Raw genomic sequence first — 72,089 nt, 5'->3', positions numbered from 1 at the left:
AGGTTCTGTCTTCCAGGTGCTCCATTCTATTGGTTATGCTTTCTATGGAGTTTTTAACTTGGTTTATTGTTTCCTTCATTTCAAGTATTTCAGTTTGGTTTTTTTTCAGTATCTCTAACTCTTTATTGAAATGATCTCTTGCTTCCCGTATTTGGTCTTTTAACTGTTGATTGGTGCGATCATTTAATGCCTGCATTTGCTCTTTCATCTCCTCCTTCAATGCCTGCATTTGCTCTTTCATCTCCTCATTTGCTTCCCTGATCGTTTTAATTACGTACATTCTGAACTCCCTTTCTGACATTTCTTCTGCTGTGCTGTCATTGGGTTTTATTGATGTAGTATCTAGGTTTGTTTGGGACATTTTCTTCCCTTGTTTTCTCATATTGGTCAGTTGTCAGTGGGACCCAGAGATATTGCAGTTTTCCGCTATTGGCTTATAGTGTCCCTGTAGATTTCCAGTGTATCACCTCCCAGCCTTCAGTAGCCTGATGTCTTGGAGGAATCTGATAAAGCAGCATATCCGAAGAAAACTGCCCCTAGCCCCCTACTGGTTCCACGATTTGGAACTGACTCTGTGCTGAAATGCTCTCACTGTGGGCCTGCACCGTGCAGCTGGCCGTGTGGGAGGAGCTCACTGCCGGAGTGTGGAAGGCTACCTTGGGAAGACTCTAGCTGCCCTGCCTGGCTCTGATAAGCCACCTCTATCTGGGCCTGCCACCTGGGCCGAGCTTTACCCAGTGGGCAGACTCACCCGTGGCTCTATTTCAGTCCCAGTCTCTCAATGCCTCCCCTTCTTAACTCCTGGGTTCTGGAGCGACAGGGGGTGCAGTCTCCCTCTAGGCCGCCATCTTGGTTCGCCCCGCGAAGAGAGCCTGCAGCCGGAGTGGGCAGAGCCGCCTGAAGAGGTGTCTGGCTGCCCTGCCCTGATCCCAGAGGCTGTTTGCGGATCGAGGCTCTCCGTTGGTTCGGGGGCTTGTGGCTGGTTCTATGTAGAAAGTCTCTCACTGGGCGGTCAGCTCCGAGAGGCTAGCCTTGAACGGCACCTCCCACCGCAGGGGTCCAGACTACTTGGGGAAGTCTCTGGCTGCCCTGTCTGGACCCTGAATCTGCTTGCGTGCCAGAGTACGCTGAGCTGCACTGGCTCCGGGACTCGGAGCTTGTTCTGGTCAGACAGGCTCTCACCAGCGGGCCAGTTCCGTTCCGAGAACCTGGAGAAGCTGGCTGTGTGGGCGGGGCCCACTGCCGGAGTGCCCAGTGATCAACTCTTTAAGGTGATATTTCCTCTAATAGTGTTTGGTCTCACATTCATAAATTACCTTATTATTTTGATATGCTTTATTCCTGAAAGTGAATGGAGATCAATTATAAGCCACTTAGTAGTGGATCATCACTTCTATTGTTTATATGCATTTCCTTCCATGGGGTTTGAGAACCCACCATCTTCTACCTTTTGCTCCCAACAGAAATATAATTGATGGGAACACTTAGAAATAAATATAAAGTGATTTTTTATTTTCTCTTTATATGCTGTAGAAAATAATATTATAATAGTAGACTAGTACATAGTTCTGACAATGGGACACATATTCTGTAATAGCTTTATGATATTTATACATTACTTCTTGCAGACATCACATAACCTTACTTTGCAAATGGTGTAACTACACCCCCACAGAGTTTAAGTGATCTGCCTGACATCATTCCAGGAAGTTTGACAGGATTAGAGTTCAAACCCAGGCAGCCTGACTTTCAGGTCTATATTCGTAGTTACACATTATCCACACTATTATGAAAGTGGTTCCATACATCTTCAAGTGATGTTCCAGAGACTTCTCTAGAGTTTCATATTTTCTCAGTAAACCTAGAGAAGTAAAGCTATCAAAAGGGGTTATCATACTTGCATTTCATAAAATTGCAGAGGAACACGTAAAATTGCCATATGAAAACCAAAATCTAAACATTGTTTCCCTTTTATTTTAATTGGAATTATTTTGACACAGCGCACAACTGTCCTTTATGCCAATGGTAATTGAACAAATGTTTCAAAATCCAGTCGGGGCAGTTCTGAGAGAGGAAAGGCATGTAGTATTCATTAGTAAGCCATTACAAGAGTCATAAAACAGAATTCTCCTCCAGTAAACCAGGACCTTCCATCACCGTAATTGTAAGTCCTCAAAACATTCTGTAGAATTATTTTTTTTCTTTCATTTAACTGAAAATTGTAATTGAAATGATTCATCCAGGGTTTCCTGAAGCATAAAGCATTATAAAAAAAAAAAAAAAAAAGGAAAAGCAATCTTTTACTTCGTGTAGGTAAATAACTGCCACTCTGATCAACTAATATCCATAATGGTGAGATTTCTTTTTTTCTGATTGTCTTGTCAGGTTCCCTACTGCTATTATTGTATTCATTATTCAATCTTTGTGATGGGAATGCAAGCAAGATCGTAGGACAGCATACTATTTGATGAGATAATGATCTCCAACTTTGAAAATCATGGTTTTGTTTCAGGATCTCCTTAATGTTTGCTTTCTGAAAATGCAACAGCTTTGTCCCAATGTGCTTATTACAGAAAGAGACCTGGCATGGTCCTGTGGCTGTGTGTAATATTTCTTGGAGGAATGAATACCTGAATTGTCATTGGATAAAATTATATAGATTACTTAAATAGGTGTTCTTATGTTTTTCTTAGTGTTACGATTCCCAGAGGCAGGCAGTCCTTTGCACTCATCCATTTCTGGGACATGATGAATACGTCATGCATGTTTCTAATTATAGCACTCCCCTGCTAGAAAAGCATTTGGTCAATTCCAACTCTCTACAAGTAAGTCCAAATGTGCTACCCAGGCTTTCAAAACTTTCGTAATGAGGTCTTATTTAATCCTCTTTCTCAAATTGTTAAGCATACATTTTCCCCCACATTTTACCATTTATGAGGCTGAGGGGAATCTCACATTAGCATCTATTGAGCATGAGTACTTGCAGGTTAGCTTCTGTTGTCCGATTTCAAGTTCACAGATTATTCTTTTGCTTTTCTTAATCTGCTAATACTATCCAAAGTTATTTTTATTTGTCTTCTGTTTTTGAATACTGCAATCTTACTGAATTTACTTATTAATTCTAACAGAATTTTGGTGACATCTTTAGGATACATACACACAGGTACACTCACACATATACACACCTCTGGTAATGTGAATTCTTACCCACTGGTGGTGGGAGTGCAAAAAAGTGCAACCATGAGAAAAAAATAGACCATTTCCTTTTTGGGTACACCTACCCTGTGACTTAGACTTTCCACTTCTAGGTATTTTTTGTCTCAGAAAATAATAGGCTAATGACAATGCTGATGCATGAATATTCACAGCAGCTTAATTCATATTGGTAAAAATAGGAAATGAGTGTAATTGGGTAAATTGTGGTATATTCAATTATATAATAAATGCCATTGAGTAATAAAAAGGAACAAACTATTAATACACACATGAATATAAAAAATATAATGATCTGTGAAAGATGTCAGGCATAAAGGGCTGCAACTTGATTCAATTTATATGACATTCTTAAAAAGGCAAAACTGTGGGGATCTGTGAGGGTGAAATGGGGGGCGAACTGAATGAAAAGGGCTCTTTTGGAAATTCATGGGGTAATGGATTAATTTTGTATTTGGCTTGAAGGAAAAGGTACAGAACTGAGTTTATTTGTCAAAATACATTGAACTATACATTTTGAAAAGTGTGAAATTACTGTATACAGAATACACCTCAGTTTTAAATAGATATACTCAAGTTTTTGAACAAACTATTCCTTGTCATTGAACCACTCTTTGTTACATTGTAACTTCATACTTCTTTCCTCCTTTCATCAATGAAAATACATTTCCCTTTAAAAACTTCCACCTTTCAAAGAGAATGAAAGTTATTTTAATAAGCTGTCTTAAATTTCAATATTCTTTCCTTACACACCAATTTATCTGCAATCTTTGTCTTCGGTTAGTACGTGTCAAACACTGCACTCAGTACAAGGAGGTATTTCTTGTTTTAATTCTCTGGATGTCATATTTTATGATACTTTGTATAAACTTTCAATATAAAAATAAATTGAATTGAGCTTCTTATAGCTCTATGAAAGAATGATCCATTTGGAAAGAATTTTGATGGAAAAGATAATGAGCAGGTACTTATGTTTGTATCACCATTTTCAGAAAGGCATAGAGACTTTTCTTTGAGAAATAAGTATATAAAACAGTATATTGCCATTCCATTAGGGAAGTATAACAGCCTAGATAGCCTATATGTGATTTTTTCTCAAATTATCTTGTTCTTCACAATTAAAAATTAAAAATCTGATTTCTATGTTAAAGTTTTACCTAAGACAGTCTTCCAGTCCTTTTGTCATATGAGTAACTTTAGAAGGGGAATTAAAAATGATATTTTTCATTCTAGCACATTTTACTTATGTAGTCAAAGTTTTTTCTTCAGAGATAACATTGCTATATCTTATCTTGTGCATTGTGTCCTTCACACTATGACTTACAAAAGAAAAGGGAGATGTAAATCTAATACGCCTTCAAAACAAATCATTTACAATATACTTTTCAAGCAGCTTACTTGTTTATCAAATAATAGTAGCAACATTTTATTGGTGTCATACATTTGGAGTGAAGGCATTTATACAAGTGGTTTTCAGTAAACATATCTATTATACATAAGGGTCTTATGATTTTATTATTTATTAAACTTCTTATTTGGAAGAATTTAGGGATTCACAGTGAGTGATAAGAGATAATACACAGAGATGCTACTTATCCGTCTTTCACTTAGGGGTTTCATATTTTAAAATCAGTTTTGGTTTACATTATCTTAATATTTCAGTAGTCATGTTCTCATTCATTGCTCCTTATTATTATATACACAATGAAGCATTATTCATTGATTTTTAAAGTAATTTCCTTTAGTTTTGTGAGGTCCATTGATGGTTAGAATATAGTTATAGAATTAAATAGACCTACAGGATTTCTTCAGAAAACAGAAATTAAGGGATCACTTAATTCCAGGTGATTATAAACCCAACTAAAACTGACGTAAATTTGTTTATCTTGGCACATGTAAAATTAAGAATATAATTGATTTTGATTTGTCTGGTATTATCAATACAGCAAGACAGCTTCTTATATTTTCTCCATCACTCAGGTAGTTTTTTCAGTGTTGGGCTAATTATTAGGAAGACAGTTTTCCATATTCACTCCTTATATAGCAGGAAAATATTAATAAATCCCCTTTCTACAAATGGTACCAAACTCTGAAACAGAAACACATTTGAATTTTGAATATTTTTAATAGGAAGAGCACAAAAATATATATATATTCATTACATGAAGTTTGGTGACCAAATTTAAGAATTATTAATATTTATTTACACTTAAAGTGTATCCCATACACCTCTAAGAACTTTTGCATCATTTCATAATTCTTACAGCCCAGTCATTACCTTATAAGAGATTAGAATTACAATTTGTAAATAATTAAATCCAGTTTTGTTTATGTGGAATAAGTATTTTGTTATATGGTAAAGTTTATCATGTACCTTTTCTAGAATTTTCTGTTCAAAGCATTCATCATACCTATATAATCTAAAGTAAAAATAATATTAAATATTTAAAGTTAGATTTCAATATATATAATTTTACTTGTTTTACAAATTGCTCTTTTGTGGAGAAAATATTCTCAAATTCTCTCTTTCCTCACTAAATAAATGTTGCACAGATCTATATTTATTTTAAAAATTAATTTAAAGGATCACTATTTTTTTTTAATCTTCTGTGGGTGCCCAATTTTTTGTGGGAGCATGAGATGATGACTACAGGCAGAAAATTTCAAACTGGATTACTGACCTTTTCTAAACTTCTCAATTTCTCTCTTTGCTTTCTGCTAAACACCACTAACCTTTTCTTTTTTTCAATTTCTTTTGGTACTAGGGATGGAACTTAGGGGCACTCAACCACCAAGCCACATCCCCAGCCCTATTTTGTATTTTATTTAGAGACAAGGTCTAGCTGAGTTGCTTAATACCTCGGTTTTGCTGAGCCTGGTTTTGAACTCCCAATGCTCCTGCCTAAGCCTCAGTGTAATTTTAGAGAATTCAAGTTGACTCATGGAGCCGCTGGGATTACAGGCCTGGCAACCATACTCCGCTGAAAACCATTACTTTTAAGGGGAAGCATTTCTGCCATGAATTGATCTTTCTATTTTCTCTTATTCTTTCATATTCTATGTTTATCAGTTTCACTTTTGTCTCTGCCATTCTTCTTCACATTTGAGACCCACTTTCTTTCTTATTAGGGCTTCTTATGCTATGCAAAATCTACTCTCTTGCTCTGCTTATTCTTAAGTATCCAAATTGTCTTATAAAGGTACTGTAAAAATAAAATAAAATAAAATAAAATAATAAAATAAATGTTTATTTTGCTATTCAAACCTCTTCTTATGGCAATGCTATAACTTCATAAATGAGTCAATTTTTAATCCTCAAATATAGTGATGTTCAATAAAATGTAAATTTTAAGTTAAAAACTAATAGTGATCACCAAATGACAGTTAACCATGGATAAGATCAAAGACAAGGTTGAATTTGGTCCAGAAGTAGTTGTGTTACTGGACTCCCAGACCTTGGGTCCAACAGGTTAAAAGAATGTATCAGAAGTCATCTTTACTAGTTCCTTATTGGACTTTCACTTCAGTGTAAATTCTTATTCTTGGAAAATTTTGGTTCCAATGTCATGCCTACTGATGGGTTAGAGGCATCCACTGTGTTCCTGCCTGTGATACTGGAGATAGGAGGGATAGGATTCTTACAGTTGAAGAACAAATCTGCAGAACTCTCAATCATTGTCAAGCCAATGGATTAGGACCTAGTTCTGAAATGAGGGGAAGACATTCAGGTACAAGTAGTCAGATACAGAAGGATGATTGGCAAAGGAAAAAATGGAAATGTCCATTCTTACTCACTCTCACCTCCATCCACGAAGTTCTGGGAAACAGACACATGGGTGGCATCATGCCTTTGAAGTATTGTGAATTGTGATTTATGCTTATTTTTTTCACACTTATACATTAGCTTACCCTTATACACATTAAAGTATCAGAATAAAAAACTGAAATTTACTTTCAGTGTTTGAAAATATCACACAGATATAAAGTATAATTTTAGAGAATTTAAGTTGACTCGTGGAAAACATTTTTATTTTAAAGCTTATTTTTATTTCTCAATCAAGTGCTTGATTAAAAATTAATAGGAGTTTTGTGTATACTTTTCTTCCATGCTCAAATAATATTGGAAAATGTTTTTAATTAAGATTTTTTACTACTGCTACATAAAATGTTTATTGCACCACATACAAATATATTTTAGTTCCATATTTAAGAAATATCAATCTACACAGAAATAATTCTAGAAGAATATTTCTTCATATCAAACTTAACTTACTTTCATGCAATTTCACCTTTAGGCAGTTGTAAATAATACATCATAGTCTTTACAAATATTGCAAAGAACTCAAAATTATGATTGTTGGTGATTTTTGACTATGCATATATATATATATATATATGCTTATTTTGATAGTCCTTATTTATTTGCTTTTGTCTAAAATAAAATAATTGTCAAAGTGTCCCCTTTAAAGTAACTCATTAAACTAATTTATTGCATATAGAAAGGGATCCAGAAGTGTATTTTGTCTGTTATTTACCTATGATTTTGAAATGTAAAATGCATTAAAATTAAATTATTGTATAGTCCATCCAAAACAACCAAAGAAAATTTATCCCTTAGGGTTAATTACATTCTGTTATAAGTTCATGCTGTTGCTCTTTATGAAATTAATTATCATTGGCATATTGTTTTCAAGTAGTACTTAAGATTTAATAGAAATTTCCTGGTTAGAATCATATGTGAAGATATCCACACATTAAAACACAGGTAATTACTGATACCAATAAACTTCCACTCACTTTTTATGACTTTTTTAGGCTCTCAGGAAAACGCAATAGACAATACAGGGAAATTTAGAGTTAGACATGAAAGCTCTCAGCCTCTAGAAGAGCTGGAAGGTTGTGAACATGAGGCATAACAAACCAATTCTGATGGTTTGACTCACATTTGCCTTATTCTCATTTGAGCCCAAATCAAATCATCTTAAGGAAATTGAATATAATCAGAGACTCTGTGTGTGTTTTGGTGGGGGTGGTATGGAACACACTCTGGGAATGGACCCCAAGACCCCAAGACCTCATGCAGGTGCTCTGTCACTGAGCTCCATCTCCATCCCACAGAGGGTCCGTCAGAGTCACCAGCCTTCTTGGCCTGTGTATAGCAGCTATGAATTATATCATCTACTCTGATTGTTCTCTATGCTGGACTGACATCAGAGATTGCTTGTTTTTAGACAAAGACTGTCTGTTCTACAATGTTGTCAGAGCTACTGCTCATGCAAGTGTTATGATGAGGGAACTAGTAGCATGACGTGTTTGTCTCCAGAACCCTTAAAAATGCTCACTCAAAGACCTTTATGGTAATTCACTTAATTAACATATATATGGTAATTCACTTAATTAACATATATATATATATAACATCAAATATTTAACTTTTTCATGATGAGAACATTAGGAATTTACTCGTCTGACAAAATTGAAATGTACAATACTCAATTATTAACTATAGGCATCATGCTATGCAATTAATCTAAAAAAATCAGTTTTTCATCCTAACTGAAGCTTTATAACTTTTGATATTGATCTCCACATTCCCTTCACCCTCCAACCTCTGGAAGTACCATTCTACCCTTTGCTTCTATGCATTCAATTATTTTAGATTCCCCATATAAGTGCAAATATACTTAATTTCTGTTTTATGTTTGGCTTATTTCACTTGGCCTAATGCTCTCCAATTCCATTCATGTGGTCACTAAGGACAGAATCTTAGATTTTCAAAGCTGATTAGTGTGTGTATTTGTAAAGTGGGATATGTAAATGTAATGTTTCATATATTATATATATATATATATTCATTCATTTCTTGGTGAATGCTTAGTTTAATTCTATAACTTGGCTATTATAAATTGTGCTGCCTCAAACGTGAGAGTGAAGACCTATTTTTAACATACTAAATTTCAAATATTTTAATTATTTTATTTGTACATACTTATGGGGTATGATGTAATCCTTGGAAGTACGTATATAAAGTACAATAATCACTCATTTGAAATTTTTCAGATAAATATGAAAAATTGAGATTTAATTTTATTTCTAGTTCTTTTGAGGAAACCCCATATTGTTTCACATAATTGCTGTACTAATTCACATTTGACAGCTGTTAACATTTTTCCACATTCTATCAACATGTTATCGTTAGTGTTTTTGAAATACCCATTCTTACAAATGTGAGGTTTTATCTTATTGTGGTATTAGTTTATAACTTCCCAATGATCAGTGATTTAGAGGATTTGTATGTCTCTTTTCATAAATATCTATTCAGATATCTGCTGTATATTCTCCCTATTGTTTGTGTTCTTTGTATGTATTTATATCAACCCTTCATCAGACGTATGAGTTGCAAACATTGTCTTTGAATTCATAGCTTCTCTCTTCTTCTATTAATTATTTTATTTAATGTCTAAAATCATTTTGTTTTGATGTAACCCCATATGTCTACCTTTGCTTTTGTTGCCTGGAGTTTTGCAATTAAATCTAAATATCGATGACCAGACCAATCAATATTGACATGACTTCTGGCATGTGCGGCCACAAGTCAGCCCATTAATCCCATTAATCCCTGTGGGAAAGTGGCAGTAGAGCAACCCAGCAGTAGGAGAGCAGTTCAGCAGTGAACCAGTTAGGATCGAGCACAGACAGGAAGAACAGACTGTGGAGAACAGACTGTGGCTGCTCAAAACCACCGGACTGGCCTGGACCTGACCTTTATCCACAAGCCAGGGCCAGGAGCTAGGGTGCACCTACCTGTTGCCCCATGACAGCACTACATGATGAGAAGTGAAGATGGAAATGGGGCCAACATGAAAGTTCAGAATCAGGGGCAAACCTATAGTGGTTTTACTTTTCCAAAACCTGATTAGCATAAATTTGACCCAATAGCTTTCCCACATAAACTATATAAACCCCTAGACCAGTAGTGACCTGTTATTGAGTCTTCTCTCTACCTGCAACCTGTGAGAGTTGTTTCTAGGCTTCCTACTTAAATATATCCTATTCTTTTCACTCTTGCCTTCAGTTGTCTGTGAATTTCATTCTTCAAATTTGCAAGGCAAGAACCTGGGAAGAAGAAACTGGTGGTAAGTTGGTGGAGTCAGCTGTGACCCTGGAGACAGCCTGCCACTGACAGCTATAACATACCACTTCATAGTGGTGAAGAATCTGGTTTTACTGGCAGCAATCCTCAGAGCTGAGGCCAGCAGGTCTCCCTTGTTTGCAATTCACTGCTAACACTGAAACTGGCTTTCTCAGCTGCAGAGGCCTGCAGTCTATTCCAACCCAACCTGCCAGTAGAAGCAGAGAATCTAATTTTGTCTCAAACTCTGGTTTTAATATCATATAACTTTTTTCCCTATGTTTTATGCTAGTAGTTTTTATAGTTTCAGGCTTTAATACTTAAATCCATTTTGGGTTGACTTTGTACATAGCTGAGAGTCCAATTTCATTATGTGTACATGGCTCTCCAACTTTCCTAATAGCATTGATTCAAGAGACTATCCATTCCAGCTGCATATACTTGACACCTTTGTCCAGGATCGTTTGACCATAGATGTAGAGCTATTGTTTACCACAGGGGCTCCTGTAATGGGGAGTGAAGGGCGCAGTGTCAATAACCACACAGACACCGGGAGCCAGGTAAGAGCAGGCTAGCTTGTAGCTGCTGACTCATTTATTGTGGAAGCTGCTTATTCTTTCATTGAGTACCTATCCAATCAGCGCGTCATACCACTGAAACCACCAATCATTTAGTCTCCTAGAACCACCAATCACTTGAGGGTTTTGTATTTTGCACCAATGGGGATACTTGACTCCACATAGAGCGTTTTGCTAAGCACTGTATTCTGTTTCTTTGACTAATGTGCACATTTATGCCAAAACACACACACACACACACACAAAAAAAAAAAACACAAAAAAAGTTTCAAATCTTTTTAAGGATTTTTCTAGGATTCAGCATGATTCATCATATAGAAAGGAAAGTAAAAACAGGATAATGGACATTTTATTTAAAAATAACCCTGTTCTACAATGAAAGTACAATATCCTTGGTCAAAATGTTAGTACTCATCTTTTTTAATGTTGAAGTAAATAATTTCAAGGATTGTCCTTTCCTTCGTTAAAAAGAGTCTAGAGAAACGAACAAAATTTGTGTTTTAGACTTTCCAATATGTAGATGAATGCTATAATAGCAAAGTCAAGGTATTCAGATGTGTTCATGTATGTGTGCATAAAGTGGAATTTATTTTGTTAGAACTCCAGTAAATAACTTTTTTTTTCTAATTTATTACTGAATTGTAAATATGTTTTTATCTTTTATATTGGAAGACAGAGGAATCTGACTTCCTTTATTAGTAGGTTATCAAGCAGCTGCACATTCTTTTCCTCCTCATCTGTTGAGAAGACAGGATTCTGACATCTCAAGCATCACAAATGAATATTTAGTACAAAAAAGAAATGCAAAACCCACAAATCTTCAATGCTCCTACTAATTCAGTACAATTCTAAATCTGAAGAAGAAACAATTCCTTTTATTTATTCAAAGTATTATCCTCTTTACAAATGCAATTTGGCTGAAGCAAGTCAAAATCACTTTCTTTTGCAGACAAATAAAGCAAATTTGTGTTCTATCAAAAATACATTTCGAGGGCCTAACTACTCATAGTAATCTGCCATTGGTAGTATTTAAAGGTCATCTATAGCATCCAGATTCTATCTGGACAACATACCTGAACATCAAATTTTAAAATTTCTAAGAATAATATTTTGGGGGCATTTTCATTCAACTGAGGACTATTCATTTTGTGATTTTTAAAGAACATCTATAAAACCCACTTTCCCGGTGGATAGTATGACTGTACATCAATTTTGACATACAGGTGAGTTTAGTCCCAGATATAAAAGGTCTACTATGTTCTACATAATTTAATTATCAAGTTAGATAATAATTAATCTTTGAAACACAAACAGATTTGAGAAAATAACAGCAGAAGTATGTGTATATTAGTAGGATACATATGTGTATCTATGTATATAGAAACATGCACATACCTAAAATTAGCTTGCAATTAAGAAATACTAGCATTATTTCTGTGGGAGTCATTAAATGGAATCCGTTGCTTTCAGAATCCTGACCATCAGAAATTGGAAAGAAGAACATAAAACAGAACCAAAACACAGAAGGAAAACAACTAAAAAAATAAGCCATTTCCTCTTTTTTTCAGAAAACTGGTGACTGGAATCCTAAAATTTAGGTATGCTTATTTCCTATCAGGTTGCCAATTGCTGTATAATTTTGTACATAAAAATCAGTTTGGGTTAATTAAAAATAAAAACCACATTTTTACCAGAGTTATTTGACAGTAAATATTACTAGTTTATTGATCTTATATAGTTTGTGTGTCTAGTATATATTAAATAATTAATAACTGATTTTATTACAACATGCTTATGCTGTATGTGAAAGTTAATTACTTTGTTTAGGCACCTAATATTATGCAAACCTAGTTTTTATTAAAGTTCCTGGTTATAGATCAGTTGTAAGTTAAAATATTTTCCAAGTTGATCTACAATATTGATCCTTTTCCTAAGTTTTCTCACATGAAATGTCATGGCAAGACGACTTCAGAATGGAGAGCTTGGGGCTAATTTCTGCATATAAAGCTCCCAAGATACTCAGAAGTATGATAAGTGGTCAAAGTGTTTACCTCAGTTCTGCTTCAAGCTATTGATGTGATTTTTTTTTTTTTTATTCTGTCTTTGTTTAATGAACTTGTTCATGGCTAAAACTTTACATATAGCCCTGGGTAAATCTGTAGCAATGTTGTTTTGCTATACAGCCAACATATCTTTGGCAATTTCTGTGAAGTTCCTAATTTTAAAGACACATTTTTATAACTTAGAATGATAGTCATTTTTGAATATAGATTTCACCACTTAATAATTGTAAATTCTATTTAAATTATGTGGAATTACATATATGAAATTATATATGAAATCAGGATTATAAACTCAAATATAAGAGAGAATAGTATTTTCTCATTCCTTTATTTTGAAGTTATCTAGTAACCCGACAAAGTGATAGAGATATAAATAAATGAGGTTCTTGAAAATTCGTGTGAATTGAGAACACATCATTTTGCCTGTGGAGAAAACAAATAGAAATACTTTGGGACAATAAGTTTATAATAGCTAACAAATGCCCTTTATTTCAATAAAGAAAATTTGTGAGATGGAATCATTTCTTTATGTAATACAAATACCGCCTTGTTATAGTGGATAATGTGCACCCAACATTACTAGTCTCTAGTTTTTATATTTATCTTCTTATAATAGCTATGCAAATTAAATTTGAAATTATTGTAAAGAAAATTCTTATTTTATGTTGACAGTCATAAATAAATGTTTCATTATTCTTTATTGAAAATGAAGCAAATACACCATTTTCATTATTTTCACATTGTTTAGTCAATAAGTGAAAAGAGTCATCAATTACTTTTTTTTACAAACAATTTTAAAAGATTTGAACTCTACTTTTGGAGTCTGAATTATTTTACAATTAACTGAATTTCTGTATATCAGTTTTCATGGGCTATAAGTCATTAAGTTACTGGTTTCTGATGTTCAACTTTGGTGAGTATTTATATTTGTATTTATGCTACTGTGAACTAAGACTTTTTAATTCCTAAATTTGATTTATTTATGACTTACTATTTGTTTGGATTTCCCTTCAGATTAAATCTGGATGAGTAAATGAAAGGAATATGATTTTGATTATTAACCTCTAGCAAAGATTTAAAGCCTTTGTTCACCATAATTACTATCACATGCATGAAATGACATTGTAGGAACTTAGACATATGGGATCATTAATATATTTGACCCTTTCTTTTGGCAAGGGCAATGATATTCTCTTGTATAAACGGATTCACCAACATGATTGGAAAACAAGTCGAGTAAAAATATCCCTGGATAGTGTTTCTGAAGTACAGAATGTCCACGGGGATCTGCTAATTGAATTGTTAAAGACATGGTTGAGCAAATTAACTACTGTGGTTCTGCGTGTTCAGGGATTAACTGTGTTTCATCATGTCAGCCAAGACCGATTGCCAGAAGAGGAGTGTATGTCACAATTGAAAGTATTTGGTCTCCCTGGGGGTTGGTCCAATGTTGATGTGGCAGTAATGGAGGTTTACAGGCAAGGCCACTCTGTTCTTCTCTTCCTGGATACCTTTCATAATGATCAGAAAGCAAGAATACTGCCACTTTTATTTCTAATTATTTGATTAATTTTCCAAATTAACACAAGTTTATCATGAATTATATGTAATATTTTGATCTATAGTTATAAAACAAAGCAAATATCTGAGAACATATACTTTAACATACGATTATAGAACCATAAAATTTAGAATATAAAATTTAGTCCAGGCACAGTGGCACATGCCTGTAATCCCAGCAGCTCAGGAGTCTGAGGCAGGAGGATGGTGAGTTCTGAGGCAGGAAGATGGTGAGTTCAAATCCAGTCTCAGCAAAAGCAAAGTGCTAAGCAACTCAATGAGACCCTGACTCTAAATAAAATTTAGGTTATAGACTTTATTATTATTAACTGTTTTTTTGCAATCTTGGGATCTATGACCTCAAACACATTAGGTAAGAACTCTAACCCTGGAACCGCATTTCCAGCTCCCAAATGTAGACTATTTTTCTGTTAGATATTTTTGGTAGGTTTTTCATTTTGGAGGAGTTAGACAGTTGCTGATTGAGTACTATTATATACAAACAAACTACTACACAATTAGAGCAGATATTTCCAGAAAAGGCAACAGAAGTTAGCCAAATTACCATTTTGCATAAAACAATTTGCTATGGTTTGAACATGTGGTTGAGTCTTAATTCTTTAATGTAGCAGTGTCAGGAGGTGGGGCCAAGTAGGGGGTGATTGGGTCATGCTGGCAGAACCCTCCTGAATAGACTAAGCTCTCTTGTGGGAATGAATGTCATGACTTTCAAGAAACTGGATTGATTGGTCAGAAAAACAGATTGCTATAACCAAGGGCAACTTCTGTGTTTTCTCTTCTGTGTATGCCAGATTGCCCTTCTGCTTTCTGACCATGCATGGAGCAGTGTGAGGAATTCTCCAGGAACTGAGCAGATGCCACAGTCATATTCTTGGATTGCCAACCTCCAGAACCATGGCTCCAAATACATCTCTGCTCTTCACTCATCGCTCAGGCTCAGGTGTTCTGCTACGGAAACAGAAAACGGAGTAAGACATAAAAGTCTTCATGAAACTTCAGTTTCCAACTGATCTGGGTTTAAGTTATTGTTTATAATGTGTAATATTCCTGTATCTATTGAAATTATGTTCTACAATAATTCTAAGCTTATGTTGGTGTCCATATGTATTTGTATACATATGCGTTTATTTTAGTTGAGGGTTAATGTGCTACTTAAGGAAAATTCTTTGTTATTTCTCTGTGGCTAAGACATTTTTCATTTCACTATTAAATAGAAAATTATTTAATCTACTACTGCAGTGATTTGTGCAAAAGGAATAATATTTCAAATGAACTTTGCATATTTCATTTTGTATTTGTAAAATATAAAAATGGAATGAATGGTCTATTAATGAAAAACTTTTTTTATTTTCTTCTTGGCACCAGAATACATGTCCCTGAATGGGCTTAAACCACCAACCTTTCAGTTAATATCCCATTTTTCAAACTGATAGTGACAAACAAAATTGATAAATGTTGTTAATGTAAGAACAGAGACTATACAAATCTGAGAAGAGACTATAGGTGAGAAATCTTAGACAAAGACCTTGGCAATGACTTTTTGGTTACTACAGAGAAAAGTTCAGTCTACAAAATTGAAATTTAATAAATGGGCCTATATTAAACTAAAAAGCAGCCTACATCATCCAAAGAAAATAGCAGCCTACAGGTTGGGAAAGATATTTGGTAAGTTGTTATACATATCTGATAATGCATTAATGTTCCAAATTTATAAAGAACCCATGTAAGTCAGTAGTAGAAAAAAAATAGTACAATTAAAAAATAAGCAGACATGAAGGAGAAATTTCTGCAAATAAAATAGAAAATAGCCAACATCGTTAATCACCAGGGAAATGAAAATTAAAATCAATGTGCAAAACTACTTTAAACACGTTAGAATAGCTACTATCAAAAAAAAAAAACAAAAAGACAACAAATATTAAGGAGAGTGTAGAGAAAAGTGAAACCTTGTACACTGCTAGAAGGAATGCAGACAGGAAAATTTTCCTTATGGAAAAGAGTACAGAGTTTTTTAATAAATTCTAAATATCATGTGACCCAAAGAGAATGTCAGCATTCCCTAAACGTATCTGCAGTCCTTTGTTCATGACAGCATCAGTCACAAGAGCCAAAAGAGGGAAACAGATTATCTATTGATGGACAAATGGATATAGACCCTGTGGTCTACATAAATGTGGGAACATCAACCATTCCTAAAGACAATCCTGTCATTCTCCACAATAAGAATAAACCTGAGAATATTACACTAACTGAAATAATCCAGATAAAGAATCTTTTTAAAAGATTCTTTATCTGGATTATGTAGAATCTTTTAAACATGTAGAATCTTTTAAAAATGAAAATACAATACACAGAGATAGAGAATAGTAATGGAGGGGTAAAGAAAATGGGAAATGTAGGTTCCCATATGGGATTCCTGCAAATGAGTAGAATTTAACTGTTCTTGCCATAGCAAACAAACAAAAATGTAGTAACTATGTGAGATGACAAATACTTTCATTTGCATTAGTATAATAACCATTTTACTATCTATATACATTCTGTAACATCATGTTGTATACCTTAATTATATGCAATAAAATGCATTTTTAAAATAGTAAAAGAAAAAAAATTCTATTCATGTAGAAAGTTTCTTCATTTGTGGTTTATATCAGGTTATCCCTCACCACAATATCCCAAGGTATATTCCCAAGTGGAGATTAGTAGATGTGGGAGAATTTGAGGAGAACAGAAGGATGACCCTCTTTTGAGGGACCGCATTTATTGATTTTTTGCAGTGCAGTTGACCTCTTGTTATGAGTACCTTTCTGTCTGGGGTTTTTCTCAAATCACAGAAATTTCTTACATTCAAGGGCAGAGCAAAGCAAAGATGGAGGAAAGCTGATGAATGAGATAGAGACTTTGAAAGAATAGTAAATGAAAATCAGTAAGTAATCAAAACCCCTGCCATTTCTAATGAGGCATACTCTTCACTGACTCCCAGAGCCGTCCCCAGGAGGAACCTGCTTAGTAAGACACCTCTATTATCTGTCATCCCTTCCCTCTGACACTTCCCGTTCCCTGGCAGTTCTTCCTGAGATTCTTTCTTCCATAAGTTATTCCCACATCATTGTGAATACTGCATTTGCTCATAGGAATTAAGCTTTGGAACAATAAACTTACATTAACCTTTTTTTTTACAATGAATGTCAGGCAAAAAAAATCTCAAATATTTGATATTGGAGCAGGAGCTGATTTTGGAATTACTATTTTTTCCTAACCTGCCCTCTTTATTCTCTCCCCTTGCTCTGTGATAAGCATATTCCCGGTTCTGGTCCTTGATTCAACATTTCTATTTCTTTTCTAATTAGTTTCTAAAATCAACAAAAAGAAGAGATTTAAAATCAGGTTTCAATGAAGCCTATTTCAGTTTTAGGGAGAATTACTATGGTCAGCTTTCCCTGTAATAAAATAAAAATCAGTTTTGAGATTAAATGGAAATGATTTTCCATGTTTTTTTTTTAATAAAGAAAGTTTTTTATTTTATTTTGATTCTCAAAGTCTTGAAGAGGAAACCTATACATCTTGACAAACATAAGTGTTTGTGTGTAATATATATGTATATATATTTGTATATATATTTTTAAATAGGTATTTTTAAGAGCACTTATTATATAAAACATAAAATTTTAAAATATACAATATGACATATATGGCCTAAATTGATCATTTAGTGTTTACTTAGTATTTATTTTTTCAGAAGCAATGTCATATGGAACTCATCTGCAGTACTTTATAGTCCCACATTTGGTAGCACAGAAGCCTGGCAGGATACATTGCTACTTGATGACCTTGAACCATTCTTAACAAATTTCAATTTATATTTCCTTATGGGAAAGTGTGAATAAAAATACTAGAAAAAGCATATGGTAGAAAAAGTTAATGAAATATTTTGACTAAACTGCGTACTTCTCTCTAATAAACACTTCTTCTTCAACCACTAAAATCACCATACAGTTCTGAGTTGACTTGCAGGTGGTAGAGTTAATTGCTGTTTGCTAAAATGAAAATGTAAAGAGTGAGACACACCTATCACTCACCCTACACAAACACCGGGAAAAAATTTGCTTGAAGGAGGAGTGATTTGTCCTGCATTCACTTAAATTAGTAAATTATGATGTTAGTTTCTCATTACTGTGCCAGACTACCTCAGATAAACAAAGGGAAGAAAGATGTTTTGTTGCACAATCTCGGAGGTTCCAATCCATAGATGCTTGGCCTCATCACTTTGAGCCTATGGTGAGCAAGAACTTGGAAAGGAGTGCATGGTGATAAAATTGCTCACCTTCAGTGGCCAGAAAGGAAAGAGCGAGAGAGAGGAAGAGGGCATGGACAATATTCCCTCCAAGAATGTGTCTCCAGAAGCAGTGGTTGTGTGTCAGTGGTAGAGCGCTTGCCTGGCATGTGTGAGGCCCTGAGTTTGATTCTCAGAAGCACATATAAATAAATAAATAAATAAATAAATAAATAAATAAATAAATAAATATATAAATAAATAAAGGCCCGTCAATGAGGAAAAGAAAATTTAAAAAAATAAAATGTCCCCAGTGCTGTGATTTACTTCCACAGTCCTCCTCCTAGAGTTTCATCACCTCCCAGTAGCACCACCAGTTGAAGATTAATCCTTTAACACCTGAACATTCAGGGAACATTCAAGGTCTAAACCCTAACAGTTTTTATCTCTTGAGATGCTTTTAGAAAGTTTTCACATAGTGAATGTTAAAGCAATAGTTACAGGACTACTTATATGACTATTCACAAAAAAAAAAAAAAAAAAAACAAAGCCAAATTTCTTGGTGTATTTTAACTTCATTCTACTTAAAACTCTGAAAAACAGTGACTCAAACACTTCATTGGTTTAAAATACAGGATAAGTATCAGTAATGAATAGAAAAGATGAACTATAATATTGACTTTCTATATTTATCATTTTTTAATCTTTATTTATATTTCACATGGGTCTTAGTTATTGCTGAGAACATCAGGTAGATTTTGTTTCTGGGAAATCGCCTTTGGAGATAACCCCTTTGTATCCCAGAATGAGTTTGTTCTCCCCTCACAATGCTTTACGTGTATATAAGAAGCAGTACAGTTAAGAGACATAAACACCTCCTGGCATGTAGCAGCTGAAAGCTCACAGGTGTTTGGCAAATGCTGGCAAACACTTAATTGAAAATTTCCCAGATATTTCTTAAATTATTAAGGGTTAGCAATTTCCTAATTTACTTTCCTTGGTGAAATAACGTACTGTCTAAACTCTCCTTCAGAGTACACAGGTTTACTTTATATTCTTAAGGGAAATAAAAATGGGATTTGAGAGCTCTTAAGTGTACTGAGGTACTTTGCGGTTGCTATGGAAACGACCTCTACATGCCACTTTGTGCCGAGCTCCTTCATAAGACGTATAGGCACTTCCATATTTGAAGATTGATCCGGAGGAAGATATTTTTGGGGATTTTTCTTTTAGTCTAGGAAAGTAACAAATGGATTATGAATTTGATGGATAAGCCAAGATCTTGAATTCTGTTACAAAAATCTTTCTTGCCATTGGTATAAGTAAGCAGGGTCAGAAATTGTTATGTGGATTTATCTTTTTTCTGATTACACTGTCTGTACTTTCTGAATCCCTCTTTATCTTCCTCAATTTTGCTTTCAGTGATCAATTAATAAGATTACTTCCAGGTTCAATAAGAAATATTAAACATGGGTTACAGAGCAGGGAAGTACTGATGATGTAACTTATGTTTATTGAAAAGTATTTTACATGAAAATTCATTTCTTGGTTTTTAAGTTTCATTTTTTAATATTAGTAAAAATGATGTAGTTACTCTTCTGGGATGATATCTGTCTTTTACTAAACCTCATTCTGTGATTTAATTTTATAAACAAATCACCTATGAAATGAAAATTTCTGATAATTTTTTTCAAATAAAGAAATTAACTCTAGATCCTTTTTATTTCAGCAAACAATATTATTATTGGATTCACATTTATAAAACAAAAATGTAAAGATTTCTGATTTCTGCTCATGAATATATATTTTCAGGGTTTTTTAAACATGGTTTTAGCTGCATAATCAAACTACAATGCCAATAACTAACATTATTTTTGATTGGACTAGATGCAAGAAAACATGAAATTATTATGGCTCACTGTTTTTGCTTTGAATAAATTCCTTTTTTAATTTCACAAATACATTTGTGATTATGCATGAATAATTCAGTGATGTGACCTGGAAAAATGTAGTATTTGAAAAACTGTTGACCCAAAATATTATTGGCTTTATGATGCTTTTTAAAAATTTTTATTTTCCTTTGAAGGAAAGATGTTCATATTACTTCTTTAGAATTGAAACTTATTTTTTAATTAAAACACATACACACACACACACACACACACACACACACACATACACACATACACAAAATCAAGAGAAGGGGGAAAACCCCCCAAAAAATTCTCAACTGCTTCATTTATAGGCCTAATTTATAGGCTGGAACATTTTATTGGTCTTAATTGAGCTTGATTCATTTTGTCAACCTGAAGACCTTAACACACATTCATGTATTTATTCATTTCTCTATTTTTCAATGTATGCTATTAACACTATGGTTCTAAGATAGTAAAAAATAATAATATCTGAGCTTTTCTCAAGAATGTGAGGTCTCTTTATGAACAGGTAATTATCACATAACTAAACTTTTCAGAGCCACTGGAACAGTAAGACTTTAATTATAAACTTTATTTTTAAAGTTCTAACTTGAATTTTGAACAATGAAAGTCATTTACATATCAACATCAGGGTTAATCAAATTTCCTCATCAAAGAAAAGTAAACTGAAATATGACTGAATAGCAAAAGAATGGGCTTCAACCAGTCCTTGTTAAACAGTTCACATTAAAGTCCTAACTAGAATGAGATATATTCCATGCTTGCATGATTATAGCTAAATGGATTCTGTTGTCTTGTGCAACTAAAAAGAACCAATACATTTTTAAAAACCCATTTTAAAACATTAAAAATTGTGAATGTATGTATGTAATTTTATTTTATAAATGTGCATACACATTTATGTGATTGAAATAGTCAAGTTCAGAACCCTCACCAACACAATTCTAGGAAATGGCACTTATAATCCAATGTCTCCGTAATGAAAAATATGCTTTGTATTTCCAAATAAATAGGGTACTGTACTAAAAAGTCACTTTATAATTTTTATAGGGAAGCAAAAAATGTAGGTTATTCATATTCATGAACAAAACAAAGCATAGCCAAATTATCTTTAGTCTTATCAAATTAAATAACAAGTAGATATATTCTCTAAAAATAATGAGTTCCATTAAGATTGAACATTGCAATGGGAGAATGTGTAAAGTGTGAATTCAGGAAAACAAAACGTGGTACAGGTTTATAAAGGTAGAATGAGTAGGGTTCACATGAGTAGGGTTCATTCTATTTTGAAATAATTATGTTATTTGATACAGATTAAATAACAAGTGCTTTGATAGTCTATGACTGGACATGCAATTGCTGAGCATATGTTCTTATCAATGTAGTTTTGTGTAAAATTTCAGTGGTCTTTGTGCAAAGTTATGACTCTGGCAAATTGTCTTGTAATTCCACAGTATATATGTACATGAGATACTCCTTTATATCATCCTGGATTTATTTACAGATATTTTTGGTTAGGACATGATATGAGTAATATTCACTCTGACTTTGACATTCTTTTTGCCAATACCTTATGTAGGAATTCTACTTCCTAACCAGATAACCCTACTCCAGACTTTGAAAGAACTGTCAGCTAGTATATTATGATTTCACTGTAGTGTTTGATCTGCCAGCTATGCCAAGGTGCTTTCTTTGACCATTGTTTGCAATAGTTGAGTGATAGCTCCTTTTCCTATATCCAGCACACTCTTTGGAAATAATTGATACAAAGCATGACAAGTGCTTCCATGGTTCATATGTGGTCATGAATAAGAGACTAGAGTTTTCCTGAAATGGATTGGCTTGCTATGAGGTCTACCATGTTGTGATTAGCAGATCTAGATCCTCACAGATCAAGTATGTACAATGGTCTTGTGGCACAGGAAAGAACAATAGGGGTTTTCCTTTGGTTGATATAGACAGAAATACCAACCAACATACTTAGAGATTTTATTCTTATTTATAATTCTTATTCCCTAGAACCATTTTGTGTAAGATTTTCCACCTTACATGATGATATCAGTCCTTTCTCTTTTCTAATATCAATGTAGGTTTTTTTTCTGACAAAAGTTTATCAGATTTGAATTCTTTCTTACTAACATTCATTATTTTCCCTCAGATGTTTCTTAAAGATCTCTATGTATAAATATTCCAGCAAAGTCATTTTAGCAATCACTTTACTGCTTCTGCAAAACTGAATTTGAATTCACATTTTCCTTTATCAAGTCAAATTAATTTTCAGAATAAAATTATTTCATTGCTTAGCCAACTAGACAAAATTCTCATATATGTAATTTATCTTATTATAAGGTTATACAAAGAAAAGATAAATTCTATATTTCACTGTATTACTTAATATAGATTTTCTTATTTATTTTCTTCCTCCTCCAACAATTATGATGATTATAAAAATTTGTGTTACATTTCTGCTTGGCACATAGTAAACCATTAGGCCAACTTTAAATATTTGTCAAATTAATAAATATGTTCTAAAAATATCAAGTAGGATGATTAAGAATTTAGATTATTTATTGGTAAAGAGTTGTACCAGAATTAGAAAAAGACATATTCAATATGTATTAGTTATTACACTTAAAAAACAAAAAGAACAAGATAATTTTGGTTAGATTTTTACATGATTTATTTATTAAAAAATTATAAAGTAGGTGACATGTTGCTAAAATACATGAAGAACATACATTATTTCAATGTCACTTATTCTTGCTGAATCATTTCCACTCAACATTGCTCTTTTGACTTTATCTACCATGTGATATTCCAGTCAGTCACAGAGGAAATAAAAAGGAGAGGATATTATTCCTTCAATTGAAGGAGATAGGGAAACAAGAAGGGATAAATAATTTAGGAAAGATGATGATTAGTCTTGTTTAAGGGATGGTGAGCTCAGGGTGCTGGCAGAATTCTCAAGTAACATATTCATGAATTAACCAGTAAATGGAAATTGAAGAGTTTCATTTTGGAAAAAAAAAATAGATTTCAGAATTATCCGTATTTAACACAGAGTAGATAAAATTACCAATGAGTTTTATAACTTCCATTTGTTTTCAAGCTACTGGTTAAGAAAGACAACATTTCAATGTTCATAGCAGCTCAATTCACAATACTTAAAATAAGGAACCAACCTAAGTGTCCTTCAGTAGATGAGTGAATAAAGAAAATGTGGTACATATACACAATGGAACATTATTCAGCCATAAAGAAGAATGAAATTACAGCATTTGCAGGTAAATTGATGGAACTGGTGACTATCATGCTAAGTGAAACAAGGCAATCCCCCCAAACCAAAGGCAGAATATTCTCTCTTAGATGTGGATGCTGACTCACAATAGGTGGAGTTAGCGGGGCAGTCATTCACCGACTTAGGGGAAAGGGAAGCGGGATGGGAATGGAAAAGAGAGTAGAATGAATCTGACATATATTTCTTATGTTCATATACGAATACATGAACAGTGTAGCTCCACATCATATACAATCACACGAATGGGAAGTCACATTCTCTGTATGTATGCTATGTCAAAATATATTCTCCTGTCATGTATAACTAAAAAGAACAAATAAAAATATGTTTATCAAAAAGACAACATTTTATATTGCTTCATGCTACTCAATACACAGTACATTATATTTGACATATTAAAAAAGTGTAACAATTAAGCACATGCACATATGATGAATAGATAAAGATATTTAAAACAAAGAAATATTGATTAATACTAAGTAACAGTGCCTCACAAACCCATTGCTCATTAAATAAATGATAGAGCATGTAAACTATCCTCATGCCTGGATCACTGCCCAGAACTAATAAATCAGAAATTTTGTGGAACAGCACATGAATCTAATTGGAAAATCTGCATTATTCAATAATAATTAATTCAATATTAAATAAATATGAATATTGTTGAATATTTTAAACAAAGAACCTTTTCTGACATTAATAGGAAGAGACACATAACTTATTTGATATGAGTATAAAATTTATCTCATTAATAAAACAAAGGAATTGGTTCATTTAATAAACAATTATTTTATCATTTTATTGTGTCTAAGCTATACAGTTTCTGTTTAATTGAGTAAAACTATTCCTTATGAAACCTTAAAATATTGACTTATTATGAAGGATTGTCATTCTCATCAGAAAAGAAAAACTTGCTCTTTATTATGATTTCTTAAACTTTTAGTTTGATAGTGGTCCCTAATGACATATCATGACATAGATCTTTGAGTCAGTGGTTAGTTCTAAAATTAAAATCTAATATATTAACTATTTTTAAGTTTGTAAACATGAATGTTCATTAAGGAATTTCTTTTTATAACTATTTTTTAAAAATGGAGTTTATATATATTCTATTCTTTGTTAATTTAGAGGAAACATTTACTATGTTTTATCTATATTCTTATTTTATTTATGCTTTGAGACAAAAGAAAAATACATTTCTTTCATATGCTACAGTAGAAAACTATTATATTCTCAAAAAAAATGAGTTAGGTTTCTAATAATATTTTTGGAAATTAGAATCATGACTGCAATTGAACATAAATTGTCACAAACTGTTATGACACATTTTATGAGGTTTTTTTGCATTTTTTTCTCCTGCTCACTTGAGGATCAGATACATCTGGCAACTCATTTAAGTCAACGACATTTATTAATCACTTCCCATTATTTCAGTTATGATGTATGAAGGCTTTCACACTTGTGAGATTTCAAAAGTATCTAAAGCTGATGATTCCCATTTCCTCATTTAAAACCTATTATGAAATGTTCTCCTGAGAAAAAAGCCACCTGTGTCCAGTTAGCAGCTTCTGGCCATCTATAATTCCTGAATGTAGAGATGAAATTGGTTTACTTTCTCTGTTTATCCATTACAGTGTCCTTCAAGTAAATTGATCTGGTTTTGGTTATTAATATATTTCAATGTAATTAACCATTTATCAAATAAAACATCATATTCCCATAAATGTTATTTTTATACATTTTTTAATTGGAATGAACTAGGGAATCAAGTAATATGTATACATTGCAAATAGCATTCAAATACTGACATCTGTAACTAAATAAGCAAAATATATTTGATAACAATTAATACTTTGGATTTGTATATTTAATACAGAATTAGTTTTAATAAGATAAATGTATAGCAATACGGATTTAGGACAAAAGAATACTATACTGCAGAGCCATATTATTTCATACGCTTTATATTTTTTAAATATTGACTCTCTTATAACAAAAATGAAATAAGAATGAACCAAAAAAAATCCCTTAATTAATATTGAGTCGCCTTATCTCATTGAAATTGACAATGATATATTTTAGATATATTTTTTCTATCTGTATTCAAGTGTATATATAATTAGAAGACATTGTGATGAATGAATAGATTTAAGAAAATCTTACAAAAATAACATTTCTAGGTAGTCAATTCTCTACACTCATAATAATCAAGTTCCTGGTTGGTGTAAGTGGTGGAAGCAGTTTCATGTAAGCAAAATATGCATGTAGTGATTGAGTACATATTAAGTGATTTAAACAGTGATAACTAGAGTGAGGAAAGATAGTCCAAACACTCAAAACAAAACTAAAACATTCTTAAAACTTGAGAAATATGAGAACACGATCAGACTAGAAATGTATCTAAAATGACATAGTTTTTAAGACTTCTGTGTTGTATCAAAATAAAAAAAAATCGAAATCATTACTAGGATATTGATTGGAAATTAATGAACTTTAAGCAGTCCAAGTGATTTTTTGCCAAAATGACTTAGGTCAAATACAAATTTTATCCTTCTCTTTCACTGAAATAAATTAATTATAATAAATTTATTATCGTAAGTCTATACATAACCATATACTCAGAGGATTTCAATTAGAAATTACAAAGATGACTATGCTCAATTTCTACAAAGGTCAAAAACTCTGACATCTAAAATAGAGCTAATAATTCAAGATAATTAGATGTACTTAGCCATCTGGGCAAGAGATGGTTTGTAAATTAGATGGGAGTGATTCATAAATATGTTGACAGACATCATAATTTATCTTCAGGAAATCATCGAGAGCTATAATTAAGTGAAAAAAAAATAAGCTGACATCTATTCACTTATAACCTTCTTGACATGAAATAAAAGAATGTTTTATGACAGATAAAAAGGAAATTGAAAAGGAAGAACTTCAAAATTTTTCCTTTTGTATCAATTTATATAATATAGTAATCCTTAAGCATTCATGACAGTCAAAATGGTAAGTTGCTTATTGTTTGTGTAATTAACATTGTCTCACTTACACTCCTTGAATAGAATATCCATTCAGGGTACTACTTGCTTTCTAATGAGTAATATTGGGGTGAAATATTCTTTTTTGGTGTGGATTTATAACTTTGTAATTGACTGATCAAAAATGTCCATTATCTCGCTGGGCAAGAACCACCATTTGACCCAGCTATCCCACTCCTTGGCCTATACCCAAAGAACTTAAAATCAGCATACTACAGAGATGCAGCCACATCAATGTTCACAGTTGCTCAATCCACAATAGCCAGATTGTGGAACCAACCTGGATGCCCTTCAATTGAGGAATGGATAAAGAAACTGTGGTATATATATACAATGGAATATTATTCAGTCATAAGAATAATAAAATTATGGCATTTGCAGACAAATGGATGCAGTTGGAGAATATCATGCTAAGTGAGATAAGTCAATCTCAAAAATCCAAAGGACCAATGATCTCGCTGATAAGCGGATGATGACACATAGTGGGGGGTGGGAGGGAGGTAAGAATGGAGGAAGGAGGGACTGTATAGAGGGAAAAGAGGGGTGGGAGGGGTGAGGGGGAAGGAAGAAATAACAGAAGGAATCAAACACTGTTATCCTACGTAAATGTATGTCTACACAAACAGTATGCCTTTACTTCATGTACAAACAAACAGTATGTATCCCATTTGTGTACAATAAAAATAAGTTTAAAAAATGTCCATTATCTTCTTTAGATATCACATTAAAATTAAAAAATGAATTTGGATGAATGTTTTCCAAGTAAATTTTAAGCCAAAACTCTTGAAACTGGGAGATCTGAAATAAAAAGATTTATTGAGTCAGGCATGCTATAAAGGCTATCAAGCCAAAGGACCAGATCCTGGGGTAAGTTCCTGCAAGTTGCACTAGCAAATCTACATAGCAGTTGGGAAAAATACCCACTGGACCTAGAACTAACACCCTGAACTAAACCTGTAATGAAGGGTTAAGGAAGAAAAGCATAAATTATTTTAGTAAGCTACATTGCCATACAAATAAGAGAAGTGAGAAAATGAAAACTTTGGGATGGGAGAACTATCCAAAAGGAGAGAAGTTACTGTTGCTCTGAAGTGATTGGACTTTTAAGAATAACGTGGTGATATGTTAAGGGATCAGTGTAGGATTTAAGACAAGGTTTTAGAAAACATTCAAGAATGCAAGTCTTTGGTTTTTGTTCAGTTCAGAGGTGTAAATTGTGTAAACTAATAAACTAGTCTTCTCTCCCTCTTTCTCCATCTTAAAGCCTTTGTAATTTAATTAATCGGTGCCAGGAATTGAACCCAGAGGTACTTAAACACTGAGCCTCACCTTCGTTTTTTTTAATCATTTATTTTGAGACAGGGGCTCCTAAATTGCTGAGGCTGGCCTTAAACTTGTGGTCCTCTTGCCTCAGCCTCCAGAGCTGCTAGGATTACAGGCTTGCACCACAACTGACTGTAGTTAAATTTAGAACAACTTCTCTAATCACAAATTTTCCTTAGAGCCTTTGTGTCTGTTATGCAAACTATGATGTTAGTACTAAGATTTCCACATCTCATAGTCTAACTTTGCTCATGTGAAACACAGAAGATGCTACTACCAGTTACTCATTAACTGGGTTATCTTTAACAACTTTTCATCTACATTTACAAAGTTAATGGTCCATTTGTGAAAAAATGTCTCATGGATACTATTGATATTTTCCTTATGTCTACAAAATCTAGTGATCAGAGATTTTAATAAAGAAGTAAGTTATTTGTATCTTCATTTGTGATAGTGTTTTCCACTATCATGACAAATCTTTTTCATGGAGAATGATATTTTACTTTCCCTCATAATTATTATCCAATTTAAAGTATTTTTCAGTAATGTTCAATTCCTAAATAGTTGAAATTCTTACAATGTTCTATTCAAATTTTACTAATTGATCCAAGTAACAGAGAAAACACATCTAATGAAAACTATCAAGTATATTATAAATATTCATAATTATTCTCCATAAAATGAACACTTGAATCAAAATAGTCTTCAGGATCCAGAAGATCAAAACCTATGCATGAGAAAACAAGAAAGGAATAATTAATGGAATAACTTAAAAGCCAGTTGGAAAGGGTCAGAAAATAGAAGATAAAAATAAAAATCATTCTAGAGGTTACTTTATAAAACAATGGAAACATGAATATCCACTAATGCTATTTTTTGAAAGTTTATTGTCCCCTCCAAAATTCATGTTGAACCTGAATCCTCACTGTAACACAACTGAGAGTTGGGACTTTAGGAGCTGATTACTCCCTGAGGATCCTGCCCTCACATATAGTATTAATGCCTTGCAAATGTCTGTGAAGCCAGTTCTCTGTTGCCCCTTCACAAGGTAAGAAAACAGCTGCCTGGCACCCACCCGCTTGGTATTAGAGATTGGGCTCTCACTAGACACAGAACCTGCTAATTCCTCGATCTTGAACTTCCCAGCCTCCAGAACAGTGAGAAATACATTTCCATTATTCATACTTGGACCAAGTTATTTTGTTTCACCTGAAGGAATCTATGGATAACCCACTAAAAAATCCCAAGTGTATTGAAGACAGGACAGGATAAAAATCAAAATTACTTAAGAGAATTAATTTGGTATACCTCTTAAAATTAACTATGGAAAAAATTTTTTAAAAAATCCTGTAAACTTTCCGGGAAAAAAAGAGTTTTTTGAATAGCAAGTATAACCAAAAAGGACAAAGACCATATTGAAAAAGATGGTAGTCTGATAGAAAGAGGAGAAAGATGTCACATATTAAGATGACACATCTTTTTTGGGGGGGGAGGTGGGTACTAGGGATTAAACTCAGTGAAACTCAGCCACTGAGTCACATCCCAGGTCCAGTTTTGTATTTTATATTTAGAGACAGGGTCTCACTGAATTGCTTAATGCCTCACTTTTGCTGAGGCTGGCTTTGAACTCCAGATCCTCCTGTCTTAGCCTCTGGAGCTGTTGAGATTATAAGCATGTGCCACCACACCTGGCAAGTTGACCCATCTTTAATGTGGATATAAATTTAAATTAAAAAAAAAAATTTGTTTTTTCTCTCTCATGAGAATAAAGTTTTAAAAGATAGAACCTCAGAAAAGGCTATAATTGTTCAAGAAAAGATGAAAAATGGAAAAAATACATAGGAAGAATATAGTTACACAATAAAATTTTCCAATCATCTGAGAGTGAGAAAATTTAATTTTTTTCTTTTCTCCCCAGTATTACTGAAATAAAATGGATAAGTGAGATTGTATACAAAGTGTATATCAAGCAACCTAGATATATGTGTATACTGTATGATGTTATCACAGTCAAATTAATCTACACACATATTACCAGTTACCAGGGTGTGTGTGTGTGTGTGTGTGTTACGAGTTGAGGACTCGTAAGGTCTACTCTTTTAGCAAATTAAAGTAAATAAAACAGTGTTGTTATCCATGCTATACATGGATACCAGAATTAATTCATCTTAAAATTGAACATGTTTACTCTTTAACCAACATCTCCCCATTTTCCTATGTTTTCACTCCTACCAAGCACCATTTTACTATCTGCTACTAGTTTTAGGTTCCATACATGAGACAATACAGTATTTCATTTTCTATGTCTGGTCTATCTCATTTAGCTTAAAGTTTTAGTTGAGAGAGAGAGAGCGAGAGAGCGAGAGAGAGAGAGAGAGAGAGAGAGAGAGATCATATTCCTGTATGCAAATCATAATAAAAGGGAATCCTTGTACACTGACAATGGAAAGGTTAGAACAGCTTTAATTGCCAATGATATAAGTACCTCTCAATAAAATTAAAAATAAACCCAACATATAACCCAGCAACTCCAATTTTGGGCATATTTCTAAAGAAAATTAGGTGAGGTTTTCAAAAGATATGTGTACTCCCACATTTGCTTTAACATTATTTACAATAGTCAAGAAATGGAAACAGCCTAAGTGTCTGTTGATGAATAAATGGATTCCATTTTTTTCTTTTTTATTGTATTTTTAAAAATATTTTAAATTTGTTCTAATTAATTGTACATGACAGTAGAATACATTTATAAATTTTGATAGATCATACATAAATGGAGTGTAATTTCTCATTTTTCTGATTGCACATACTGTAGGATCACATTGGTCATGCAGTCATATACGTACATGAGGTAATAATGTCTGTTTCACTCTACTGTCCTTCCTACCCCCATATCCCTTCCCCTTGCTTCACTCCCCTCTACCTAATATAAAATAATTCTATTCTTCCCTAACCCCTCCCCCTATTGTGAATTAGTATCTGCATATCAGAGAAAACATTTGGTCTTTGGTTTTTTGGGTTTGGCTTATTTTACTTAACATGATATTCTCCAACTTCATCCATCTCGCAGCAAATGGCGTAATTTCATGTTTTTAAAGCTGAGTAATATTCCACATATACCACATTTTATTTATCCATTCACCTGTTGAAGGACACCTAGGTTGGTTCCATAGTTTAGCTATTGTGAGTTGAACTGCTATAAACATTGATGTGACTTCATCACAGTAGTCTGCTGATTTTAAGTTCTTTGGATATAAACCAAGGAGTGGGATAACTGAGTCAAATGGTGGGCCCATTCCAAGTTTTCTGAGGAAACTCCGTACTGCTTTCATAATTCTAAATGAAGAAAAATTGAAAGCATTCCATCTTTTCTTAAAGCATGGAAAATCTTCCTTTCAGATTTCTCAGAGGTTTGATCACTCAGGTACAAGTAAAGGAAACTATATTTTATTATTTGTGGTGTGTGCAGTGGATGAAAGAGAAGAATTGAGGTGTGAGAGCTAACATGCTGACATGTTAATGCAAGAAAACAAAAATTATTTTATTTTCACAAGCACTATGAGGTAAGATATTTTGTATGGTTCAACATTTATACCTCTATGTTCTATTATATTTCCTTTTAGATATTTTTAAGAAAATGAAGACTTGTCTAGTAATATTGATGTTATTATTGAATTTCTTTCAGTTTAAAATATCTGTGGAAAATATGCAAATAATCTACTTTCCATTTGCTAATATTTTTCAGCACATATCTTTATTCACATTTTAATTGATAAATGTTATTTTTAAACATTCATTTGGGTGAAAATAGGCTTAAGTAGTTCAGTTTTCACCTATAAGTTTAGCTGACCAAATTCTAAATTGAAAAACTATGTGTACCAAAAGACTTGAAAATTAGCTTGCATGCATCTGTTGTTACATGTGAATAAATTAAATTGATGAAAGTATTGCAAATAACAGAAGCTACCCATTTGAAATATGTGTAAAAATTATTTGTAACTGATAATTGTCAATCTGAAACTTTAGCTTTGAATATTATAAAGAATAACATAAGTAACCATTTTTACTTTTTATATTTCTACTGAGTAGAGTTAAAAAATTAAAATATACCCAAATGTTTTTCAGATATTTAAATAGCTGGATATTTGGGAGGAAAAAAAAAAACAGCCCAGGAGAGGTTTTGCTAGACCCTGGTTGGGAAAAAATATTGAAATACTAGACTGGTGCATTTCCCTTGAAACTATTTGCCTCTTAAAAATTCAAATTAGGTGAAATTCATGTTTAAATACCATTGTTGACCTAGGCATACAATTTTCAATTAATATAAGATTTATAAAGTATAAGAATCAGAATTCTAGGAAAATATGATTTAATAATTAAAAATGCAAATCATTCTATATCCTAATTACATATTAGTTGAAATGAAAATGTTTGCTGCTGTTTGAAAAGGTTTAAAAATTAGTATGTGTTTGAGTGAAGGTTAAGCAGGGAGGGAATGTGTGTGGTAATGGATCAGCACATCTGACATTGTGGATCAGGGCTCACATTGAGAGGCAGATTGCCTATAAAAACATTCCATTCCAACTGCTGCTTAACTGTGTGAACTTGACCTTGGACAATGTACAAATATCAGTGAGCCTCTTCCACTCAACTATAAATTGAGATAATCTTAGTACTTTTATGGGTATTATCCAGAGTATAGTATATTTAAGCACTTAGAATAAAAAGAAAACACCTACTTATTATTATTCCCCATTATACTAAATGCATGAAATCTCTTGAGGGTGAAACAATACACATAGATAAACACACACACAGCTATAATTTAAGTACTATAGAGTTCTTGTTATCTGTCAAATATTATCTATGATAGAAGTCTGGTTGGGCTATGAAAACAGTTGAGAGAAGATTGGAACATGTTATGGGTTTCCTTGTACTCTCTCTCTCTCTTCCTATTTGCAGTCCTGACTGTGCCTTCCATTAATAAACTCAAATAGAAGCATAAGGACAAGAAGTTCAAGTATGCAGTCAGCCTCCTGGGCACAGACCAAGGTGGAGAAGATAGTAGGACTATGGATCTAAAGAGGCTGTGGAGAAAATCCAGAAGAAATGGGAGTATACCCACTTTTGTTCATTTTTAAATGCTGGTCACACCTCGTTGGTATTCTAGGTGGGACTATGTCCTTGAAAATCTCAAATTAAAGCCTTGATCTTCAAAATGATGACATTTGGAGGTGGCAACTTTGTAGGACAACTAGGTCTAGATGAGGTTATGAGGGTAAATCTTTCAAAAATTGGCTTAGTGCATTATAAATTTTTTTCTTTTTTTGCAGTGCTGGGGATTGAACCTAAGGCCTTGTGCTTGTGAGGCAAGCACTCTACCAACTGAGCTATCTCCCCAGTTTGGTTATAAGAGGAGGCATTAGGAGCTGGTTGTGTAGCTAGCAGTATAGCATGTTCTTACCATATTTAAGGACCTGTGATCATACCCAGCACAAGGAAAAGATGAGAGAGAGAGATTGGTACTTGCTCACTCTGCTATGTGAGGTACAGAGAGAAGATGGTTATCTGCAAGGCAGAATTTGACCCTCACCCAGTGCCCAAATCTGCTAAGATCTTCACTTCTGATTTCCAATCTCAATAACTGTGAGCAATAAATATCTATCCTTTCAGTCATCTTATCTATGGTATTTTTCTGTAGAAGTCCAAGCTAGGGTAAAAATTAATACTGTGAAGTGTAGTGCTACTGTAATAAATACGAAAAATGTGCAAGCAGTTTTGGAACTAGGTAATGGGTAGAGGTGAGAAGAGTTTTGAGGTGTATTCTGGAAAAAGTTGAGATTATAATGCTGACAGTTTTCAAGGTAATTCTGGTGAAAGTTCAGAAAGGCAGGAAAACTGTAGAGAAAGTTTCCAATCTCTTTGAGAATACATAAATAATTACGAACAGATTGTTGGTAGAAATGACTCTAAATATCATTCTGGTGAACTCTCAGACAAAATAAGAAATATGGTATGAACAATACAGGAAGATTAACCTTGATATATAGTGAGAACAAATTTGACCAAATTACATTTTTGTTATAGTATTTTCTCGACAGTAGAACTTGGATATAGTGAAATTGATTATTTAGCTGAGGAAATTTTAAAGAAAGTGTTGAATGAATGGTTTGGATCCTCCTGACCATTTATAGTGAAATGTGAAAAGAAATAAGTTAATTAAAGAAGAAAGTATTGAGCAAGAAGGATTCTGAAATTCAGAATTTGAAAAACTCTCAGTTTGTTCATACTACAAAGATAGTCAGGTCCATTAGTAGGGGTTTGAACCATGAAACTAATAAGCTGCTCTTGGTTTGAATTAAAATGAGTGGAGATGGGGCAAATGGAAGAAATGCTGTCAGACTTATTAGATCCTAGAAATATTTGGTTTCTAGATGAGCAATGAATAACCCACCAGCAGGTTATTGATAGATAACTGGGGTTGCCTTCTTGGTTTCAAGGGAGGGAGGTGCTTTATTTTTCAACAGACCACCTAGAACTGTGAGGGGTGGAGTCACTCAAAGTATTGCAGGTCTGACCCCTGCCTAACAGAAGTAGGACCACTGTATTTTTTTGTTTTTTTTTCTTCCTGGAAATGGAACTGTCAAGCAGTGGGTGTGGAAAACAGAGTTGAATCCAAACAAATTTTTCTTTAGTCTTAAGATTAATTGGCATTTATCTAGTTAGATTTTAGATTTTCTTCTGCATCATTAATCACCCTTTCCATCCTTTCAGTTTCTTTCTTTCTTTCTTTTTTTTTTTTTTAAATGAGATTGTCTATGAGTATCCCGCATTGAGTTTTGGAAGCATTTATTTTGTAAGTTCACAGCTGAAAAGGAATTTTTCCCACGGTGAATCACACTTCATCTTTCACCCATATCTGAATTTTGTGATATTTAGATGAGAATTGGGATTTTCCACCTCCGTGTTAATGCTGGAATTAGTTAAAATGTAGGGGGGGGCGGGCATCAAAATGGAGTGAATGTGTATGAGTCCTTACTTTATGCAAAAAGGGCCTGAATTTTGGAGGACCAAGTCCAGAATGGTGTAGTCTGAACACGTGTCCCCAAAATGTATATGATAAAGCTTTAACCACAATATGATATATTGGCATTTTGAAGATAATTGAGGTGCAGTTATGAGAGTGGGTGCCAGGTCATGGGATTACAAAGAGGGGAGAAAAACACCAGAATTTGCTCTCTCTCTTCTACGTGAAAATATAGGGAAAATGTAATCCTTTAACAGTTAGGAAGTGAAACTTCACTAAGTATCTAATATACAGCGTCCTGGATCTTGGACTCCCTAGGTCAAGAACTATAAAAAATAAATGTCTAATTTTGAGACACTCTGTCCATAATATTTTGTTATGACTGTTTATGATAATCTAGGACAATATTGTAATGAAACTTTGATAGGTGTATTTGTTTTTGTCTCTTGTAGGCAGAATTCTAAGATAGTTCCCATGTTTCCTGTTTCCTGGTTTGTATCATGTATAATCTTCTCCACCTGGGAAGATAGGATGTATGACTATCACTTCTGTGATTATTAGGCTAACATGATAGGATGTTGCAGACGTAGATGTAATTCAGGTTCCTAATCAGTGAACATAAAATGCTTGAGTGGAAGATTACGATGTGCCTAACCTAAGGAGGTGAAAACTTTAAAAGAGGGACTAAATGCCAGAAACAGAAGATGTCAGAGAGAATTGAAGAATCAGGTTGCTGTCTGTGTAAATGTTCATGCAACAGGGAATGACAAACGGCTCCTGGACCACAGTAATACTCCTGCAAGGAACTGAATTCTGCCAATAGCAAGTGAGCTGAGAAGAGGACGCTGAGCTTCAGGTGGCATCACTCTATCAGACATCCTCTTTGGTTTCAGCCTAATGAGACCCTGAGCAAAAGATCCAAGTAGCCCAAGCTCAGACTGCTGACCCATAGAAGCTGTGGAATAATAAATGCATATTGTTTAAACACCTAAGTTTCTCATAACTTTTTACACATCCATAAAATTTCAATACCATGTCTGTTATGAATACTCTATATTCTTCCACTGTCAACTTCAAAGAATGGAAGGAAAGGAACAACTTTGTTCCAATAAGACTGTGTTGTATATGATAGACTAATAAAATCATTCATTCTGTGTCCCTATAGACAAGAAAAACTATTGACATCATTATTAAACACCCTTGTTATGGTCTGTGGTGGTCCAACATAGATTTGGTTTTTTTTGATAGGACGTGCAATAACATTTACTTTTCCTCCCAAATTAGTATAGATAATGCTATTACAATGGTGATAGATGTGGCCCATTCCACAGAAAAAAAAAAGCCTGCACTAAATAATAAAGTTTAAAATAAGTGGAGAGAATGATGGAGACTTACCTTCCATTCAACTTTACATGTATAGCAGGAATTTGGCAGATAACCTGCTCTTGAGAATAGTAGGAACCCTCCCCCACCAAAAATCTGTATTCTGTGCAAGCCCTAGTTATTTGCATCTATTGAGCTCTTGAAATGTGACTAGTTGAATTAGAGACGTGCTGTAAGAGAACATCAATTCATGAGATTGAAAAATATCTTATTAGTAATATTTTTAATTGATTGCATGTAGGTATGATGTTACATGGGTTATTCTGTTTGAACTAAACATAATTACTAAACTTAATTTCACTTGTTTCCGGTTTTTAGTATAGTGACTTAATAAATTGAAAAATACACTTGTAACTTGCATTCACTTTCTTTTGGACGTCACACTTCTAGGTTTTTTAGATATAGCTTACTAAAAACATCTACTCTGAGTTTCAAAACCAACCCAAGAATCTACATAAGAGGAAATGGGGAAAAATTACTATAGGAAAGAACTGATAGAGTTTAAAGAAGGACATTGATAAGCCTAGACTGTTTTGACATATTCTCTTTTATCCACCTTCCTGAATTTAACAGGAAAAAAAGTATGACTAAGACACTTTCATAAGGAGGCTTTTGCATTCAGTAGCAAAGTGAAACATAATGATGGTGTTATTTGTGAACTTAAAAAATTTTCCTTTTGAACTTGCATGTATACACAGAAAGACCAGTGTATAAATTCTTTATGTAAAACATGAACTATGAGAAATATGCTTGACAGTTCATGGTAGCTTTCCATGATTTGTGAGCAATCTGTGAGTCACAAAATGGCAAGAGGCTGGAGGATCCCAGACTTTTACTGATAACATTTCTAAGAATCTTTGTTGATTCTCTTTAAAACTAAATGATTAGAGAACTATGCAGTCTTTTAATATCAGTTTTATCAATTGTTACATTTGTACTGATGTTTATAAAAGTCTCTTATTTATATCTTGAGAAAAAAGTTGGTTTTCACTTGTTTTTATTTTTTACGTTTTTCTAAAAATATAATTCCAATGACAATTCCCATATAATCTGTGAGTTAGGATCTAACTTTCCTTCAAATATTTAGTTAATTCTTACTTTTGAAGTAGTTTATCATTTTCACTAGACCTAAGATATAACTTTCTATTATACATTATTGTATATGTGTGTGTTTTAATAAGGAATAATTTATCTGTTTTTACAATGATCTTCCACTATCAATACCACTTATTTATTTTGCAATACAGCTTCAAGATATGTTTCATAATTGCTGGTGAAAGTTCCATGGACTTCTTTCATATTTTGCTTAAGTTTGTTTAATATTTCTTGCCTATTCTAATATTTTTATCCTTCATAAATTTTAGAATCACTGTTACAAAAATTAATTGGTATTTTGATTTATGTTATCTTAGATGAAAATTCCTTTCTTTCTAAAATGACATTTTAATGAGCACCATCATTTTTCTATTTATAATGTATATACTTATATATATACATACACATAGATATACATATATATCTATATGAATATATCTAGGTATACATATGTGTATACATTGATATGTTTGCTTAATTATTTTAATGTTCTAAGTAATAATGAAAGCTTGTTTTAAGAGAAATGGAAGTATTACTAAATTATATATATTTTTAAATTTAAAAACATATACATGTTAAAAATTCCAAATATTAAATTTCCTATAAGAATATTTTTATTTAATAATCCATTACTTATTTTCCTATATTTTAACATCTTTTGCTATTTCAATAAAATTTAATAATGCTCAAAAATTTTTACTTAATTTTTCCTAATATGCTATTTTTAATTTACCTCAAGGTAATTGCTCTATTAACCTGGTTAGTAATTAGTCATAATGAATATAAGAAAACTTCATTTCATTTAACAATATTTTTCATTTTAAATCAGTCTTTGTTTTCCTTAATTAAAACTATCACCATTTTTGTACCTATAATAGATCAGTTGATTTCTTAGGAAACAGAATACAAAAAACAAAAACAAACAAAGAAACAAAAACCCCTATATTTTCGTCATCTGTAGTATTAAGCATAAATGTAAAGAGGTTAGCTATTATTATGAATTGAATGTATTTGATCCCATAACCCAGACTATGATGCAAGGAATATTTATATTTTCAAATATTTTAGTGGGAAAAATTGCTCGACTATATTAACACGCCATATATGCATTATAAGAGTAAGATATATAAATTGCTCTTTAGCCACATAAATATGAAGTTAAGATCTTTGGTTTACTATACTAAATAGTATATATTTAAATAGTTATATAATATTACTGGTCACTAAACATGTGTTAGAAAGCATATACTTTACATATTTGTCTTATATAAATAACAATCCCATAATTTTTATTTCATGTATATTTTGCATTTTCTCATAGGAATGGATCTTAGAGATCATATTGGATAAATATCTTTCTCTTAAGTGTTCACAGGAACATTAATGATTATAAATTTGAGAGCTGGCTTATGATCACACTACATTTGTATGAATGTAAATTTTACAAATGTGTAAATGTTTTTAAAATATTTTATCATAATAATTAACATTTCTTTTTTTTTTTTTTTTTCTTCTCCCCTAAGTCTCTTCCTAAGTATTTAGACCTGTCTCCAAAGGCCAAGCCTTCTTCAACAATGTCACCAAGCAAGCCACACCACAGGGCAGCCCGCATAGGGAGCAGGATCCCTCAGAAGTCACTCTGGGGTCCTCATGTGAGATGACACAGCCCAGGTCACATGCCGGCTACCCAGGGCAGCCTGTTGGTGTTGACCCTTACAAACTGTCACCAGGGTGCAGCCACCTCTCCCTGGAGGACTGTGCACAGTCTGTGCCACTGGGAAACCACTCTGCCTCTGCAGTACGTGGAGATGCCCCCCCACCGCACCCTGTTACCGTCCTCTCAGATAATGGGAAGACAGGTGGGGCCACCAGATGTTGCTTCTGGGCAGTCCAGAAACAGCTCCCAGAGTGGTGGAGTCCCAGCAGGGTGCAGATGAGGCCCGCCAGGGTCCACCTGCTGAGGAGGGGTGCTCCAGGGCAGAACAGCACACCTGTGGGGCACCCTGGCTGTGAGCTTGCAGAGGGGTGAGGATGGCTGAGCAGATCTTCCACCCAGGATGGTGACGCCCACAGCAGCCCCCTTAAGTCCTGGGTCCCTGCAACTCATCCAGTCCAGTGCCCTCCTCTCCTTTCCTCATGGATGAGATCCCCTTCAAGGGTCATAGAGGAACACAGCCTGCTGGTGTCAATCAACGGAAGCCTTTCCTGAAGTCCCCTCACACGGGGGACACCTAAGACCCAGGGGGTGCCTGATCCACACATAGGACCAAGCCAGGGTGCATGCTGCTGCCCACACTCCTACCAGGAAGCCTGGCTGTGGACCAGGCACACAAGAGCCTGCGGTGCCTGAGACCAGCCCAGAGCACTCCTAACGGTGGGTCCTGACACGCTGAGCAGAGGTGGTCTCTCCCTCACACACACTCTCTCTCTCTCCCCTCTCTCTCTGTCTCAAAACGTGGCGTTTGTCATCTAAAACTTACTATATGTTAAGATGGCTTCAATGACTATATTGTGGTCACATCTCCCCACTGGACACGCAGCTTCTGGAGAACTGGCCAGGCCCCATAGGGTCTGAGGGTGCCTGTGCAATGCACCAGCCTGGAGCGTTCCCATGAGACAGGGCGGGGCCCCAGGCCTGGCCACCTCCCCCCAGAGTCGGGCTCATCCCCCAGCTGCCTCCTGTGCTTCCGCTGGTCCCATCTGATCCTGCACGGTCTCGGGAGTCAGCCCCACAGACCACAGCGTTCCTGCGAGAGCCCAGCCTGCGGTGCCCCGCACTGCTCTGCCACTCTTGCTGTGGTCCTGGGCTGGTACACCCGCAGCTAGCGGACCCACTCTCCTGTTGATGGATGTGTGGGATTTCCAGCTGGGTGCTCCAACAAGACCTCATGGACGTCCTTGAGCACACGCCTCGTTAGACACACGTTTCCCCAAGGAGGGAAGCTGCTGAGTCGCAGAGCTTACAGAGCTTTGACTTTAGTAGTTGCGGCACGAGAGAGTTCCGGTGTCTCCACATTCCCATCAACTCGGGCTTGTGGGTCCTTGCGAGTTGGAGCCATTTTGGAGTAGTATGTAATTGTGGTTTGTTCTGTTTTGTTTAAAATGTTTATCGAGGTGAAATTGTCATAACGTGAAATTATCCGTTTCGCATGCGCTATTCCAGGCATTCAGTCCATTCACAGTTTGCAGAGCCACCTCCTCTCCACAGTTCTGGAACGTTCCATCCTTGCAGAGTCAAACCCCCACGAAGCCAGCCCTCCTGTCCCTCCTCCCCACACCCTCGGCTCTGCCTCTGCAAATTCATCTGCTCTCAATTTCACGTAACTGTAATCACTGCGACGTGAACTTCTGTGTCTGGCTTCTTTCACTTAGCATCACACTTCAAGGCTCATCCGTGAGGTAGCGTGTGTTCCACGGCCCTTTTCTTGACTGAATGACGTTCCGAGTACGGATGGACCTTCCTGTGACTGTGGTCCATGTGCCCCTCCCTGGGGTGAGGAGGTACCTTCCCGTGTTTCCTGAACTCTCTCTCCCGCGGTTCTTATTCAGGCGTCAGTCTTTTCCTCCTAGGAACAGGGCTTCATCACACAGCTGGCCAGAGTCCCCCACACAGCGCTCTGAAGCCGAGTCCTGCTGGTCGTGGCGTCTGCACTGTCTTCATCCACTCGGTGGCTTTTGTTGCCACTGGGCGATGTCTTTTGACGACTGTCGTTTCTCAGGCTCGACACAACCTGCGTGGCAATCTTTTGCTTTCTGAGAGCTTCCTGTGGTCTCAAGATCGCTGCCAGCCCCAGGCTATGGAAGGGCCTTGCCACCTTATGGAAGGCAGCTCGCTCCTCCAGCCACCTGGAGCTGGTACTGGGGTTGGTGTCAGGGCCAAGGTTTCTTCTCTTTCTCACCTTTTCCGTGTGGATACCCAGGAGTGGAGCCCCTTTGCTTAGCAAGGCTCCCTACCCAGGCCATGGGTGCCCTGCCTCCTGACCAGGGGACTGCGCGGCCTGGGTCTGTTTCTGTGCCCGGTTCTCTCAGCCCCTCTGGCGGTGCTGCGGAAATATCCCGCCCTGCTGTGGTCTCAGAGTAAGTTTTCGAGCCGGTAGAGCAATTCCTAATGCTTCGTTTATTCTCTACGATTGTCTAGGCTACCCTTGGACCATCGCATTTCCGTAGAAAATTTAGAATCACCTTATAAGTTAATGCCAGGGCTCTGGTACCAGTTCTGAAAGTAGACACATTTGGTGATGAATGAACATTTTTTCTAAAAATTGGTGCATTACAATTACACACAACAGTGGGGTTCGTTGTGATACAGGGGTGCATGCACACAGCTGCCTTCCCTGTGCCTCCCCTTCCCGCTCCGCCCCTTCTTCTACTCTACCTCTATTCTACAGTTGTAACCCTTCTACTCTCAAGAGTCAGTCTCTCTCTCTCTCCCTCCCTCTGTCTCTCTCTCTCTGTCTCTCTCTCTCTCTGTCTCTCTCTCTCGCTCTCAGGCTGTCTCTCTCTCTTCCTTTCCAGCTTCTACAAGAGAGGAAACATTTGACCCTTGACTTTCAGAGTCTGGATTATTTCACTTAACATGATATTATCCAAAATCCACCCATTTTCCTGCACATGACATGATTTCTTTCTCTTTACGGCTGAGGGAAGCTCCAGTGGGTACATACACCCCATTTTCTTTGTCTCTTCATCCACTGATGGACACCTAGGCAGGGTCCATGGTTTGGTCACTGTGAATAGTGCTGCTGTAAACACGCGTGAGCATGTGTCACTGTAGCGTGATGACTGGGTCGTGTGGTGGGTCCACGCCTCGTCTTTTGAGACCCTGCATCCTGAGTTCCATGGTGGTTGAACTAATTTACAGCCCCACCACCAGGGTAAAAGGGTCCCTTTTCCTCCGCTCCTCTCCAGCGTTTACCACTGCTTGCGTCCTGATGATGGCCATTCTGACTGGAGTGAGATGAAATCCCAGCGTAGTTTGGATTTGCGTTCCCTAATTGCTAATGGTGTTGAACTTTTTTCATATATTTGTTGAACATTTGTATTTCATTTTTGAGAAGTGTCTGTTTAGTTCATTTGCCCGTTTATTGATTGGGTTATTTTGATCTTTTGGTGTGAAGCGTGTTTTTTTAACTTTTTCTTAAGTTGTAGTTGGACATGATTACCTTTATTTTATTTCATTTCTTTATTTTTATGTGGTGCTGAGGATTGAGCCCAATGCCTCACGTGTGCTAGGTAAGCCCTCTGCCACTGAGCCACAGTTCCAGCCCGGTATCCTGGGTTTGGGGTTCTTTATATAATCTGGATATGAATCCTCTATCAGAAGAGCAGCTAGCAAAGATGTTTCTCTTATTCTGTAAGTTTCCTCTTAAGATTCCTGTTTCCTTGCTGTGCAGAAGCTTATTAATTTGATGCCATCCCATCTATTATCTCTGGCATTCCTTCCTGAACTTTGGGGTCCTGTTGAGAAAGTCTGTGCCTGTGCCTACATGCTGAAATGTTGCTACATTTTCTTCCAGGAGTTTCACAGTGTCTGGTCTAATTCCTAGGTCTTCAGTCATTTTGAGTTGATTTTTGTGCAGGGTTAAAAGATAAGTATCTAGTTTCATTCTTCTACATATGGGTAACCAGTTTTCCCAGCACCATTTGTTAAAAATCTATCTTTCCTCCAGTGTACGGCTTTGGCACCTTTGAGGATGAACATCTTTTTGTGATTAGGTCTTCCACTTACAACCACAATGCATTGATACATCCTTCCATTTGTCTGCTTTTCTTTCATCTATCCCAATAAGAATTTTTAGTTTACTCTCAAGATATTTTATGATTTTTAATAGCTTAGAAAATCTGATGTGTTTTGATACCTCTAGGAATGACATCTTTACATTTTTAAAAATCTGTTAAAGATGTGAGGGGATAGAATTAATTCTTCTATCTCAAAATTAGTGAACTTACTGAATTCACTTTTTGCTCCTCTTTCAGTGACTGCCCAGAGGTGATAGCCTGCATCTGTGACATCTAAGGTTTAATATAAGTGAGTCCCCTTACTACATTTCTTTATTTGATTCATAGTTATCTAATTTTTTCATAGATTTGCAGGTGTTTAAAGTTGTTTTTCACATTCTTTTTCTCTAGTCATCAGGAATGCTTTTTAAAAGTGTTCATACAATTCAAAATACATATGAAATGTTATCTTCTATTCATCTTTTTAAACCCACATTATAAACATCTTCTTTATTTCTTTATTTATTTTCTTTGACTAATTCTCCAAAGCCTTCTCTCTAGTGTCTGGAATTGGATCTGGTAAATCAGTCTATTGGGTAAAGTACTCAAGGTAGAAGAGGCTTGTTGAGAGTATTCCTGAAAAGTTCAAAAATTACAAGCAATCTACAGAATTTAAAATGATCATGTGAGAGAATATAAAATATACAGCATCAACTTGCTGCAAAGTAAAATATGTGTCAAGAGAACACCTATGCCAATGGTTGGGTTTTTTTGGGGGGGAGGCGGGAATCTTCTTTTTCCTACCTAGTAATAGTTGTTTCCTATATTAAATTTCCTCTGCTCCACATATGTTATAGTTTAGATATGAGATGTCTCCCAGAAGCTCATGAGTGAGACAATGCAAGAATTTCCAGCAGTGAAATGATTAGATTTTGAGAACTGTAACTTAATCATTGACTAATCTGCTGCTATGGATCAATGGACTGGTAACCAGAGGAAGGTAGGGTGTAGTTGGAGGAAAGATGTAGCTGGGATGTGCCTTTAAGGTTTATATTAAGCAGAGTTCTCTCTCTGCTTCTTGGTTGCATGTCCTGACTGCTTTGCTCTGCCATGATGTTCTGCCTCATCTCAAACCCAGAGCTTTGGAATCTGCAGACCATAGACTGAATCTCCGAAACCATGAGTCAAAATAAACTTTTCCTCCTCTAAGTTTTCCTTGTCAGGAATTTTTGTCACAGAGATTGAAAACATTGATTAAAAAATAGGTGAAACTTAGAAAATTAGCATGAAAATAAATCACAGATTAAGATTGTAGTTAAATAATAGAATTTGTCCCCATTCTGTTTTAACTTTTCTCTGTTGTCTTTAATCAGTTTTATTTCACACTGACTTCTTAAATGAATTATGTTGTTCAGTCAGGGTACACTGTGGCTGTAATATAAGCAGCAAATGACATAAATGAACTGTTCTTCCTAATCATTGTGAGATGCTTAACAAACAGTATTATGAAGTAAAAACTAGATCTAATGCAGGAAATATATAGAAAAAAAAGGTAAGGAAAATGAAAGTAAAGATAAATTTCAAAGCAATCATACATGTATTCATAACATGGTTCCTGGTAATTTTATTACTAAAATCAAGATGTCTTCAGATAATTTCCTAGTGAGTCCACAAGGCAAGGTTTTGGAATCCTCGCCTTGTGGACTCACTAGGAAAATGAACTCTAGCAAAATCAAGAACGATGGTTTTTGTTTATCTATTCCTTCTTACCAGGCAGATTTATATGTTCCAGAATTCAAAATAAATTATGTTACTTGTTAATATTGGAAGAGAATTTAATTCATTTATTCATGATAATATCCCTTTTTCCACATTATATTGAAGGGAAGGGGGCTAAAGACATGTGGATTGGGTACAAGTGACATAAAGGGGTGGGTATAATCAAAGTATGTTATAAGCACATGAGAAAATGCCACACATAAACCCATTATTTTGTACGATTAATACATGCTATAATTATAATAAACATAACAAAGTATTTTAAAATCATGGATAGCATAACAATTTAAAGATATATTAATAACAAAATCCACAAATCTATCACTTGTTCATCCTGCAACACCTGGTAATTTTAACATTAAATGTTAATTGTAAACACCAAAGTATTATCACCATTCTCGGAACATCAGGTATTATACTCATTACATCATCATAACCATCAGATACTTGGATACATTGAGGGTAGTCGGTTTGAGTGACATGGATATTAAATTAATAATTATATAATTTTTTCAAAATGCAATGATTAATAAATTTCTATTTGCCCTTTCAGAATTTTATAATGCATAATATTTGAAAGTGCTGATAATTCCAATGAGAAGGTAAAATGATTAACTAACCATCTGAAAAGATTACCAGATGCTCCATGGCTTAAAAATATGGAGAATAAGAATTTTCATTATATTTAAATATCACTATATGTGATATTCACAATATTACACATGTAATATTGAAAGTTGCATGTGAAAACCTACCTTGAGTGAAGTGGTATGCTGTGGATTTTCTCACCTTCCTGCTTTGGTTTAATTTTTGCTAAACTGTTAGCAACCTGTGCAAATTACTTCACTGGTTAATTCAGACGACAATTTTGAACACAATTGCTACTTTTTATTCTCACTCTCAGTTACATTTTAACCTATACCTACTATTATAGTGGGGTATAAAAAGCTGTTTTGATATAAAGACTTGTTTCTTTTAGTCTGTGAACCTAATCATAGAGAAATAAAAAATTATAGTAAGTGATAACATGTACAACACTCTCAAGCAGTACAGTTCAACACAGTTTGAACTCTATATCAGCATAATAGTAAATACATAAAAAGTTCCACAGAAAATCTTACACTGTCAACGACATACTTGTATTTGCACTCAGAATATATAAGATTATATTCTACATTTTTTAGGGCAAATTTATATCAACTTGAGAGGTTTATAAACAATACCCAGAAAAATATTTTTAAAATATTATATCATCAGATTTCAATTGGAATGAAAGGTAACTTTGAACATCTTGTTAAGAAATCTTACATGAAATATGGAGATTATTAGTAAAATCAATTGCAATCTAGTTGTAAAACTCTGTGTTTATGAAATAAAGAACAAACAGAAATGTTCAATTGTACAAAGATATGTAGAGAACTCTCTTTAGAAGGATTCTCTCATATGTAAAATACTTTAAACTATGCCTTTCATTCACTTTCTAACTTTATTGCTAAGCAGAACATACCAAAATGCAATTTGCCTTCCCTCAACACTGCATTGTTCCCTGTTGATGTCATAAAGATTATCATGAAGTTACTGACTTAAAACCATACAGGTCTAGAGTTCAACGTCCAACAGGATTCTCAGTGTTACAATCAGGCTGTCAGCAGGGTCCTGCCCACACCGAGGCTCAGCAGAGACTCTGATTCTTGGCCTTGTGTAGCTTCTAGAAACTGCAGGTATTACACCCCTTTCCTCCCATCTCCTTCTCTGATTTCATGTTTTTCTCAGCAAAGCTTTTGTGATTATATTGGAACTATCCAGATAGTCCAGAATATATGCCTCATTACAAGATCCTTAACTTCAGCATCCCCCTACAGTCCTGTGCTGGAGATAGGTTGTAAACATTCAGGAAGGAGCCCTACTTTGCCTCCCATGAGATCCTTATGCCTATCTTCATTCATTCAATCCCTCCAATGCTGCAGTGGCTCCCAGTTGCTCCAGTCAACAGATTCCACCTGACTTCATTTTTTAATAAAAAAAAACTGTATTTCAAAAACTTCAGCTTTCTACTGTGTTTCTTCTTTGAAACTGACAGCTGGGGCAAAGTTAGGTTTTAGTGAAGCTATTCTTCAGATTACAAAAATAAAAGAGAGAATTACAGATTATTAATTAATATTTTTTTAGCTTCAGGTAACTATCTAGTTATACATATTAGGGTTGCGTTTGAATTAGGATAGCTCAATTTTTTCCTTTTGTCTCTCTCTCCCCTTAGAAAATTATTTTTTATAAAATCTGTGTAAACAATATATACAATTAGAATCAAGGTTGTGTAATCTTTATGATTGTACAATTTACATAAACCATCAATTGTAAATAAAATAAATGCATGGGTGAAGTACAGACATTAAATAAATAAAATGAACTATTAAAAATAGTGTTCAGTCATAGGCCTTCCTCATGATCAAGGATGGGAATTGCTTATTACCAGACTCTATTTCCTTGCATTTACTCACCCTACTGTGTTGATCTTCCTCTTAAACTTTCTTCCAGAATTCTGGTAATTATTATGGGAGAGAACACAAACAAATCCGAATCCAAGAATAATTCCCTTTTTTTTCAGAACTGCTGCATTTATACAATTACAATATTGTCACATTAATTCTCCAAACTAAGAGAGACAATCCACTGTTCCTTATCTTTTGAAAATCAATTAAAATACTCTTTTCTTTTTTATTTATTTTTGTTGTAAATTTTAATTTATTGTTTTTTTTCTTATTTTTTCATGACAGTAGAACCCATTTGATAATATCATACAAGCATAGGCTATATCTTCTTCTAATTAAGACCCCTTTCTTGTGGGTGGGCATGATGGTGGAGTTCACTTAAGTATTTTCATATGTGTACACAAGAAAATTAAGTATTTCCTATGATCCTTCCTTTTTTCTTTTTCCCCCTTTGCCTAATATACTAAATGAAACTGTCGGGGTTCCCGGGACCCCCAGCCTTGAGCACGGTCAAGATGGCGCCTGGCGCTGAGCCAAAAGCGGCCAGCTATACAGTAAACAACCAGCAAATTCCAATGATTGGCTAGTTAACGATGTGATTAGAGCATGCCCCCCTCGTGTACCTATTCTATGCCTGCAGCTGTCCGCGCGTTTACCTCGTGTGCTCTCCCCTGATTGGTTGAAGTGTATATAAGCTTGGTGGGTGGGGGAGTAAGCGGCGGCTGAAGCTGAAGCTGGGAGTAAGAAGAAGCTGAGAGAAGAAGAAGCTGAGAGTAGGAGAAGAAGCGAGGAAGAAGAGTGCGAGCAAGGGCGAGAGCCGAGTGGGAGAAGCGGAGCGGCCGAAGTAGGTGTGAGCCAAGCGGGAGGAGCGGAGCGACCGGAGCAGGCGAGAGTTAAGCAGAGGGAAAGAGAGCGAGAGAAAGAAAAGAGAGAAAGGGATTAGAAAAGAGGGAAAGAAAGGAAGACTGTGCACAATAAACTTCCAAAGCTTCAGACGTTTGTCGTGTCTCTCTCTGCGGCCAGAGGGAACGCGATATGAAACAATCAAGAGAAATATGAAGCAGGAGGCATCATAACTTCTAGAAGTCAGTTTTTGTGCCAATACGTTGAAGTGTTGGGCATACCTTTTCTTCTAGTAGATTTGGGGTTCTTTTATCCACTTAGAGTTATTTTTTGTGCAGGGTGAGAGATAGAGATTAACTTTCATTCTTTTGCATGTGGATTTCCAGTTTTGTCTGCACCACTAGTTGAAAAGGGTATCTTTTTCTCTAGTGTGTGTTTTATCTCCTTTGTCTAATATGAGGTAACTGTATTTATGTTTGTCTCTGTGTCTTCTATTCTGTTCCCCTGGTTTTTTTGCCTATTTTGATGACAATACCTTGTTGTTTTTGTTACTATAGCTCTGTAGTATAATTTAAAGTCTGAAGTTGTGCTGCCTCCTGCTTCATATTTCTCACTAAAGATTGCTTTAGCCATTCTGGTTCTCTTATTTTTCCAAACGAATTTCATAACTGCTTTTTCTATTTATATTAAAAATATCATTGAAATTTGAGGGGAATTGTACTGACTCTGTATAGCGTTTTTGGTAGTATGGCCATTTTGAAAATATTGATTCTGCCTATCCAAGAACTGTGGGAGGTCTTTCCATCTTCTAAGGTCTTCCTCAACTTATTTCTTTAGTGTTCTGTAGTTTTAAAATCTTCTTTTCTTAACGTAACCTTCTAGAAAGATCCTGAACTGAATCAGACTCCTCTTTCTTGGATCTTTCTCAGAAATGTAAGTATTTTTCCCACCAGTTATGTACTCCATCATACTATATTATCACAGGTATGATTCTTTCCAAATCTAAGCTCTGAGTTCAGGGGTCTTAACATGTGCTTTATAAAATCTTCTGCAATGTCAATTGGTGTGTTAGGTGTATAGAAAATCCAAATATCTCATTGCATTATGTAATGACATAAAGCTCATTAACTTATTATTATACATATTTAATGTTCATTTTCCTCCCAATATGTTTCTGCTGTCTGGACTAAAGCAAAAAAAGAAACAACTTTTGTGGAAATAGTTTAATTTCCTCTAATTAGATAACATTTATTTGTAATAACATCCTATCTGTATTATGAACAAAAATATTGTGATACAACCATAATTCTATCAATATTTTTAAAGAACAAAAGTCCTCTAGCTTCTATCAAAATTGCCTTCTTATAAATTGGTATGAATTTTTTTGATAAATATTGTTCCTTTTAAGCAATTCCTTCTTAGATGAAAGTAATGGGAATCATTAGGTATCCATTAATACTAAAAAATGTCAGTCACTGTTTCTGTATAATTTTAAAATAAAAGCAATTATTTTATATGTGGGGTTGGGAGAATCTCCTGCAATTTAAATAAAATCCTCCTACACGTTTCTTTTATTGTCTCCTTTAGATGTTGAAAGTTAGATATGCACAGAACTAATGGTAATATATTTGTATTATTCACTTCAGTTCTTCCTTTTGTAGACATACTTTCTTTCCAGCAAAGTCTTTAGTTAATGCATTAACACTTATTACAGATAGTCATCTATGAAATGACACTCAACCTAAAAAATGTTAAATTAATACTTTATTGTTAAAAATTCCTTAATATCTCTGATACCTTTCGAAGAATAATCACAATGGAACAAAAATGGCAGCATATCATTAAAACAATTTTTTTAAATTTCCAAAGAAGTTTTAATGCAACCTCATGTCTCCCAATATCACAGTTAAGGCACTGGCTGACTCGAGCAGAAATGCACAATATCATCTCTCCACCCTCTTTTCTGCTGAACCAATCTCCAAAATAAGAAAACTTTATCATTTTTTCTCGTATTCTGAAAAGACTGTGGCCTGTATATTTACAAGTCTAATTTCAATAATATATATAAAAACTTTCCATGCTTATATTTTTGTGAATATTGGTCATTTTCTATTATTTGGGATCATTGACATAAATATGTATAAATCAAAATATCTTAGGGCAAAAAGACTGTATAATACAATATAATTTTAATAACAATGCTCATATGCTTTTCAGATTTAAGTTTAATAGTAATTGCTTTCTGGGCCTATTTCCAGAAACCCACATTATTCTAAATTAGTGCTTACACAATTTCTTACCACCTAAGCAGTTGTGGCCCTAGCCCAAGTTCTCAAGAAATCTCACTGAGATTGGTAAAAGCAGTAGTAATTGAATTCTATTTTTTAAACTCTTCATGTAGAAAATTTTTGTGTAGGAATGCTACCTTTTATTTTCTATTTAGTTATCCAACCACAGAGTTCATAGAGAAAAGGTAGGACGATCACATGGTTCTTTATTAGTATCTGCTCAACTTTCACAAAATGAAGTATTTCCCTAATATCCTCAGAAGTTGATTAATTATTTTATTACACTAATATGAACTCATAGATTTTGAAGGGCTTCAGTTATGCCTTTTATCCATATTGAAAATCAAATTGTCCCATCACTACACATGAAATGTTTGATTCATGAAAGTTTACTGTGTCCTTTGCTGTTTCTAAATCTTTGTCTTTAAAGAAAGTTTGTCTTCTAAAATTTCTCACTCCCTCCACTAGATCCCCTTCTTAGTATTACCGTATTCTCAACAAAGCAACAGGACGACTCATCTAAGTTCTTATAGTCATCTCATGTAACTTCATTAGTCACAGTCTCTAAAATACTGTAAAGAGATGATGCGACCTGCTTCCCAGATGTGACCCTGCCTTCCACCTCAGTTTCCGCCACTCACATTGGCCTTCTCCCTCTCTTCTCTAAGCTGCACTAGCTGTTTCTCTGTTTCTCAACCATAAAATGCTTGAGATCGTGGCCTTTAGATCTGTGGTTTCCTCTGCCTGATGCACAGAGATTGTATCACACTTTCTCATCTTTCAGGTGAATCTACAATATACTAGTGAGTTCTGCACTGACCACCACATAACATGATATCTGCAACCACACCTACTCACCATCTTCTCTTTCCTGCTTTAGTTTTCCTCAGAAAACTTGTTGCTGTTTGAATTGACAGATATACATTTGTTTTTGTGTTTATTGACAATTTGCTACCAATAGAGTATGTGGTAGATATGGATTAAGCATTTTTTGAATGAATTAATAGGTGAATCTATGTAATGGAAATTTCTCTTTGTCAGGAGCAGGTAATTGGAAGTCCTCAGAATAAATTCAACTGGCACTTGTTTTCATAAATAAAATTTCACTGGAAACACTCACGCAAATTTGTGCACACATTGTTTTTGGCACCTTTTGCATAATAAAGCAGAATTGAGTAGTTGTGCCAAATTGTGAAGTTATCAGAATATATGTATATACATATATATACACAGATATATATGTATATACATATATATACTATATACTGTTCACAGAAAAAGATGCTTGTTCACATAAATTATTTTTATTCTCTAAGTTTTTTAAATAACCAAGAGAGTATCTGCTATTACACTGAATATTGAAATTACAAATTAGCAAGTTAAATTAATTGTTGGTAACTTGTGACACACCAAGGTTTATATTAGATCAGATAATGTGTTTTTTTGTACCATAAATTTTATATGAAAATTGATGACAATTTAAAAGGAATTTTAAGATTTCCATAAGCATCCTCCAGGAATGTATCAAATAAGTTAGATACAAAACACCAGAGGCTAACCATTTAAAGAAACGAGTTAAAGAAGTCACTAGACAATAAAAGGCAGGCGAATTTGGATGCAAGAGATGACATTTCACTGATATGTGTTCTTTCATCTTTCATCTTTCAAAACTCATGTGGTGAAGAACATGTGATGTTTAGTTCCAGTGAACGATTAAATATTTAATGAGAAAGAGCACTAATTGGTAGGAAATGTTCTCATTGATTGTTTCTTAACCATTTAGTAATTACATATAAAAGTCATATATTAAGAACTTAATGAGCAATTCAAATTACTCTGCCAAAAATGGCATATCATTATCACAGTGTTTATGTCATAGCTCTCCTTGTTTTCCCCTGTGATTTTGAAACCTTAGAAGAGGAAAGAACATTAAATTTAAGTTGACTATGTGCATTATTCCTCTAAATCCACTCAAAAGTTAAAGACAAGCATTCTCTGATTTCTGTGCTCATTTATAAATATATTCAGGAGATATGACTTAATTCCCAGGTTGTTTGAAAAGGAAATAACATAATAAATGAAGTAAGATAAAATCCTTAGTTGAAGATGGAATCAAATAGTGAAGAATTTTACATGCATTCTTATGACATTTATACACTGATTAAACATTTATTTAATAGGAGAATGTATAATAAATGCTTTGTATTTCACAGTTGATTATTTTTTAAAATTTTGTGATAATACTAGTCAAATAAATTCCTCTGAAATTTATTTGGCTTACAATTTCATTTTAAGGCAACCTTATTTTTTTCAGTATATGGGACAAGAAATGCAGTATTTCTAACCATTCCAAAGGATCCTCTTTGTTCCCTAAATGAGTTACATTTTCTTCCTCCCTCCAATGGTTATCCACTATGCTGCTATTGACAGCAATCATTCCTTGACTATCTTGAGGGTTTGTCAAGCAAGTATGTATCATTGCACACATACCAGAATAAGTATTCTCCATTGTTACTGTGTTTACTGTGTCCTTTGTGTTTCCTAAATCTTTACCTTTTCTTGCATTTGGATTTCTCTCTATTAAAACCTGTGATATTTGCAACTGAAAGATTTCCTTAAATCGAAATCAAGTTGATTATAAACTCATAATACAGTTTAGCATTATTTCAGGAAAAAAGTTGTAATTAAAGCATTTGGATTATAATAGACTCTTTTAACAAATGGCACAGAAAATACCCGCTTTGGGGTTTTAATTTTGTTTACTAGCCATTTATATTTAATTGTTCATACCATTGTGGGTATTTAATGCAATATTAATCAAAGACTCTTTTCGTAAACCCTTCTGCTGAGATACTTTTGCAGAGGAATGCCATCTTTCATTTGCCATTTATCCAGTGATACAATTCAGTATTATTTTATTGACCAATTATTTTATTACATTAATACAAACACATGTATTTATGATGGATTTCAGTTTATTATGCTTCCTGTCAATATTGAAACTCAAATTATTCCATCACTGATACATGAAATCTTTGCAGGTTGACTCCTGAGAACTTTAGGCATGATCCTCATGGTCCTTGCTATCTGGTTGGTGAGCATCATTCATATGTTTTTGTACCTTTTCCTCCATAAACAAGAAATCATCTATTTCCCTGTGAAAATCATTTTTTTAAGTGAATAGTTCTACAATCTGAGTTTGAAATATTTCTAGCCTTTTCTAGGGAATATAAGATCAATAGAGACAGGTAAAGATATACAGAAAAGTGCTTTGCAAAGTAATACATATCTTTCAGTTTCCAGTCCATAATTATAAGATTTTTATACAACTTCCTCTGCATTACCACCTTTGACAATTTTTGTATATTCTTGCAAAAATCTGATTTTCAAGGACACAAGAGATTATACAATGAGAAAATCCCATAATAATTACTCACTTGCTTGATTTCACATTGCATATACAGCTATCTCAAGATGACAACACAAATACCACTATCTTCAATTATGATTAATAACAAGAATTCTGTTGTCATTGATGATTTTTTTTCAGTGTTTCTATTTTCCATTTATTGTTTCTGAATTGATAATGTATATCTTGTTTCCTTTTGGCCAATCATTCTGACTAGAGATTATAAATTATAATGATCTTTTCAAAGTACCAATTTTTGGTTACATTGGTAGCCTTTGTTGATTATTTTTTAGGGTCAGGTGTTATAGATATGTTTATTGGATTAGTGTGACCTTTTCTCCTAAGGTTCTTTCAGACTTGTCTACTTGACTTTTGAGCTTTGTTAGGCTCCCTTCTATTCCTTGATCAGGTGTAAACTCAAACATAATTTTCTCCCCAATGCCTTCTCATCTTTTACTAGATTGGCTTTAAACTGAAGTATAGTCCTTACTTTAAAACATTTTACTTACTTGTAGATACTAGTTAATTATCCAGTGAATTAAAGATGGGTTGGATACTTTCCTTCTGATAGCCTTGAAAAGGAGTTATGACCAGTTTATATTATGTCTACATTAATATTAAGTTAAATTCATGAACACAGACAAGTGTTAAATCAGTGCATAGTACAATAGGGAGACTCAAAAAATGTCAGCCAATAAAATATTTGTCCATTATAAACAAAGTGCCCTTTGACATATCATATTGCTTGTGAAAAATATATCATGTATAACAATATTTTTTTTTTCAATAAAATACCTCAGATGAAGTCATCTTATAGTTGTCGTTAGTGTGTCTTCCAAGTCGATTGCACTCTCTAGGCATGAAGGATTACAGGTATGTGATAAAACTCACATATAAACTTCTTTTAAGTTAATAAAGTGAAATGGAGGACCACTTAGCATCAATAATTGAAAAGGGCCAGAGGGGGATTTATGGTGCTGAGCTTTCCCGAAGGTAGTATTGAAAGTCCTGCATGGAAACTGGGAATTAGGTAGGTTAGAAAGGAAGAATTCTTGTGGTGATTATGGAAAAACTAATAATTCCATGTCTTTCCTGAAGCATGACTTCTAAAAGGGTTCTGAAGGATACTTATCAAAATATTTTCAGGTTTAAAAATGAAATAAAGGAAGATGGATACAAAGAAAAAATAATTAAAAAATATATTTTTTTACTTCTTGAATTTGAGATAATAATGAGAAAGAAAATGTTATCCAAAATCATAAGGAGAGAGTTAAAATAAAAGATTGCAACTAAAAACAGAAAACCCTAACATAAAAGTAAGTATTAACAAGCTATAATATACCTTATTAGTTTAACCATTTGAATTTAAGGACAATAATAAATTTAATGAAATACTAGGGAAGTTCAGGTATTTTCATTACATTTATGAAAGAAAAGCTTATATTCATTGTCACCTTACTATTATATTTAAATAAAACCTGACATTATAATGTGTCCATTTGTACCTGCTCAAAAATTAGTGACTTTACAATGGCATTTTAAAAAAGGGCTTAATATCAACACTGGAGAAGGTAAACTTTGTCACCACTGTATAAAAGCTAAAATGATGTTCCCAAGGTTGCCCAGGGGGATTAAAGAGCATAAGTAACATCTAGACCTATGACAGAGATGCCAGTCTTCATTGTGATCACCTTCAAAACTACCAAGAATGTTGCATTATTTCCAACTATAGTTTTACTTTTCAGATATTTTCCACAGTCTCAATATTCTATTGATAGACATGTTCAACTTTACATTGTTTTCATCTTGATCACTTTGATCATTTTAATTGCAAGATTCTAAAGGTTGAGGTTGAAATATGAATTTTACTAAATGGCATAGGATTTATTTCTTTAATTTTTGAAGGGATTATAGTAGTCCCTAAAGTAATTGAATTCATTTGACTTTTCAATGGATTTGAATATGTAATTTGCTATTCTTTATCAATTATATATGAGAGAACTCAGAATAGAAAAAAATGAATGTGGATTTATAAGGAAAGTATTATTATGCATACACATATTTCATAACATATCTATCTGTTTTATAACTATATCTGTAATTTATATTGGGTGTCAAAAAAGTACATTCTGCAAGTTAAATATTTTCTTAAATAGAGCTTTATTGAAACTTAGTTGCACTCTTCTGTTTGCAAATTGTTGATGAGTGCAATTGTTCCTGATTACAGTGGCACAATTGAATAGCTAAGAGAAGATATGTATGGATCATTTAAAGTACATATGCATTTAATAGGAAAAAGTGTCTATACCTGAACTATAACCTCAATATTAATATCTTTATCTAATCATCTATCTAATCTGATTTTACACATATGCATATGTGTGCACTCATATGTGTATTTTAAATGTACATGTTCTTCTAAAAAAATTTTTTTCATGACATACAAAGGTAAAGCAGGAACAACAAAAAATATTATAAAATAAAAGCAGAACAGTGCTACAAACAAAAAAAAAAAAAAAACAAAGAAGGGAAGTATTTTGTTATCTACTAGACCATTCAACTTCAGCATTACTTTGTTGTGAGATTTCTTCTTGATATGACAACAAAGATAAAATATCAAACTATATTGTTCTAATTGAGAAGTATGGTAAATGCAGATAATTCAAGAAAACACAGAAATACTTCCATTCTTCTACTCCTCTGTAGATGTAAAGAAAGCAGTCAAGCTGATTACAGAAATATAATCTGTTTCTCTGAAGACTTGATTTCTTGGAGAGTGCCTCATAAAACAGATCAGCTGAGGGTCTCAAAATAAAAAATATACAAACAAACTGAAATTTGCTTCATATGCTAGGAATAAATCTGTAATAATATAAAGAGACATATAATTGAGTACCAAACAAAATATTTACAGTAGCGTATTTAAATGAGTTAATTAAAATGTGTTTCAAGTTTTCTCTGTGTTTTTATATGCACGAATGCTAAAGTCAATATTTATTTCCCTGAAGTCTAACATGAAGGATTTACATGAATGGCTTTGGTAATTTTTTTCTAACAAATTCAAAATGTGTTCATTTAACTTAATATCTTTGCCTTAATGTGTAGGAACAGGTGATATTGACTCCTTTTAGCACCAAGAAATATTGAGAAATTGTGGGAGTAAAAGCAAGATAATAACTAAGGACAATCAATGGATAGAGGCCTTCTCTTTCTATTGCATGACAGAAAAATATGCAATTATAATTTATTTTTCACTTGAAATTTCCTATAGCATATCAATGTAATTTTATCATCATGTTACCTATTTATTGATCAGAGTTGACTCTATGTGATATATTGTAAGTGTATTTGACTTTATTTTCTCAATATTGTAAAGGATAATCTTAAACATTAAGTAAGATAAATTATACAGAGGTATATTTCATATTATTTCATATATTTGAGTTGATAGATTTATAATTTTATTATTATTTTTAAAAGAAATATGTAAAAATATATAAATATATAAATAAAACACAAAGTCAAATATATTGAATATTTTTATTCTATAAAAAATTATCACCATTATTAATAAATAATATTACAAATACCTCAGTAATTAAGTATAATAGTGCACCAAAATGTTCTTGTAATATATTCCTAATTTTTAAAGGGAAAAATAGAAAAGCAAGTAGATTTTGCTTTACTGCTTGGGAATTTCAGCAGCAATTCCACTGTTGTTGATATAACTCCTATTTGACCAGTTTGGGAGGGTAACAGTGTCCATCATTGAGACCTACAATGTCACACATACTTTAATGTTGGTCTTCAGAAGTGAGAAAAGAAACTCAGTGCCATGTTTATATATCAAATAGAGAGATATTTTTTATCATAATCTCTATTGACCTTCTGTGAGACTTAGAGCTCTTTGCTTTTTGGAAGTGTGTTAATCAGTTTTCTGTGTCTGCGACAAAAATAAATAAATAAATAAATAAAAAATCAACTTAGAGGAAGAAAAATTTACTTTGACTCATGGTTTCAGAAATTTCCATCCATGGTTGCTTGGCTCCCTTGATTCTGGGCCTGGGGAGAGGAAGATCATCTTGGTGGGGAGTTCATGATGGATCAAAGCTGCTCACTTTATGGCAGCCAGGAAGAAAAAAAAAAAAAAAAAAAAAAACCAGGGAGTGGGGACAAAACAGACTTTTCATGGACTAGGCCCCAACTCCTAGAGATTCCACCACCTCCCAATAGTGTCATCATTTGGGCACCGAGCTTCTGAGGGACATTTAAACCCAAATCATTAACAGGATCTAAAGAGGGAAATATAGAAGGACTTTCAGAGCAAGATGGTGAGTGAGGAGGTTGGGACAGGGCCAGAACAAAGGAGCATGGAGAGGGTCTTCTGTTGAGGTCAACTTCCTGGTTGACCCAAGTGCCGATGGACAGAAGTGGGGGAATCCACCAGAGAGACTTCCATACTCTAGTTAAGTAGAGGATCCAACAGAAAGACTAAAACAGATGCATGGACAGAGGAAGCGCCAATCAATAATAGCAAGGAGCATGTGGACAGGGGAGGAGATGAGGAGAGGAGGAAATTCCTCCATAAAAAAACAGGCAAAACTTCCCCACCTAATTCCTAGCTCTTGGGGCCCTTCTCTTCAGAGAAGTCTATCTCTATTTCTGTTGCCTTTGCAGTAAACCTATTTCTTGCTTGCTATCTCTGTGTTCTTCAATTCTTTGCCAAATAAAGATAATGAACCCAGCACCCTTAGACAATAACAAGGAGTCTACTTTATCATATTTGCCCTTTTTTGGAGACAATACATGATCTATAGACTCTTGTGGACTCTGTCATATTCATATGCTGTACATATTCATGCACACACAATGAAAGAAGAAGAAAAAAGTGGAAACAAAATAATTTTGACACATCTAGTAACTTATCATCTCAAGTCTACCAAACACTTTATTTCAAACAGGAAACCGATGTCTTTACAAGCATAGCTTATTTTATTGAAATAAAAATCAATTGCATAAACTTATTAGACTTACAGATACATATTCCCATTTTTCCTCTTGTTTATTGATGATCAATCTTGAGAAAATAGCTATAAAGATAAAAACAATCAATGGCAATAATAGTTACTTTCACTTAATTGAACTCTTATTCTCTTCCAAACACTCTTCTCAACAAATCATAGGCATAAAACTGGGAAGTATTTACAGTACCTTTCTTCGTTTTAACAGCAAAGAAGCAAATTCCTCTAGAAGTTTATAAAGAAGCCCAAGATCCAACATTAGTAAAAGGATGAGCCTGAATTCCAACTGAGGTAGCCAGTTTCCAGAAAACTTTATCATGTCTCAAAAATGGAACTATGATTTTGTAAATTAATTCACAACTCTACTCAACAAATACACTAACTACACTGAAAGTCATATGTAGTTAATTTTGTTAAATTTTATTAATTTTCCTAAATAATTTTGCAACTGTGAAAATTTGGATGTTAAAGTATTTTGAAATTAATTCATGCCAAATGGAAGGAACTATGGGTTAATTCTCTCATTTTGGGAATAATCAAATCCATAAGACGTGACAGTAATGAATGCTTACGAAATGCTCATCATGTGTCAAGCACTTTTAAGTACCTCATCTACATTGAATGAATTAACTCTTTAGTTTCATCCATAGTACAATAGAGAATTAAAGCTGAATATTCAGAATTTGGATTTGTTATATTGCAATAGTAAACAAATCAAATTTTAGAGATGAATAGGTATTACACACTCCAAACATAGTTTGATACCGCTCTTCTAACAAATTCTTCTACTACAACTATCAAATATGTCTTCAAACATGGAGAGGTGAGCAGTGACATCTAATTCTGACAGTAAAATATCTAGCCCAGTTTCCCTGTGACACATTGTAACTGATGTTTTTGATTGAAAACATAAAAAAATCTTGTGTTTCACTATGTGTCAACTGAAGCAGTTTGTATTTTGTTTCTGTTTCATCTAGCAGATGTAATCTTTCAGAGGAGATTAAGTAGAACACATTCTGGTACTTGTCTAAACCTTGAGAAACTCTTTTTGAAATATTCAAAAATGGAAGGGTCTTTGGTTATGAATGTTGTCATGTCTAAAATTGCATTCAATGTTAGCAATAGATTATTTTTACTCCATCACATATAATAATAGTTATACTTTTTTCTGCCAAAATTCAGCTCATTCATAATAGCAAGTTATGTATTTTAAGGGGCATTAATCAGACAACCAACAAATACAGGATATTTAAAAGGACCTTTGCTAAAGGAAAAGAGTGAACAGTAGATTTCTTAGGAAAATTTAATTACAGACACAGTTCATTTATTTCAGTTCATATTTTATCATACTCTTTTGACAAATGTCATGTTTGAGAGTGTTTGTATATACTTAAAACTTGATACCATAAAATAAAATTGATATATTTAACTAAAAGAAATATTTTTACCATCTGAATTTAATCTGCAAATGTTTTTGAAGAAAAAATAGTGATAAGTAGCTTCTCAGTGGTTAACTTGTTCCCATGGGGTAGCCTGACAATATACCTTATTGAATTTAGAATTCATTCAATTTACCCAAAATATTCTGTGATTTAACTGTTGATTTATTAAAACTCTATATATACAACCAGCTTCTACTTGTATAACTAAAATCTATTCTCTCTTCTTTCATAGCAATGGAATTTTTATCTTGTTTCATAGCTTCCCTAAAAAGACTGTATTTCTCAATTTCTGTTACAGTTAGCGTGGACATACACCTAGGGTTGAGACAGTGATTGAGTATAATTGACAAATGTCACTTGGAATGTCTCTTGGTAGGAAAATGTGACCTCCTTCTGTAGTTTTCTTTATCAAAGTTTGGAATGTTGCCGTGTTGGTTAGGTATCATCAACTATTTAGACATGTAAACTATACTAGGTAGAAAAGAGCTAAAAATGGAAAATCCCTGGACCCTTAACACAATGAAGTTTTTAATACTGCCTTTAAAAACAATCTAGAGTTTTACAAAAGAAAGATATGAACTCTAATATTTTTTAAAGCATTATTTTGGGGTCCCTTATTAAGATCACCTATCCTTTATTCTAAGAGGTATTTTATACATAGATATATTAACATTCTGTAACAACAAAAACAATAGCAAAAGCTAAATAAATAAATAAATAAACAATCCCACTCCATATTTATAGAAATTCCCTAGTGGATTAAAAAATTAGGGAGCAAAAAATAACAAATGTTACTGACAGTAAAGTTGGATGACTTTGTTAAATTATGGTAAAAAATTTCCTTGGGATATTCTGGAAGACGTGTCATGTGACAATAAAGTCTGAAAACAGAGAGCTGAATGGAAAAGTATGCATGGTATGGGTGCCATTTGTTGCTTCTGTAAGCAACAGAATAAGGTTCTTTGTATTAAGGTTGTTTGTAAAAAGAATGACTGTTCTGAAGAGAAGTGTACCGGTTCTCCAAGTCTTTGCATAGCACCTTTGTTAATATTTCCAACTTAGGAATGGAAGAAAATCAGTAAATATCAAGATATGCAAATTATTTTCCTCTCAGTCTATTTCTTCAGATGACATCAAGAAAAAGCTACTGTGCATGATTGTACCATTTATTCAATCTGTACCAGCTCCTGGTCATGAGGGCAAGCCAAGGATGAAACTTTGGTTTCAAATGACTGATCCTTGGTTTCTAATACAGGTCTATGTTCATCCTTAGAAAACGTGTATAATTTGCACAAAGGAACAAACCTTTCCCTAAAGAGAGTACCTGGAGAGCTGTTTTAACTTACTGGAAGTACTTTTTTCTCTTTTGTCCATTTAGGGGGATATTTTTGCCTAATTTGCATAAATGTTTTTTAGAAAGTACAGTGACTTTATTCAAATTATCTGCCATTAAATTAAGTCTATAGGACTGTGGGAAGAACATCTTCTCTAATAAATTAAAGGACAGATTAAAAACAAGCAAGCCACAGCACAAAAACAACAAAGGCTCCAGCTATTTAGAGAAATTATCTTTGGCTTTGGTTACTAACATATGGAACTTACTGGAAGCAAGCAAATGGAAACTTAGACGGATTGTGGAATTATATATTGCACTTCCAACTGGGGAGGAAGAGCTTTGCCGAAATTGCCTGTCAGTATTCAACTCCTAAATCAATCCATAGACATCCCCAAAAGTTCCAACCTGAAGTCAGGTAGGTTCTCAAATGTCTACTTTGATATGACACAGTGGGGGGAAATGTACAATGAGAAGCTTTCTACAGAGCAGATCTCAAAACTTTCAGATAGATGCGTCCAAACTAATTGCAGAGAGTTTATTACAATTACTCAACATGATTTGAAATTTGCCAGATAAAATATTCCTTTGTGTCTCCCAAACATTTTATTTTTCCAAATGGAAATTTTTAATGTAGTGCCTGTTCTACAGCAAAATTTTATATGAAAAGATTGGTGGGAATAAAATGTTTACATAGTATAATATGATTTGCTTGATGGGTAAAAATTTTTTCCATGTAGCTATTTTGAATTTTGTCTTTAAGAAAAAAGTGGGTATAAATTCTAGTTATTTTTGTTGAGGAGGGAGGTGATTGCTTAATATGTTTAAAAGACTCATAAAATATTTTTACTTTAATTATCAATTTGGCTAGAGATTATGTTTGTTTTATTTTAATACAAGTTACAATTTGGCATATGGTTTCCAGATAGGGACAATATTGCTCTGACTCCTTGGCAGTTATGTCATATCTTGTGACTAAATTTGAGCAAATGGAATATAAGCAGAACGTGAACAAGTGTTTGATTACTTAATTCAAGAGACATGAGCTGTCCTTCACTCTTTTTTGTTTGTTTGCTTACCTGGGGTCATCGACTCTGTGTGCAAAAGCTGTGAGAATGGGAGAATGGGAGAATGGATGGAGACTGGTTCCCTGATACCATCAAGACACCAGGGCAGCCATACTGTTAGGTGAGAGATAAACTTATGACTACTTTTAACCTTTATAGTTGCTTTACCTATACCCAATTATTACTTATAATAGATTAATAAATGCTAAACAATTTCAATGACTCTTAACTCTTGCATAATAGTGGGGACATTTTATTAATTTTAGTTTTCCTGTCATGTTCCATTAGTTACTTCTATATTTCAGTTCTTGTGTTACCTATCTTCATTTCTATCTATCATCTATTTCTAATCAATCATCGTTCATGGTTACACTAGCATAAATTTATTTATAATGGCCATTCAGTCAACCAGTCTCTGTGTATGTGAATTAAAGTTTTGGTATGATTTAGTAATGTAAAAATGATTTTACATAAATAAAAACAGGTCTCTGTATAAATCCTGTTTTTAACAGTATTCCAAAATCACCCATATGAGAAAGTTAAGATTTATTAAGCAAAATAGAAACTAGCTTCCTGAAGAGGAATTCCAAATCAAACTATCATGAAGTAGGCAATTTCTCTTCTATTAAAATTCAAAATTAAGGTGTAGAGCTAATAGATGTCTGTGTATTAAGTAATGTAGCCCATCTGTCTTTCTTTTCTGTTTTGTTGTGACTTCTACTTAAGATTGAAGCTAGGTTTTGTTTTTTTTGTGTGTGCCATTTCAGTAACTCTGGGGGCTAGGGATGTAGCTCAGTGGTAGAGCATTGGCCTAGTATGTATGAATTTTTGGTTCAATTCCAAGGAACACACACACACACACATTAACCTCAATAGATTTAGTAAAGATATACTAATTTTGTGGCATGCAACTATCTTGGTTCAGGGAGGTAGTAAGCATCAGATTCCTGATGGAGATGGAGTTAAATAGGACATGCCATAACGGTCTATAGAACCAGATCAGAACAGTTGTATCTTAACCATCATTTGATGATTTTCTAAGATTGGAACATATTCAATTCTTGTCTATTGTCACGAAGTCCCCATTTCAATAGAACAGACAATTTTATACAATCTGTACATCCCATTTAATATAATCCTAATGTTTTCTGAAACTTGAAAGAACAAGAAATGAATAAATCAATGTCATATCATATTTTCTTTTTAAAATTTTTGGGTGTTTTGGTCTGCTTTTCTAAAAACAATTATCTCAAATATTTTTTTAAAAATTATTTAAAAATAAATTGTCCAAATTATATTTAAAAATCATATGTAAATATATCATAGCAAGAAGGAAGACTAAAAGAATGTAGCTAATAGAAAAATACAGGACTTTAATCAAATATTTAAATTGCAAAATGTAACGAAGAAAAGTGATTCTCACAAATCAATGAGTTTTGCTAAATTTAAATTTTGTGTTATCACAATGAATACTTTATTTTCACTATAGATTTTAGAAGTATGTTTTAGATTTTAGAAGTATATTTTACCACTTAAACTATTTTCATATATGTGACTGAACTCCCCAAATTTAACTCGTTTTAAAAATTTTAATTTTTTAAAAATATATTCTAATAAATGACAGTAGAATGCATTTGTGCATTTTAATAAATCATACAAAAATGGAGTATAATCCGTCATACCATCATATATGTACATGAGGTAATAAGGTCTGTTTCACTCTACAATCCTTATACTTATTGAAACCACAAATTTGCAAGACACTAGTGCTAGAAGGAAACTGCTCAACAAAACTTTCTCCCCATGGGACTTGTATTGTGGTTGTAGGATGAAGTTGATCAACATCTTGCCATCTTGGATGTATGCTTTCATGTAGGACAAAGAGAATGGCTGGTGAGAGAACATGCTTTAGGTAAGGTGTTTGGAAAAGTTGATGTGTTGTGGCTATGAGGCTCTGAGGTAATTGGAGAGCAGGGAGTACAGTGTCCAAGGGAAGAATGTTTAAGCTAGTCAGGGTGGGAGGAAGGGAGATCTAAATACTGAGAAACTTCCTCGAGATGAGGAGTTACATGGAGAAGTCCAATATAAGAAGTGTGCAGAGAAATGAAGTCAGAAATGGAACGAAGGCTTGATTTTGCTAAGGAAGTGACATTTTCTGAGTGTCTTGAGTGAAGCAACACACTATAAGCTCATTTTATTATTTCAGAAGATATGCCCAAGTCAGTGTGTGAGTTGAATCTGATCAAGGAGGAAACAGCAGAACAACTTGGGAAGGTTCTACAATAAAAGAATTTCTTTAAATAAAGCTGACTCCTGAGACATAGATGTGGAGCTCTGGAAAGAAGTTGTCCCACTCTGCATTTACCTATACCAATAGCTAAGGGGTCTATAGTAGAGATGCCCTCATTCGTAGACTTGCAGGATCTTACTGCCAGAATCTTCTGTGTCCTCTCCCTAACACGTCCCCATGACATGATCTCCTAAGAAGTTCAGGCATTCAAAGACATAAAAGAAGATTTCTTCATATTGGTTACTGGTGGATCTTGCAAACTAAACTTTTTCGTACACAATGTAATATAAATATCTTGCCCACCAGTTTTTGAGCAGATAGAGTGGTAAACCATAGAAAGAACAAAGTACAAAAACCATCACAAGAATTTTTCCTTCACATTCTTTCTTTGGCAAAATTATTAGATTTTGAGTTGTAGCCTCATCCATGAATTAATTTACTAATGTGGACTAACTGGGTTGTAACTATAGGCAGTTAGGGTATGGTGAGAGGAAGTAAGTCACTGGGAATATGCCTTTGGGGATACATATTTTGTCCCTGGTGAGTAGAGCTCTTTCTCCACTGCCTTGTAATGTCCTCGTGCCCTGATATTCTGCCTCACCTTGGGCCCAGCGTTAGGGAGTCAGTCCTCTACTGACTGGGAGCTTTAAAACCATGAGCCTCCAATAAACTGTTTCTCCGTTAATTGTTCTTACCAGGTCCTTGGTCATGGCAATGAAAAATCTGTCTAAAACAGAAATTGGTACCAATAAATTGGATCGTTACCGTGACTAATCTGACCATATGGTCCAGAAGTCTTTGAAACTGGTTTGATGGGGGTGGGGAAGAGTTTTGAAAAGTTTAAAGATGCAAGCTGGAAAAGCTTTAGGATGTTGTAACTAGAGCTTAATGTGTGATTCTGAACCATTCTTAGAGGACCAGATTGCCGATAGAACCCTGTACAGTAAAGACTAGGCACATGAGGTTTCAGTAGAGGAGGACTCTATGGCAAATAGGACTAGAGGCCATTCATGTTATGTTTTAGCAAAGAAGTTGTTCATATTTTAAATTATGTCCTGAGAATTTTTGTGAGACTGAGTTTAAAGATATTGGACTAATTAATCTGAAGGAAGAAATTTCAAGTCAGCAAAGCATTAAGGTGGTGGCATAGGTATTTCTGGCAGGTTTTAGCCAAATTTAATATGGAGATTAGGAGTACAAATAAAGCAAAAAGATTTGAAAAATTTGCAGTTTGACCAGAAAACTGTGAGTAAAACTGTAGCTAAAGAAGATGTGGTTGTTAAAGGAATTACAACCACTAAAGAAATGCTGAGAACTTTACCCAGAAACAATAGGAAAAATGATTTGAGGGCATCTTAGGAAATGGCAAGACCATAGCTATCCCATACTCAAGGATGTAAAAATAGAAATTCCTTTTAGAAGGGACCATGGGGGATCCTGACTTTCACGGGGGACCTAAGAAGTTGTTTCACCATGTTCAGCCACTCAGGTACTCAGAGGCTGCTGTAGTCATGGTGCCAGGAGGCTTGGCTACTGCTCAAGATGGAGGTGGACCTGAGCATCAGCAATGTGGTCCTGGTTCTACAGGATTGTAAGATTCTAGAGTTATTGGGTGATAGAGGCTTCCACCAAGATTTTAAAGGAAGGCCTAGGAGACAAAATGCATAGGCAAAGTGCAGCAAGATCAGAGTCTCTATGGGCTGCCCTTGAGAAGACGATGTGTGAATAAATAAGAAGGAAGCCCAATGTACAGTGGATATATCTAAGGTTACGGGATGCAAGTACTGTGCAATATATACTCATGAAAGCTATAGGAATTGACCAAAAAAGCCAAGGGAGAGGCCATGTGGGCTGAAACCTGTAAGGTCATTGGAGCAGAGCTACACAAGCCCATGGAGAGAACATATTAGGAAGTAATATGCCCCAGATCCTGAATATAGAGCTACCAAACATCTTTTTACAACTGGACTTTGATTTTGCTTTCATCCTATTTCTTCGTTTATGCCCTTTGTTTTTGTTTTTTTTTTTTTTTGGGGAGGTGGGCTTGTGTTTTTTTTTTTTTTTTTTAAATGGATAAGTTTACTCCATGCCATTATATATTGAAAATATGTAAATTGTATATGGATCTTTATTTCCACAGCTCAGAGTTTAGTTTGTCCTAAGTCTCAGGTAAAATTTTGGACTTGGATTTTTAGACAATGCTAAAATTTGACTATTGGATTCTGGAAATGGAGTAAAGCATTTTTTTTTTTTTTAAATGTGAAATGGATTTGAGCTTTCTGGGGGAAGGGGCAGAACATTTTGGTAAGGATATGTTGTATCCCCTAAAAATTAACGTGTGAAACAATGCAAGAATATTCATAGGTGAAATGATTAGATTGTAAGAGTTGTGCTCTAATCAGTGACTTAATTCACTGGCATTGATTAACCTGGTGGTAACTGTGGGCAGTTAGGGGTGGTTGGAGGTGGTAGGTCACTGAGGATGTAACTTTAGGGTAAATATTTTGTTCCTGATAAGTGAAGCTCTTCCTCCACTTCCTTGTTTTCTGTGTTGCTTTCTTCCTCTATGCCCTTCTTTCATGATGTTCTGCCTCACCTCAGGCCCAGAGCCATGGAATTAACCCTTTATGGAATGAGACTGCTGAAACGATGAACCCCAAATAAATTTTCCTCCTCTAACTTTTCTTATCTGGTCTTTTGGTCACAGCGATGAGAAAGCTGACTAAAACACCAGATGCTGACAACAACACAGTAAAAAGCTCTCAAGCAATCCTGGTCTATAAGGAAAATATTGCAATGTTTTTGAGAAGGTAACTTGGCAGATTATTTTACAATAATAAATCTACATTCACCATATGACTGAGTTATCACACCCTAAGAAAACTCTTGAAGTGAAATAAAGTACCATACATTCAAAAATCGTAAAAATATATTTACTAAAGCTTTATTAGTAAAATACTAGAACTGTAAACAACAAAAACATATTTTGAGAAATTGTAAAACTGGTGTGTGTATACAAGGGATTACTACCAAAGGACAAAATGGCAACCTGGTCGCCCAACGGTATATTAATTTCAAATTCTCTATGTTAAATGAAACTAGCTCGAACCAAATGCCAGATATCATGTAAGTTTGCTTATGTGACATTCTGGACAACATGATAGAGACCTGAAACTAATTGGTACTGGGTGAATGCAAAGGTTGGATTCAGCTACATAAGACTTTTTGGGAAATCTCTAAGATGATGGAAATTATGTATATGTTAGTTGTGGTGATTATATGATTTCACTCATTTGACCAAACTTATAAAATCATACACTAAAACTGGTGAATTTTTTTCTGTATTGATTATACTTTAAAAATAAGAATGAAAGAAAATCCTACATCAGGCAATTATAGTTACTATTTAAATAGTCATATTCTGTTAAAGCTTCTCTTTCTGACGCCATTTCTTCCCTCTTGCAGTAGTATACTTCAATCTGAGATAATTTGTTTCTTTAGTATTTCTTATGGTGCATGTTTGTTGGTGTTAAATCTTCTTTGTGTGTTTGAAAATGTCTCTAATTTGCTTTCTTTTCTCAAGAATGATTTCACTGGGGTAGAATTCTAGGTTGGTGCTCTTGTGCTCTTTTTTGTTGTTGTTTGTTTGTTTTGTCTTTAACACATTCAGAACATCATTATTTTCTGGTATCCATGGCTACATTATGTACAGTTCGAGGCAGGTAAGTAGATCTCAAAAAGCCAGCTTAGCTTTAAACATACTCAATTTTCTTAGGTTAAACATGAGGAAATGTAACCCAGAGCAACTTGCACTGCAAGCTGGAGAATTGCTGCAAGAGCATATCTTTGACAGAGGATTTTGGAATATTTTATTTTCACTTCCCTTCCTTCAAGGAGTTTTTGCATAAAATTGAGCAGAAAAGATCTTATTATGGATGTATAGATTACAAAAATTCAAATTGTTTTATTCTGTTTCAAACTAAAAAACATTTATATGCAGCATTCAGCATTTGTACTCAATATTCATACATCATATGCCTCATATGGCCTTACACTCACATCTTGGTATAGAACAGTATAGAATCTAACAAAGGAAGCAATCTTTATAAGTATATAATTGTATATAATTAATACAATATGCAATAAGTAGATGTTATATATAATATATAGTACATTATAAACTATAATTTTAGTCTCTTATTTTATGATATTTCTTACATAAAAGGCACACATAAATATATATAAACATTATATTTTTATTGTATTACATAAAAATTGTACTTTAAGATTGTATTCTAAGCAATAGATGGCACTATTGGTTCATTATTATAAAGTAATGATCATTTATTTCATTTACCCCTCACCCATCTAATCCTCATTATTTTTTTAACTGTTTTTTATATGGTAATTCTATGGAGATATCTGAAAATTTAATTTGAAGGCATTTTTTTTAACTAGGAAACTGTGATTTGCATTTCTTCTCTACAAAATGTGCATCAACTGATGAATGACAGGAGTTGAAAATAAGGTTTTCAGTCTTTCACCTGTGGTTCAGGACAAATGACTTACAGAGTCAGTTGGAAATCACCCAGTGTGCTTCTGTTGGACATTCCTTCCTGTGTCTCCATTTCATTGAGAACATTTGTTCCTAGAAAGCATTCAATATACTTTTTGTAATACCTACTAAGCCTCAGGAATCACTTTGATTACAATGTATCCTTTAATTATGAAACTAAATCAGTGCAATGAGATATATCTATTTTCCCCAAACTTCCTTTCTGTAGAACTACAGGAAAAAACTAATTTTTCAATAAACAGTGAAAAACTGAATTTTATGTAGACAAAACCTTTCCAACAGCATCAAAGATGACAAAGGAGAGCTACAATTTTTAAAAAAATATTGCTAAGAAAATAGATTGAGTCTTACAGAGAAAGAAAGGAAACAATTCATGAGTTACATTTTTACTAAAAATTTCTAATGCTGTGAGTTTATTTGTATTGACTTAAGAAATTTATTAAAGGAATATTGGTGTTTTCTTGATAGATGAGCAGTGCATCTTATATGGTGAATCCATTTAGTTCAGTTGACTTTTATTTCAATGAGAGTGTTAGATTTCAAAACAAAAAAATTAAGGAGTTGTGCTTTGTTTCCTGTTTTTTATTTTTTGTAAAGAGATCAAATATTAATTCAACTTAATAGCTAGAGTAGAAGGGTACCAATTTAACATCATCAAATTGTCATAAAGACTTTCAGCAATAAGAATGTAATAATATGGAGCCACACTGATTTGCTGTGTTATCAATGCTCCTTTCTTCACCTGTGAAATGATGACACACATTTTTACTGCACTATAAATTGTAACTAACATGGGAGTAAGCTGAGTTTCTTTATACAGTTTATAAAATAATCATGATATCATGGCACTTTTTCCTTTTACATTACCCAAATTTTAACACATAATTCAAAATCATTGATATCAAATTTATCTTTGTATTTTGACACTCTATTTTTACATACTATTTCAATATCCACTCAAATGACAATAAAATCTGTTTACTTAATCTGTGCTAATTATTAAGCTCTTTTAACTTTTCATTTTTTTAATTCTGGAAAAATACTCTTTATGATAATTAGATCAGATTTTATAATGCCAAATAATTTGAAATAAATGTGAGCTTAGGTGTGAATGAGTAAACTCTTCAAGGTCAAACAGCAATGACCCACAGTGGTTTCAAAGGAAAATTCTGATCATCTTCTGCTCAATCTGTCAGTTAATTTGAGTAACTTCCAATTTGAAAATAATTCCTGTAAGAATCCAGTTTTTTTGAAAAATATTGAAGTATTTCTCCAAAAAAATGTAAAAAATATTCATTTTCAAGAATATTATTTTTTAAATAGATTTTAAAACAAAACAACTATTTCATTAATAATTTATTGGTATCCATTAAAGTTTCTTCAAATTATATTTGAAAATGGACAGTCTGTTTATAATAAATAAAGAAAATTTATCTGTAAAATTATAGAACCTAACATGAAATTTTATGTTAAAATTGATTTTTTAATTATATCATTAAGTATAGCAAAAACTACATAGGCAGAGTACTCATGCATCTAAAGTATGAACAGCAAAAGAAAAATAAAGATACATTAAACTTCATCACACATAAAAACTGCTGTGTGTCTGCAAAAGCAATCAAAATGTAAAAAGACCACCTACATGGGGGAAAGAATATTTTAAAATCTTATCTATGTGTAAAATCTTTTCTGTGTTTTTTGTATTCAACATATATACATAAATTTCATAACAACACAAAGACATATCATTAAAAAATAGGCCAAAACTTCTACAGGCATTGCATCAAGGAAGACCAGGAAACACATGAAAAGATGCTCAACATCATTAACCATTAGGGAAATCCAAATCAAAACAAAAAGGAGGCAGTGCTTCAACCTTGTAGAATAACTACC

Source organism: Sciurus carolinensis, chromosome 9, assembly GCF_902686445.1.
Source record: "Sciurus carolinensis chromosome 9, mSciCar1.2, whole genome shotgun sequence".
In the NCBI taxonomy this organism is placed as follows: Eukaryota; Metazoa; Chordata; class Mammalia; order Rodentia; family Sciuridae; genus Sciurus; species Sciurus carolinensis.
This window is presented reverse-complemented; position numbering follows the sequence as displayed.